Raw genomic sequence first — 72089 nt, 5'->3', positions numbered from 1 at the left:
CTGCAACTCCCCCTCCTTGACCAGAGTCTCGAGGAATTTGAGTATTAATATGACTGGAAGGAGTGGATTAATTTAGACTTAAAGGTCCCATGACATAGTGCTCTTTGGATGCTTTTATATAGGCCTTAGTGGTCCCCTAATACTGTATCTGAAGTCTCTTTTATATAGGCCTTAGTGGTCCCTAATACTGTATCTGAAGTCTCTTTTATATAGGCCTTAGTGGTCCCCTAATACTGTATCTGAAGTCTCTTTCCTGAAATCCAGCCTCGGTGCAGAATTACAGCCACTAGAGCCAGTCCCACAATGAGCTTTCCTTAGTATGTGCCATTTCTGTGTCTGTAGCTATTGAGAAGGAGAGAGGGGGAGGCAAGGTGGAGGGTGGGGGTGTGGCCTTGACCAACTGCCACTTTGCTTGTTTGAAAGCCATGATGTCTCTCTCTCTCTCATGGGTGAGCCAAATTCTCTGGGCGGGCAAAGCAGAGAAAGGGGAGGTAACCTTGCTCCTTATGACGTCATAAAGGGAAGATTCTAGATTGGCCCATCTGAGCTTTCATTTTCTCAAAGGCAGAGCAGGATACCCAGGCCTCGGTTTACACCTATCGCCATTTCTAGCCACTGGGGGACCATAGGCAGGCTGGGGGAACTCATATTAATGTTAAAAAACCTCATAAAGTCACATTTTCATGCCATGGGACCTTTAACATATTCTTCATGGCACAGCCATGTTTCAGTAAGACAGAATAGATCAATTTGATTATCTAATATCAAATCTTTTACTAGTACTGCTTTAGAAGAGATCTGATATTTAATAGCCCACATCTAATTTTCTTGTTTGGTTCTATCATTGCAGTGGTAGTTTTAATTCCAATTAGGTTAAGTATAGCTCCTCTTTTATTTAACTTTGATTTAACTGATCTGAGTCGGGGGACAGACACCGTGGTTATGGGATTATGAGTGGGCGACTGCTCTAACGGAAGCACAGAGAAGCACGTAACATTGCACCTCTGATTACTGATATCAAACTTGGATTGTCATGATTTCTGACCGGTAATAGCTCCGTCCAGTGTGGGATGAATGCCATCTCTCCTAATCAGACCAGGCTTTCCCCAGAATGCCCTCCAGTTATCTATGTAGCCCACGTCATTAGCTTGGCACCACCCCAACAACCAGCGGTTGAAGGATGACATGCGGCTGTACATGTCATCGCTGATCAGGTTTGGCAGGGGAGTCTGACATTGTCTTTGCGTATGCACAAAGTGACTCAACATTAATTTTAGTCATCTCTGATTTGCGTAATCGGGTATCATTACTACCTACGTGAAGTATGATCTTACTGGATTTACGGTTATTTTTAGCCAGCAGATTTAGATAGGATTCTACATCACCCGCTCTGGCCCCAGGGACGCACACGACCGCTGGAGCCGCCAACCTCACGTTCCGCAGTATAGAGCTCCCAATAACCAGAGTTGGCTTCTCAGCGGGTGTGTCACTAAGTTGGGAGAAACTGTTAGAAAGGCGAATATGTTGGTGGTTAGCCATAGGCTCCGGTTTAGAGCGACCGCCACCATGTGCGCTCCCCAGTTTAGAACTTGCGTTGCGCTTCCTTCGGACAGTCACCCACTCGCCCGGCTGCTCAGGGTCTGCCGGGGGACTGCTAACAGAAGCTACAGTATGTTGGCCTGCACCAGCTATGGAAGCATACGATTTTGATTCTATGGTGCGGAGCCGTGCCTCAAACTCACTAAGTGCTTGAGTATAACTAGTGTAGTTTAAATGCAATCCAGGCACCTAGCTGCTAAATTAAACAATAAAGCAGAGTTGAGTAAGTTTTTGCTGGAGCGGAAAAGTAGCATCCGTGACACAGGAGCACTGTAAGTGAGACAATACGCTTACCGTAAACGCCAGCACGTCAGATCAGTATGTGAATGCTTTTAGTATCCGTAATATGCACGTGAAAGACGTCACTGGACTTTGCATTCTTCATTCTTTCTAAACTTCACTCAGTATTTTGATATAGATAGATAGACTTTATTAATCCCAAATTGGGAAATGACTCTGTTACAAGAAGCAAGTAGCAAGTTACCAAGGACATACTCACTCACACAAAAACCAAAAATACAAGAAATATACTAGAAATAGTCAGTCGGGGTTATCCATGATAGATGTACACTCACCTAAAGGATTATTAGGAACAGCATACTAATACCGTGTTTGACCCCCTTTCACCTTCAGAACTGCCTTAATTTTTTGTGCCATTGATTCCACAATGTGCTTGAAGCATTCTTTAGAAATGTTGGCCCATATTGATAGGATAGCATCTTGCAGTTGACAGAGATTTGTGGGATGCACATCCAGAGCACGAAGCTCCCGTTCCACCACATCCCAAAGATGTTCTATTGGGTTGAGATCTGGTGACTGTGGGGGCCATCTTAGTACGGTGAACTCATTGTCATGTTCAAGAAACCAATTTGAAATGATTGGAGCTTTGTGACATGGAGCATTATCCTGCTGGAAGTAGCCATCAGAGGATGGTACATGGTGGTCATAAAGGGATGGACATGGTCAGAAACAATGCTCAGGTAGGCTGGGGCATTTAAATAATGCCCAATTGGTACTAAGCGGCCTGAAGTGTGCCAAGAAAACATCCCCCACACCATTACACCACCACCACCAGCCTGCCCAGTGGTAACAAGGCATGATGGATCCATGTTCTCATTCTGTTTACGCCAAATTCTGACTCTACCATCTGAATGTCTCAACAGAAATCGAGACTCATCAGACCAGGCAACATTTTTTCAGTCTTCAACTGTCCAATTTTGGTGCACTCGTGCAAATTGTAGCCTCATTTTCCTTTTTTTAGTGGAGATGAGTGGTACCCGGTGGGGTCTTCTGCTGGTGTAGCCCATTCACCTCAAGATTGTGCATGTTGTGGCTTCACAAATGCTTTGCTGCATACCTCGGTTGTAACGAGTGGTTATTTGAGTCAAAGTTAATCTTCTATTAGCTGGAATCAGTCGGCCCATTCTCCACTGACCTCTAGCATCAACAAGGCATTTTCGCCCAGAGGACTGCAGCATACTGGATGTTTTCCTTTTTTAGACCTAGACCGTGAGTACAATCTGGCAATCTGTCTAGACCTAGACCTGGACCACACCCATAAATGCATTGAAGCAGCTGCCATGTGATTGGTTGATTAGATAATTTCATTAACATGGAATTGAACAGGTGTTCCTAATAATCCTTTAGGTGAGTGTAGATGGCATGTCGTTTTTTTCTGAGGAATAGCCATGACCACTATTTCCCCAGACAGCTGTTCATCGCTGCTTGCAACTTGTAGTTCAGATATATAGATATAGTTGTAATCACCAAATTTGGTGAAGCCCATTCAAAATAAATTTTATGTCCCCAAATTGAAAAATTGCAAACAAAAAATACAAACTGAGTTATATTGTTTTAGTTATGGATATGAACATTGTGAACCTTTAATAGATGAGCCAGTCTGTAGGATTCAGTGAAACCAAAGGTGTGTCAGAGTTTTAAGATGGTTGTTTTGAACATACCTCAGCCAGTTTCACCGACGCTGTCTGACCAGTTTTGACATTCTTTACATTTTTCACTGATGATGTGAGCTACATGCAAACTTTTTTAACTCACTTAACTCAGAGAGAAATTCTACAGAATATACCTGCTGAACTCTTCAGGTCAACTTACAGACTCTTTCCAACTTCGTGTGTCGAGGAGACAGATAGATAGATAGATAGATAGACAGATATATAGACCTGGCAGAGATAAAGCTTCTCCTCTCTTCTCTTCCTCTTCAGTCCGGGTGTCTGTGTGGGTCTGATCCGAGGACAACGGCACATCCTTATAACGTCAGTCCAAGCCTAAAAAAAATCAGTTATGTCAAAACCTGTCCAACAGGTGGTAGATGTCAGCCAATCAGAAATGTGTTTCAATTTCCTTCTTCCTCCCCGTTCCCCACCAGAGGAGATTGGCTAATCAGTGCTGTTTGTTACACCTGTGTTGAGTGTTTAAATGTTTATTGTGATCTAACCAATGTCAAAAACTGGGTTTATACAGATAGACATCAGCAGCCAGTTGCCCGTAAACTTCACCACTGATATTTGGAGTAGCGGTGCCCAATGTCTCTCATCAGCTTAACGGGCATAAACATGAAGAAATCCATATTTCAATCTGCTCTGTCTGCATGATGCGGTTTCTACACAGCGCTGTTTTAACAACCACAGAGCTACTCTGTCAATAGAGATTAATTTTCACAAACAGACTGTAACAAAAGCTCTCAGTGTGTAGACTAACTGATTTAACTGTTATAGTTTGCCACAAATCTTTAAATTTAGACACAATCTTGTGAACTGCTAGCCTGGGAAAACCCTGACGAACTTCTGGCAAATTTAAGATTTGCTCTGCAAGTCAGTCTGGCCAAGAGCCCATTCAAGCCCATTTCCAATTTTTCCAAATCGAGGCACCAATCACAACCGTTGAGGCGGGCTTTACACGATGACGATAACGCAGCGACAGCAAGCAGCTTTTTGTTTACATTCAACATGAAGGCCACCGAAGTGCAGCAACCCGTTGTCGCTGCTATGTCACCAGGATCGTTGGTCTGATTGGCTGAAGGACTATCCAATTGCACCCAGAGGCATTTGCGCGGCGTCCGTTGGTGACGCCCCTTTGGAAATGAGCTGTGACTGAAGCTTGCCCAGACCCCCTCTCAGTTACAACTAAGAAGGGTCTGGTGTCAACCAGGCTAATGAACTGCTGCTGGCTTAAACAACCATCCTCTCTCTGCTGGATCAGTAAATCCACATGACAAGTTACCAAGGACATACACAACACACATACTCTCTCACACACAAACCAAAAATACAAAAAATATACTAGAAGTAGTCGGTCGGTATGGCTGGGTTGGCTTGGTGGGTGGAGCAGGTGCACATATAGTGAGAGGTTTATGCCTCGACACAAAGGTCCAGGGTACGAGTCCGACCTGTGACAATTTCCTGCATGTCTTCCCTCCTCTCTCTCCCCTTTCTCACGTAGCTGTCCTGTCAAATTAAAGGCGGAAAAGCCCAAAACAATAAATAAAAAAGAAATAGTCAGTAGTATCCATGATAGATTACAGTTTGTTCAGTGACCTCCTCTCCACCACATATCCAATTAGTTATTTAAGTTGGTTCATACCGATTGTTTAGAGTCTGTCAGCACTAAAGAGTTTGGTTAGTGTACTCTAACTTGCAGGAGTTTGTTTTCTGAGGAATAGCCATGACCACTATTGACCCAGACAGCTGTTCATCGCTGCTTGCGCCTGCTTAATTACCTCTATAAAGTTCAGATATATAGATATAGTTGTAATTACTGAATTTGGTGAAGCCCATTCAAAATTCATTTCATTCATCATTCATCAAAATTGATAACATTGATCCGAGGACAACGGCACAGCCTTATGACTTCAGTCCAAGTCTAAAAAAAATCAGAGTTACATCAAAACCTGTCTAACAGGTGGTAGACGTCAGCCAATCAGAAATGTGTTTTAATTTCCTTCTTCCTCCCCGTTCCTCACCTGTGATGAGTGGTTAAATGTTTCTTGTGATCTAACCAGTGTCAAAAACCAATAAGGGGTTATACGGATTTTTTAAATTGAATTTATTTATGAGGACGATACACATTAATAAACATTTCTGTAATCTGTCAGCAGCAAATTTTCAACTGTAGTCCTTTGTGAGATGTTTTAAAAGGCAGAACAACAGGAAACAGAGAGACATTATACAGGTTAACATTTACAGACAGAAGACAAGATGCTGACAGCACCAGCAACAACTAAACTAACTAAAGTTAGTTATTATTATTATCACTTCCAATTCAAGCTGCTATCAATGTAAAAATAGTGGTAGCAGCACGGTTCTTAGCTAGTGGTCTCCTAGTTTCATAAGATAGTTTTCATATGATAGTTTTCATAAGATATGTTTTCATAAGATACGTTTTGGTGTGCATACATTTTTATACGGTATCATACGGATCCCCAGAGAGGAGAGACTGTGCACACACTGCAACCTGCAGGAGGTGGAGAATGAGGGGCACCTCCTGCCAACTGTAGCAGGACATCAGGAACACCTTTTACACACAGATCACTGCCATCCACAGAGCCTGAGACAGCCTGGATGGCAGGGGGAAACTCCCATATCTGCTGGGAGAGATAACACTGTGTACAAATACAGCAGCAAGATTTGTCAGCTAATGTGACTGCAAAAGGGCCTCCAATGGGAAACCCCCATGAAACCTACCTGTGACCACACACACACACACACACACACACACACACACACACACACACACACACACACACACACACACACACACACACACATACACACTCGGTGACTCTCTGAATTCCTGTTTCTGAACACAAACACTTTCAAATAGTGTTGTCCTTGGCGGTCTGTTTTAATTTTACTTTTAGTCTAGTCATTGTGTCAAGCTGTCATTTTAGTTTTTATTAGTTTTAGTCGCTGTTTTAAGTGTAGTCAGGTTTCAGTCGACTAAATGTCTAACCATTTTAGTCTTATTTTAGTCATAACTATCCATGACTACACACACACGCAGACACACACTCACACACACACACACACACACACACACACACACACACACACACACACACAGACACACTCTCACACGCACACACAAACACACACACACACACACACACACGCACACACACTCACACACACACGCACACACACACAAACACACACACACGCACACAAACACGCACACACACACACACACACACTCACACACACACAGACACACTCTCACACGCACACACACACTCACACACACACGCACACACACACAAACACACACACACACACGCACACAAACACGCACACACACACACACACACACACACACACACACACACTCACAAGACTGACAAGATTTGTCAGCTGATGTGCTTGCAAAAGGGCCTCCAATGGGAAACCCCCATGAAACCCTGTGAAACAGTTGTACGGCAGGATACAGTAGACCCCGCGGATCCACGCGACTGTGCAAGCAAAGTGTTGCACCCCGTGTGAAAAGCCCTTCAGCTTACAAACATTGGCTAATTTTTTTAATCTGTAACATTAGCTAACGTTTACATACATATATGGCTGTATATGTTAGCTGGCAATCCCAATCTGTGGCAGAGATAGAGGCAGTGATATTTCCTGTTTACTGTACCGGACTCCTGTCCATTAAATCAACTAATCGATTAGTCGACAAGATCATATGATTGTTAGTCAGCGAAAAATATTTTTATTGAGGACAGATCTTAACAGAGTATTTCTACACTGTGGTATTACTAGTTCCAGTGAAAGATCAGAGTACTTCTTCCTTCTCTGTTGAAATCATGAGAGAGTTAATGTCTGTTGGAAACTAAATGTAAAATGTATTTTAAACCCAGAACGGCCATCTTAGCAATCATTCTTTAACCAGATAATTCATTTGTTATCACAGTGAAGTTAGCAGAAGGATACATGTGAGACTACAGACGTTTTTATACAAAACACATATTCTGTTTATGGAAATAAGATTCATTGGATCATATACAGAAGAAGAATAAAACATGTTCTAATGAAGAAAATACCTTAATTGTGAAGGAGACATCTTTATTATTTGATTTTCAAACTGAAACAGATTTACATTTGTTAAAACATGTTGAACTCATCAAGTCTTTCTTATCTTTAAACCTTTATGGAAATAAATCACTAACAGCTGAAGCTGCTCCAATAAAACATGATTAAAGTGAAAATTAAACTCAACACAGTTTATACACAACTAGTTTTCATCCCTGAGGAGATCATTTCAACATTACTAAAAAAGAAGAACATTTCTGACATTAAAGACACAATCAGTGAGACAAATGTGAACCAAAGTGAAGCCTCGTCCTCCACCAACATTTAACCCACAGGACAGGAAGTTATTTCCTCCTCCAGAGAACACAGAGACATTGAGGAACCATATGACCCAAACCCAAAACCAGGGTAAAGAGGTTCAGTGAATGTGGTGTTGAAGGTGTAGAGGTGGGTCACTGAGTCAGAGGAGACTGAGTAGAAGGACAGAGAGCCAGCAGGACAGTCCACATACACTGCTACTCTTCTAGAGACAGAGGAGGAGGAGATGGATGGATGTTCCTCTCTTATTATGAATGACAAAGTAACCACCATCAGAGCACCTCAGACTCCAGGACTGATCATTACGTCCAAACAAACAGTCATCACTGTCTCCTCTCCTCCTGATTCCTCTGTAACTCACTGATATATTAACATCTCCTCTCCTCTCAACCTCCCAGTAACAGCGACCAGTCAGACCATCTCTACACAGCAGCTGAGGCCAGGAGTCAAACCTCTCTGGATGATCAGGATATGACTGCTCCCCCTCCTCTAACCGTGTCATCGTCCTGTTGTTGTCAGACAGTTTGAGTTTTCTGTTCACTGTGTTTGTGTCCAGTGTGAGTTCACAGGAATCTGACGGAGAGAAGGAGACACAACACAGCAGCAGTTAATAATAACATCATTAGTTAAACTTTAGTTAATAGTTAATATACTGTTAATGAAATATTTAATCATTTAATAATTAATAACTGGTTTATAAAGCATTAAATAACAATGTTTATAGATTATAAAATAAAATTTAGTTTATAGCTTTAAAAAACTCTTTATTAACCGTTAACAAGTAATTATAATCATCAGATACAACTTTATAATAAACATCCAAATAATGTTTATTAATACGATTTATTAAGAATTTATAAATACTTAAATATATAAAATATTATGATGTGAGCAACAATTAACTGTTAAAATAATATAAATTATGATGAATAAAAACTATCAGCTGTGTATTTAAAGAGAAACTAACACACTTACATTTCATCAGATCACACCTCTGCACCCTGGAGGAAGAAACACAGTCAGAATGATTTTCTATCCAACATGAGTCCTAACTGCTGTTAGACATGATGAACAGTTCCTCAGTCTGTCAGAGAGACAGAGAAACTCATCTCAGTTAACTGGTCACTGGTATCTAAGAGGAACGGGAAGATAATCTAGAAATAATAAGAGACACAGACATCACTGATCTGCTCTGGTTTCATTAATGTCCTCCCACATGATAAAACACAATGTGAAATATGAACAGAGACATTTCTGCTCATCACATTGTTTGTTGCAGTACTCTCTGAAACATCATGGGGCCGTACAAACAAAATCATCTGTGAATAAGCAAGTAGTAGAGAAGAAGTTGAGAGCGGAGGTAAAGAAAGGCAGGCTGCCTGGCAACAGCAGTAAACACATCCATAAACACGACATACTGGCAAACATTACATTTCTACATCTACTCTAATTATTAACGTGACTGTGGTTTATCTATAAGGATAATACATAATCATTTCAAGAAAGGTGTTTCATGGGGAAAATACTTTTAAGTTGATCTGATGATGGCGCTAGACAGGAAGTCAGAATTACTACAATTCATCACATGGGGAACATTAATGTCTGAACCACATTTCATTAAAATCCATCCAATAGATGTTGAGATGTTTTTACTTAAAGCTAAAAGTGTAAACCTGCTGGTGACTCAGAGGAACACTCAGAGGATCACTATGGATGAATCCTCTGGGGAATAAATGTCAGAACAAGATATTATCTCAACACATTTAGTAGTTGTTGAGATATTTCAGACTGGAACAAAGCGGTGGACTGACATGACTATCCCTAGAGCCATGCTGCTAACAGGACTAAAATGAGAATGATTCTTGATGTTTCCATTCTAAACTTCTGTATGTGTTTCCTAACTCAGGCCTACTCTCTCCTCTGAACAGAAATAAGAAGTTCTTCAGCTGAAGGACAAGAAATTAGAGGCACCTGCAGAGTTTGAGCTCTTGTTGTATGTTCATACCTGAGAGGGTCCAGTCTCTGTTGTGGACCAGCAAGCAGATTCAATCCTCTCCCCTCCACTAGAAGATAAAGAAGTCATATTTTATTAATCAAAGGAGGATAAATTACATTTTTCACTCTGTTATTTTAAACATTACACACACACTGGCTGAGTCCACACACATGCAAACAGGACCTAATTAGTGGACTGCTGTTTTGAAGCCTTGAGTTTGACAGTTTGGCCGTTGCTGTCTTGGTTTTTTGCAACCAGATGTGATGATTTTGGACGAGAGGGTGGAGGATGACGGGGCCAAGCCAGTGTTGTTTATGGTGTTGTTACAGTGGTGTGTGGACATCCAATGAGAATATTATAATAATAATTATTAATAATATGTCAGTCAGACAGGCAGAGATACCAGCTGCTACCTTGGGGCAGCTGTGGCTCAGGTGGTAGAGAGGTCACCTACTAATCAGAAGGTTGGTGGTTCGAAACCCTGGTCCTATAGTACTCTGAACCCCCAATTGTTCCTGATGCTGTGCCATCGGGGTGTGTGTGAATGTTTATCTGATGAGCGGTGGCACATTGTTCGGTAGCCTGTGTGAATGGTACTGTACAAGAAAAGAGCTAAGACTACACTGTAAAAAAAAAAAGGTTATTTCACTGGAATTCACTGTATAATTTTACGGATTTTTTCCGTTTTTTTCTACATTAAGTGTTAATGCCAGAAAAATACAGAAAAATACTTTTATTTAAAAAAAAACCCCATTAAATTAAGGTTTTAGTCTGTAAATTGATATAATGAGATAATATAGTTGTTTAACAGGATAATTCCATTGCTTAACGGTCTTGAAAGTTAAATTACATTGAATTTTATGTAAAAAGACAAGAAAAAAACATAATTTTACGGTGTGTAAAATTGAGGCCTCTTTCTGGTTTTTTACTGTTAAACCTTAAATTTAATGTAAAGAAACGTTAAAAAACAATCGTGAAAAAACGGTAAAAAGTCTGGCAGCAAAAGTTGCCAAACACTTACCGTGAAATGACAGTAAAAAACCTTATGTTATTCTACAAAGAATTTATTTTTAAAATACAGATATCTACTGTACATTTTCTGTATTTTCACAGTCCAACTACTGTAGATTTAAAAAGAATTGTAATCAAAAAACATATTTAGAATGTTAAACAAATGTATAAATCTGTACAAACACTGAAAAATATTGCAAAATACCTTAAAATTACATAATTTAAATGAAAACTGCTGTTTTCATACGGTTTTCTTTGGTAAATTCATAAGATTATTCAATCCATCCACAAGAACTCCCTGTTAAAGTACAGATTCCTGGATGTAAAACACATAAAAATTATGTAAAATGACTTTCAAATACCCTCCTTTAGGCGTTTATTTTATGATTATCCAATCTATTTACGGTAAATTCCTGTTTAATACTGTGTTTTTACTGTACAAAAAAGAGAAGATAATGGGATAATACCTTCCAGAAACATTGTAATAATAGTCATTACTTTATATAAACAATATTTGAGAGTATTTACAAGCAACTCTCCAATATATCTACATACTTTTACCATTAATGTATGTTGTTTACTTTAAATAAACATTCATTTATAGTTATTTACATGTCAAATGAATGTAAAATTACCCTATTTGACAGCCCATTAATAGTATCTTAAAAGCTTTAGGCATTTATTTTACATGATTATCCAATCAATTTACTGTAAATTCCTGTTTAATACTGGTTTTCTACTGTACAAAAAACAATACGTGATAATAACTTGCAGAACCATTATTTTATAGTCATTACTTTATATAAACGTTACAATCAACTCTTCATTATGTCTACAGGCTTTTCCCCATACATGTATAAGGGTTTACTTTATATAAACAATATTGTATAGTGTTAAAAAGAAACTAATATACTGTACTTTAATCATTAATATATCAGGTTTACTTCATACAAACAATACTTTATAGTGATTAAAAGCAACTATTCAATATATCTACAGACTTATCCCATTAATGTACTGTGTGTTTACTTTGTAAAAATATTTGACAATATTTACAATTAACTATCCAATATATGCATCAGAGACTCTTCAGAGGGTAAATATTGGTATAATGTAGGGTCCATTTTAGCTTATTCAATGTGGTCTCATACTGTGTGTTAGTGTTTTAATCGCTGTCAAACTTCATCCTGGCCAGTGTCTTAATGCAAGTCTACTAAATTCTAGCAATAGAGTAGGACTTGTATTTAGCTTTGCAGTTATTTGAAGAGGGGTTAACAGAGGTACTGAGACAGGTAGGACCAGCCATACCCGTTTAATGCATTGAATGAGGCTGACATGAACCCTCACTGCATGGCCTCAACAACTCCACAGCAAAAACCCACAAGCAATTGTTCTCAATTATAGTTGGATCAATGTAATTATATTAGAAACTACACTACTGTAATATTTTGCAAGCATATTTATGGTAATACAAACAGTAAAACAACTTGGCAGCACACAAGCTTAAAAAGCTATAGGACTACTGCACCAAATCACCACTGGTGACAAAGATGCTGTATTTAGATCTGTCTTTGTAAAAATAAACATTCTTTCACCTAAATATTTGTGGAAACAAAGCCATAGCTTCAGTTATGGGAATGCATAAGAGACAAGAGTCAACCTAAACTACAGGCCTTGGATGTACATGATGTCTATTTTAGTCCAAGTCTGTGATATGCTCATCACTATATAATCATGTTTTGGTCTGGCAAATTAGTTGACAAAAGAATCGTGCAGCCACAGTTCACATCACATAGGCCCACAACCCTATAGGCCTACAGGATGACGATACAGTACACAGAGAGCCAGGCAGCCTACAGCCTGGGTAAGCCTACATCTTCACCATCCTAATATTTTAGGGGGCATCTGATGTTCTTGCCTCATTTCACTTCCGTGGAGGCCATGGGCCTATTTCAGATTCATGGCCCAACATCTTTTTCCATTGACTGCTTACTTTGCTGATGTCTGCGGTGATGTCTCATACTGTGTCCACTCTGGCTTTTGATGTTTGTTCCTGTTTATGTCATGCAAACAGCTCAGAGCATGAGCTTCCCTCTTATGTGGGGTAGAATGAATATTCATGCATGTCCGGTACCTTAAATGCCTCACCAAGACCTCGGTGATCTGACCACCCCTGCCTCTGAAATTACACTACAATTTCCATTGACTTGCAATGGTTACACAGGCATTGATGCACATATTGGGCAATGTGTGTTTCATTAAGGTGTAACATTAATAAGTTAAATGGATTGCCTGTGCCACAGCTATGCTACACTTTTATAAGGGGTGGAAAATCAATATTAATGCACACCAGTACCTCAAATACAGTATGTACCTGCTTGCCTAACTTGCACACCACCTAACCTAACTTGTTCCGCTAGTTCCAACCCTCATACAGTTTAATTCAACCCTGCGTTGATAGGAAAGTGTGTCCCCTCCTATGAAAGTCATGCCTACCGACAAACAGTATGGACATCTGCAACATTATGCTTATTTGAGAAATTATCTGTGATTTCATTTCAAAACTGAAGGAGTAGGCTTTTCATAAAAGGCTGTTAATCCACTTTAAAAACGATGGAGTCTTCCAATACAAACTCCAAACTGTTTTAGGCAAGGCTCAGTGAATGTTATGAAAATAAGCAATTCAGAAATTTGGGGACGTTTTTACTGTTTTTCCCCAATTCCCCACAGTCAGAAACTAATATGCATGCGGGACAGACCTCTTTTTAATGTATTTGGTGTACTTCAAATAGAATATGTAGCATACACGTTCTTTTCCTTATGAAGTTAAAATTGTTGTTAAAACAATTTTTCTTAATATTAAGACCCAAAGTGAGTCACAGTGTTCAACAAAATGCAAGGTCATTGTGCAGTCTACTGCTCCCTCAAATCATTTTGCCTCTCCCCACTTTCTACAGGTCAAAGGGAACAAAGAGTTTTTCATGGGCTGAGGTAATATACGGTGAATAAAGACAGGGAGGACACAGTATGAATAAAGCTTTACATTGGTGTGCAATATATTTTTTTTCAATTTAGCAATACATGCAATGTGTGAAAGACTGGGAAGGGATGCTAGGGCTCAACAGTTCAACCAAGGCTTCTAGCATCAACGTGAACATTGATAATCAGGGCGTGAAGCGATGTAAGACCTTAAAATGGTTGAAAAAACAGAAATGTAAACAGAAATGGTCTCTTTAGTCTAGGCTACGTGCTTCAGGAAAGTGCGCGCAGATTCAAATAATTGAATGTTGCACAATCATTGGATGAATCATGCCGGGCAGAGACGATCTTGACCAATGATATTGTTTGACTTCATGGGGGGCTGTGCTAACGTCAAACTCATCTCGACGCAGAGACAGTGTGGATAATAATGTAACGCAGGAGTCAGGACTTCTCCACGATGATTCACATTCAGCTTTCACTTAAGGTAAAGTAATACTTTTCTTTTTATGTACATGCAGTTTCCTCACGAGATATCAACTGGACACGAGTTAAGATAACACTTGCATACGTTTCACAATTTTAAAATGTCAGCAGGGATAACGTTAGCATTTGCCGTTTATGTGCCTTATCAAAGTGTGTCTGGCGTTAGCTAACGTTACATTAAGACTGTCCTTATGTAACGTTAGCCTTGAATGTGAACCATGCACCAATCGTAATTTTAGCTAGCTAGCTAAATATATAACAGTTAACTAGACAGTTAGACAGTTTAGCAGGTCAGCTTGATTAGCTGGGTACTAGCTAATACTAGTAATTAAAGAAACGTTATAATGCTCCGTTGCTCCTAACGCTAGTAGTTAACATTACTGTTAACTAACCGGTAACCCGCCGTTTAACGTTACCACCTAGCTAGGTTATGCCTCAAGTTTACATAAGCTATCTCAGCTGACTAACTTTACGTTGGTTCTACTTTATGAACAGTGAACCACACGTTGTAACAACAACAAGTTACAACTTGACATTAAACGGAGCGTCTGCTTTGTGGACCACAACATCTTAATTTGAACGTGATCGTTATTTTCACTCATGATTCAGTGTGTCCAACTTAACATTACCATTCTGTCTTTCCAGAGAGAATATTTCCATTCCCGCTTTCCACATAAAAATAAATGGACAGGGAATTGAACAAACTCAGAAATAAGATATAGGCTACCTGCTCTATTTATAAGTGTTTCTTCCTCCAGACAATTGCACTCAGTCTGTAATTAAATATGTATTTTAAGTTAAATTTTTGCTGTAAATCAAAATAAACTAGAACTGCAAGCAGTTATGACGGGGCCCAAGCCACCCACGCCAGTCGCCCCCGACGCCCCGGGGGAGCGCGCGAAAGCGGAACCCGAAGCCGGGCGGCGGGGAGGCAAATGTCGCTAAACATCGAGAGGCACGGGATGTGACGCCTGCGGTACGTCGCCGTTGCAAACGTAGCAGTCACCAGTTCACCTCCAAGCGTATACGGACCACCTTTAAGAATGCTCTACAACAAACAAACTTCTTAACCCCCCTGACCGCGGGAGACAGCAGAGAGAAATGAGAGAGTGACCGAGAGGGTGGAGGGGGGAGGCAGGTGTGGTTGTTGAAGGAGCGGGGGAGGTGGTCAAGTTGTTGTAAATGGCGTCACAGGCGCCGATTTATGTTTTCCTCCGTGGGTGCTTCGTGGGAAATTAAGCATCTATGCCACCGACATAACCAATCACGCTATGACAGACGCTCCACTTAGCACCAACTGCAATGTTTAATTGCACGGTATCGCTGCCTATGAATGGTGTTGATATTGGATTTAAAAAGTGAGAGAAAAGAGTTGCATTTGTCCACTGTGAAGGTTGTAGAAACTTTGTCAGGTGGGATAAGAAGTTTGTTTATTGTAAAAAACCAAAGGAGCACGCAAAAATGAAAACCAAAACCTGACGGTAGGAGGCAAACATCAGTAAATATTGAGAAGTGTGAGCTGCAAGGTCTGTGGTACATTTCCATTGCAAATATCCCATTAAAATTGAGTAAAAGGGCCAAAACTGGTCTACGTTGATTATAGCGCCCCCTAATGGCCGATCTTCGCCAAATTTGGTATAGCGCCTCAGAGCCGCATACCGAACGGGCACCACAAGTAGATATTGCATATGCAAATCTCCCATTTAAATGCATTGAGTCATTGGCCAAAACAAATAAACGTTGCTTATAGCGCCCCCTAAAGGCCGATCTTCGCCAAATTTAGTACAGAGCATCCCAGTGGCATGTTGAACAATGACCTGAAGTTTCTTGCTGATAACTTTTAATTTGGCCGAGATATGATATGATACGTGTGTGGTAGCTAGCTATGAAAATTTGTTTGGTCGTCAAATGCGCATACTTTAACGTAGCAAAATTCCTTGAGTAACTTTTGGTCAGGTCCATCTGGAGATGCTACGTACCAGGTTTCGAGCTGATCCGTCGCACGGCCTAGGACGAGTTCGAAAAAGTTGGTTTTACGCATTGCGCGATTTTGCGAAAAAGATTTTAAGCAAAAATGGGCGTGGCCTATATCATGTGATTCAGCTTGATTCAAGGAACACGTGGATGTATGGTGCTAATGTGCGATGTGTAATGTGGGAGTTAAAGGCAAAAAAACATTATAGCGCCACCTAGTGGTCCACATGTGTAATTTTTGGTAGGTGTGGTCCATGACCCATTGTCTATCTACCCTGTAAATTTAAAGTTGTTCACATTAGTGTAAGTGGTGAATCTAGACTTGGGTCCCATAGGCCACGCCCACTTTGACCCCTCAGTACACCACTATAGACATGGCCTCAGGAGTGTCCCTAGATGGTGCCCATCAAATTTTGTAAAAATCGGATGAGCCCTCATGAGATATAAACTTTTTGTACTTGTAGCGCCCCCTAGTGACCAATCTTCGTAAAACGCGTGGGGCACCTCCAGAGGGTCATGTCAAACAAGAATCTAAAGTTTGGCGTTGATAGCCTTTATTTTGGCTGAGATATGGTAAAGTTGGTGTTTTCATAGTTAGCTACACAAATTTGTTCGTGCGTAATATGCGCAATTTTTACGCTATCAAAATTCTTTTTAATATCTTTTTGTTCGGCCCATCTGGAGATGCTACCTGCCAAATTTCGTGCCCATCGGTCGCACGGTCTAGGAGGAGTTTGAAAAAGTAGGTTTTTGATAAATCGCGATTTTTCACGCATAAAAGTTTAGGCGGAAATGGCCGTGGCCTATATCACGTGATTCAGTTGGATCCAGGGAACGCGGCGATATATGGTTTTTGAATGTCCGGTGTACGGTGTGGGAGTTATAGGGCCAAACGCGTTTTTTCTGCTATAGCGCCACCTAGAGGTGGAAGTAGGTCTATTTTTAGCTTATAGCTTATAGCTTATAGCTTTGCTATTGCCCGTTCTTACAGAATATGTAAGATTACGTACGTAGCATCTCCAGATGGACCTGACCAAAAGTTACTCAAGGAATTTTGCTACGTTAAAGTATGCGCATTTGACGACCAAACAAATTTTCATAGCTAGCTACCACACACGTATCATATCATATCTCGGCCAAATTAAAGTTATCAGCAAGAAACTTCAGGTCATTGTTCAACATGCCACTGGGATGCTCTGTACTAAATTTGGCGAAGATCGGCCTTTAGGGGGCGCTATAAGCAACGTTTATTTGTTTTGGCCAATGACTCATTGCATTTAAATGGGAGATTTGCATATGCAATATCTCTGCCACAGTAAAAGCAATCACCACGAAACTTGTGGTGCCCGTTCGGCATGCGGCTCTGAGGCGCTGTACCAAATTTGGCGAAGATCGGCCATTAGGGGGCGCTATAATCAACGTAGACCAGTTTTGGCCCTTAATGGGATATTTGCAATGGAAATGTACCACAGACCTTGCAGCTCACACTTCTCAATATTTACTGATGTTTGCCTCCTACCGTCAGGTTTTGGTTTTCATTTTTGAGAAAAGATAGACCTACTTTTGCCCGTTCTTACAGACTCGGGCTTGGACCCCTAATAAATACCTGGTGGTCAATGCTGGCAAGCCTCCACAAATAAATCTATGTATACTACTGTTACAGTAATGTTCAAATCTCACCCTAATTCTTTAATCCTTGTTTAGGCAAGATGGAAGAAAGAATACCAAGATAAGAAGATCAAGAAGATAAAGAAAGCTAAAGTAAATAGATGTTCACCCTACAGTATCACACGTTATCATCTGTACCTTACCACATCTTTCTCACCCATGTTATGGCTCTCATTCTGTGTTCAGTTTGACAAGGATCAACAGACCAGACAGCTCTCCCACAGCCAGCCTGAGAACCTGCTTTACGGTCTGAATAGCCTGGGTGAAGTTGAAGACTCGTGCATCAGATGGCTGAGAAAAGGATCGCCCAGAGCAAGAGGAAGCCCAGCAGAGGCTAAGAAGGAGGCAGCAAAGGAGTTCACAAACACACATACAGCTAATGGAGGTACCGAATGACAGGTCCGTTTCAGAAAGCAGGTTTAGTGAAAACTCTGAGTTTGTTAACCCTGAAATGAGGGTAATTCTGGGTTTTCCGTTTCAGAAAGAGAGGTAACCTAACCTCGGACTCTGTGAACCTAACCTAGTCGGGAACAGGTTTTCTTCTTTCAGTCTCCTCCCTCTGACACAGCTCTCTTTCATTTCATCATTCATAATTGCAGTCTGTATCAGGCGCATTTTAGCGCAGTTTGTTATCGGCATGAATAAAAAAGCAGGGTTGGTTTATTAACCATGTTAGGCAGATTATAAAACGTTTTTTTTTCTCAAAACATGCAATGTCCTTTTGTCGAGGATCCCGGTGATGTAGAAGCTGTATTACTTTGCAGGGAGTTAAACATACGTCAGGAGATGATATTGAGGCCCCGACGCATTTTAATTTCCAGATAAATACCTATTTGAGCGGTACCGTTTTTTTCTTCCCAGTCTATCAGTTATGTAGCTTACATAACCTTATCATCCTCATATCACTAACGTCACCCATCGTGGACATGCTCTACATCCCAGCACATTATTTGTGTCACATTACATGTTTTTGCAAACAACAGTTTTCTTTACAACATTGTTGATGCGGAGCATATTGGTAAAGCTACTGTAGCAAAGCTCCGTCAGAAGAGTGGGACTCACTCTGAAACGTTTTTTAAACGTTTGTGTAGTGTTCCCTGGACACAAACCAGTAAGAGCCATTAAAAGAGTTCCACAGTATTGCAGGTGAATGATGTAAACCCTTTGAAATATGAGATTATGAATTATAGTTCTGTTGATGATGGTGCTGCAGCCTCAGAATGGGATTAGTAGGCCTAGGACTTTTATAGATTATAGGTTCAATACCATTTCACCAGTAATATTATACTTATGATTAAATATGATATATACTATATTGGAACTAACGCATTTACTCTAGCAGCAATTTGCTCCCACGCAAATTCTCTCTTTTAAAGTAGCCGCTGTGTTGCTTTTTTAACTAAATACATGTTCAAACTCGCTGTATGTGCAGTATTTCTGCCCACCAGTTTGTTTGTGGTTGTTACCATGGTGAATCGTAGTATCATGGCTCCATTCATGCTGCCTGAAACTGAAAACTCAGAGTTTCCATCTCAGGGTAAATCAACTCAGATATCAGGGTTACACTCAGAGTTTGTTAAACCTCCTTCCTGAAATGGGCCCCTGCATTGTTAACGGTTGCTTTACCTGGTCTGTGCTTGTAAATAAAACAAACCGGATTTGGATTTGTAACATTTTTACACCCCTTTTTGTTGGTACAGCCTTACTTGAGTCTAAACACAATGACTTGGGACTTGTTCAAGACGGTGAAGGTTAAGATTTGTGACTTGCACATGTGTGACTTAAGACCGTTACACACTGGGGCGTGACGAATAAGCGACGCCAATATGCAAAATAATCGCCTGTGAATATTTCACATCAAAACTATTCACACCGGCAGCGATGCAAATTTGTGACAGTTTTCAATAAAAGGTTTGGATATACACGCCAGCTCATCTACAATGTCAGTAGGACAGATGCTGAAGAGAGAGAGAAAGTGACGGAAGATGTGGTGTGAGCGGACGAGAAAGAGAGAGCAGTCGGAGCAGAGGAGAGTTAACGTTTAGTGGTGAAGATATGAAGTGATTGTACAGCAGCTAGATTCTGCAGTTTGACAACAAATAAATGCAGCAGCTCCTCAAAAGCACCAAAAGGTGTCCTGTCTGGTTTCCAGGCTGCTGAGTGGAGGGACGGGGGTTAGCTTCGGATACGTCCCAGGAAAAGCTGAAACACTAAGCTACTGTAAGCTATTTATTGAGTTTCCTCTAACTCTAATTGAGTATACAGTTAATACTCAATTGAATTCCCTCTGCAAAACAGTGTAGCATATGTCTCGGGCTTATTGTGAAAGGTAAAAACGGAAAGAATGTTTCTGGCATACGCTGCCATTGTACACTGTAAACCCGAATGTTCAAAGTAATTAAATAGATTAAGTGGGGTATACTCAAAATTTTAGAAAAAGTTATACTAACTTAATTTTGTCAAGTTGGTGTAACATGTTCTTCATTTTTGAGTATTGTTAACTAATAATTTTTGATTAAATGGAACTATTTTGTGTATAAGTAAGCATAACTTAAAAACATAACTTAAGTGCAACTTAATAGAATTAAGTAATTACATACTAAGAATGATAAAGTCCTGTTATTTCTATTGTTTCAAATAGGGGTGATTTAAAAAAAAAACTTAATTTATATAGCACATGTTAAAATACAATAAAATCTCAAAGTGCTTCACCAAATAAGTAAAATTGATCATAATAAATAAATTGCAATCAGCAAATGGTCTGAAATGCATTAGACATTAGTGGAAGACAACATGTATTTATTTTATTTATTTTTTGTATTTTTAAAACAGTAACAATTTGATTGAGGCAAATGGTCTGAAATGCATTAGACATTAGTGGAGGACAAAATGTATTTATTTTTTGCATTTTTATTGTCATCAATTTAATGTTGCTTATATATTTTTTATTTTTATTTAAGTGTTGAGCAGCTGCAGGGATCATTTTTTATGCCGAGTTAATCTCTGATTCAACCTGCGAAGCAGAAGGTGGTGCTAATATGCATACTACCTTCCTTACCGCTCTTTGGAAAAAAACAGAAGAAGAAAAGTTTGAACAACGCAGCAAGGCGGGAAGCAACAGACAGTAGGCTTGCAGAAGTTACTACCTAAGCAGCAGCAATCAGCCTCACTGGACTTACTGTAAGTTTTGAATGTTAATATTCATTCACTTTTACTTCTTTTATACATTATACATTTTTACATGCGTTTGTCTCAGAGAGTGTAGAACTTCTCCAAGCCCCCGCCCTTCACTGGCTTATCACGGAAGTCTTGTAGGGATTGGCAACTTGTCAGATATAGGTTAGCTGCTAAAGAGCTAGCTAGCTAGCTAGCTAATTAGCGCGACCACTAACGTTACACACTCCAGCAGCACAGCTAGCGACCTACCACTACCAGACTCACTGAAGAATTTTACGACGGATGAATCTAGTAATCACACGCTCATTCCCCGCTTAAAGGTGGTGTTAGAAAATGAGCACTAACAGACACCTCATATGCGATAGTTAGTTTTTTGTTGATGGAAACTTTCAATAGTGCACCGCTAAGGTCCAATATCATATTAAAAGAGCATAAACGAGCATAATGAGTCAAACTGAGTTCCTACACTGCAAGTCCGCGCTCCCTGTAGCTTCTAGGGACGCTCGTTTTAAATTCTGTGTGAGCAGACTATCTGAGACACGGAGATTGCTGTTAACAGAACACGAGTCAACTGCCCGTGCTCGCCCACTTGTGTTGCGTCGGTTTTAAAACAAACGACCCTGCTGGAGGCAAGCTGCTTTTCATGACAAAGATGAATAAAGTAAAAACCCTTAACAGTAAAGCTTTGGTTTGTAGAAATGGCATTATTGTTGATTAAGCATGCAGTAAGGTTCAAGTGCTGCTGCTTTTCTTTACAGTAATGTTAATTTTGCTTGATGGCTTTAGTAACTTCACACTTTAGGGATCAAATGAAAAGATCATTAACATGGAACATTTATAAGTATTTATAATTCGACACTCTTTGAATGCTTTTACTTGTTCAGTTTCAGATCAGTTTATGCCTTTGCATCTCTCTGTTCCAGTTTCAAAAAGTTAAGGAAGATAACTGGAGATGTGATAAAGATACCAGGTAATCCAATGAATCTCTCTCACACACACACACACACACACACACACACACACACACACACACACACACGCACACACACACACACCTCTAAATACCAGTAACTTAAATTGTTTTTTTTTTTCAGACAATGTTTTAGTGTGGTAACCCTAAATCATACACACTCCCACATACACATATCATTTGTTTATTCTACTTGCCTGTTTGATCAAAATAATGCTTTTTGCCGTATTCAAGTCAACAGTTCATGAATGTCTTCTGTTCACGAATATCATCTTCCTAATTGATATTTAACCTTTGGCACTGAACAGATCATATTTTACTTTGTATTTGCTTGCAAATATTGTTGAAGAAAGATGATGGAGACCACATTCCCCCTATGCCGACAGACCATAGTGATATCCTGCCCACCAGTGAACGAGCTCATGGACCTCTGGCCTGGTCTCAAAATAGAGTCTGAGGTAATATGGATCAGCTCTCTCTTTTAAAATGAAAATTGTGATTCTTACTCATTTGGCCGATATTTTTGCTTTATAAATGTGTGCTAGATTCTTCAAATTGGACTGTTTTTTTTAAGTGTTCTCCTCCTGCTGTTATTTCTATACAGTTGTATGCAGAGTTCCAGCGGATTACAAATCAGAACCTGCCCAACACATGCTATCCTGAGCTTGACCGCCATCTTCCTCAACCGATGACCTTATTCAGACAGAAGGCATCAAAAACTGGGAAGACAGCAGATGCTCTGGCTAAAATTAAAAAAAATCAATGATGAACAGGTAAATAGATTTTTACACATTTCATAGGTTGACCCAGTGGAACATTGAACAGGTTCAATGATTCAAATGAGCTTTGTGAATTTTGCAATTAGTCCACTTTATGTTTGCCATTTGTCTGATTGCATTAAAGATGTGAACAGGTTAGAAAGTGGTAAACTACCACCAAGGTTGCAGACCCTCAAGAATGGCTTAATGATGTAGAAACTCATCTGAAAAAAGGCTGCAGGGTAAAGCATTATAAAAGGCTAGTTCAAAGTTATCTCCTTTTGTCTAAATAATGCCTCAAAAAGTTACTGCACTACTTTGCAGGTGTTCAGCCAATAGGCCCAAACTACACAATATGCCTTTGTTCTCATTAATATAATGCAAAAGTAACGCTAATGTTTTGTATGTTTTAATGTTTTTCTTAACCATTGTGGGCTGCACAAGATGACCCACATTTCACTGTGCATTTGATACTGGTTATGTAAAACATTTACATTTTAGAGTTTTAAGTGAAAATGTTCTTAAACAGTCTATAGAATTTTTGAAATTTCACCCAAATTGCTGCCCTGTTGCCTTACTCAGGAATTAACCAGGAAGCCAAAAGCAGTGTTTTTTTTTCTTTTATAGCTGTAGCAAACAATAATTTCATTTTGGTATTATTTATTATTGTTTTTGATTACTCCGATTATTTTCCTGACTATCTGATTAGTTGTCTGGTCAATATCAAAAATTTGTGATACATATTTATTTCCTAGGGCCTTAAAGCAACACGCCTACTTATTGGGGCTTATTCCCCGTATCCCCCAGAGTTCGATAAGTCCATACATACCCTTCTCATCTCCGTGCGTGTCGTAACTCTGTCTGATGCACCCACGCCTAGCTTAGCACAGATCCTGGAGGTAACCGGCTCCATCTATGCTCCTAATAAGTGACAAAATAACGCCAACATTTTCCTATTTACATGTTGTGATTTGTATAGTCACAGCGTGTACGAATAACAAGGTCACATGAGACACAGCCATCTTCTAACCGTATACAAACTGGGAACTATATTCTCAGAAGGCAAAGCACTGCTACTTGGGTGGAGTGATTTGCTTGCAGAACTCCAGGCGAACTCTCTGCTCCTCACCACGGGGCTTCTCAGGTGCAAATCACTCTGCCCAAGTAGCAGAAGTATCAGTGCTTCACCCTTTCTGAGAATAGTTGTCAGTATGTATACGGTTAGAAGATGGCTGTTTCTCAGCAGCTAGCAGTGGGTGCGTCAGACATGCACGGAGATGAGAAGGGTATGTATGGACTTATCTAACTCTGGGGGATATGGGGAATAAGCTAAAGTCCCAATAAGTCGGTGTGTTCCTTAAGTGACCAGGAACACATTTGGAAGGCTAGAAGTTTTTCTTCTTAAAAATATCTCAAATGTATTTATTTATTTATATACAATTTATTTAAGTATATTTTAAAATTATTTTTTTATTCTATTTATTTTAATTTATAAATGTTTATTTATTTTTGTATTTAATTTTAAATTTAACTGTTCAAAAGCGGACTTTCATGACTTTTAGATATATTAAGTTAGGTAAACTTAATGTAAGTGAGGCAATCAGTTGCCACAAAATTTTTAAGTTTTGAGTCACATGTTTTTAAGTAAACAAACTCAACATATTTGACTAATGTGTACTTAAAACAATGACAACACAAACTAATAAACATTGAGTTTGGTTAACATAAACTGGTGTGGTTGTGTACTTATTTTTGTAAAGTTCTGTGAACTTATTCCTGTGGTTTGTAAACTCAAAACTTTAAGTCATAATAACTGAAAATAATTGAGCTGCCTTAACAGAAAACTGTAAGTCATATTAACTGCAAATATTTGAGTTGAGTTAAATGAGCACTTTTAATTTAACTGTTATCAAAAGGTACATGTAGCAATTCATCCAACCTTTTAAGTTCTGGAAAATTTTGACTTTTAAGTTAATCAACTTAAAAAAATTGTGGCAACTGATTGCCTCACATTTTTTGAGTTCTGGTAACTTATTCGGGTTTACAGTGTAAAGGTTGAAAGGAGTAATAAAGTTTGCTGACGTACAGTCTGTAGTTGGGACAGCAGCCTCCGTGTTGTTGTTTGGTGATCCTCATAAGTAAACACTACTTGTGACAAAAACAACAGTTCGAAAAAATATATTGACATGCGAAATAATCGTCCCTGGTGTGCAATGGTCTTTAATCTCACCTCTGATATTTTTGATTAAGAGCTACTCTCTGGCGAAGCCACAAACCAGAAATGTAAGACTCAGACTATGATGTCATCAGGTTACTAAGCTGCTTCATAGACAATGAATGTGAAACTAATTTTGTAGAATAAAAAAAAACCAAATGAGGTTTATTCTATGTTAGCATTTTATTTCTGAAACAGAACCTCTACCCGTTACCTCTGAACGTCCCCCTGGGTGATCTCAGTGTCATCTTTCAAATATTTCTCAATTCATAGTTTTTGGAAAAGCTCCAGACATTATATCAGATGACATCACAAATTTGAGTTTTTAGATTTTGGAGAGAGTTGTTCATGTTCACTGACATTTTTAACACACATGTATGAATTCCCAAATTGCCCATAGTTCCCCTTTTGCTATAATTCAATGTACCAGACAGTTTTTGCTCCCATAAGTTTATTCATATGTGAACTTTAAGGATAGCACTGTTTAAATAGTGCATTTCTTTGTAAAGCATGCAGTAAATGTGTGTTTTTATAATCCCAAAAAATTATATATTTATTGCGTGTAAAAGTAGTTGATGCAATTGCACTTTTACATAGCCCTTTTGGTTTTTGTACATTCAAAACCCCATTTACTAATGAGGAAGTTGTGAACATATATTAGTTAGTAATAGTAATTACTGTCAAATAATGTTTATGAAGTAAATCCCATGCACTTATAAGAAAAGTCTGTAGATATATTGGTGTTGCTTGTTATTACTGTCAAATGAAGTTTATATAAAATAAACATGTATGTACATATAATGGAGAGTTGCTTGTTATTACTGTCAAATAATGTTTATATAAAGTAAACCCCCTACTTCAATGAGGAAAAGTCTGTAGATATACCAGATAGTTGCTTTTAAGTTACTATAAAACAATGTTTATATAAAGTAACCTCATATATTAATAGTAAAGGTATGTAGATATATTGGAGAGTTGCTTCTAAATTACTATAAAACTATGTAAGCTAAGTAAACCCCGTACAATAATGGTAAAAGTATATATATATATATATATATATATATATTGGATAGTTGTTTGTAATTACTATAAAGAACAGTTTATATAAAGTAAGCCCCCATACAATAATGAGCTACAGTCTGTAGATATATTGGATAGTTGCTTGTTATTACGGGCAAATAATGTTTATATAAAGTGAACACCCATACAATAATGGTAAAACTATGTGTATATATTGGATATTTGCTTGTATATATAAAGTAAACCTCGTATATTAATGGTAAAGGTATGTAAATATATTGGAGAGTTGCCTTTTATAACTATAAATGAATGTTTATTTAAAGTAAACAACATACATTAATGGTAAAAGTATGTAGATATATTGGAGAGTTGCTTGTAAATACTCTCAAATATTGTTTATATAAAGTAATGACTATTATTACAATGTTTCTGGAAGGTATTATCCCATTATCTTCTCTTTTTTGTACAGTAAAAACACAGTATTAAACAGGAATTTACCGTAAATAGATTGGATAATCATAAAATAAACGCCTAAAGGAGGGTATTTGAAAGTCATTTTACATAATTTTTATGTGTTTTACATCCTTTACTTTAACAGGGAGTTCTTGTGGATGGATTGAATAATCTTGTGAATTTACCAAAGAAAACCGTATGAAAACAGCAGTTTTCATTTAAATTATGTAATTTTAAGGTATTTCTGCAATATTTCTTAGTTTTGATAAAGATTTATACAGTTGTTTAACATTCTAGAAATGTTTTATAACAAGAATTTGTTTTAATTCTACAATAGTTAGACTGTAAAAATACAGAAGATATTTACAGGAAACTTCTGTATTTAAAAAAAGAATTTTTCTGTAAAATAATGTAAGGTTTTTTACTGTAATTTGACGGTAAGTGTTTGGCAACTTTGCTGCCAGACTTTTTACCGTTTTTTTTACGATTTTTTTTTTTACAGTGTAGGAAAGCACTATATAAATACAGTCCGTTTACATTCACCTGTGTTTCAGACTGGGAAAAGAGAGAATTAGTTGGGTGCTTAGCTGAGGTAAGAAAAGCCATGTGAGTAAATAAGAGAGGTGGTGTACAGAGAGGGTTCTGACACAGGTCTTCTCTAAGGGGGCTTTCACACCTGAAAGTCCGGACTACGGTTCATGTTTTTGCATTTTAACTGGTAAGTTTTGGTTTCACACTGCAGTTATGCAGGTGCACTAAAGGACTTTATGTGACATAACTACGTCCTGTCATCATCACATACGTGAGCTGCGTCTCCCGACAGTTGTAACTGATTGGTTTGTAGACGGGCTTCCCCGTCCTCTTGTATCCTCTCTCTGTGTCGGAGGTTTTCCAGCTGACTGCTGCTCTCCCCGTGCTGCTGCAGCTCTTTTTGTTTTGTTACGTTGTTGAGAAGAGAGACACGGGAACTTTACTGCTGCAGCATTTATTCAGAGACTGAAACCTATGCTGTACATTTACTACTACTTAACAAGTAAACTGCTGATTTATTCTCTGCTCTGATAGCCAACAGCTGTCTGCTCTGAGAGCTGACACCGTCTCTCTCTCTCTCTCATGGCTCTGAGCTGTTCCTTAAAGAAGCTTCCCAAGCTTTCAATGTGGTCTTTGAGGTAAGATGTGAGCAGAGAAAGTGCAGAGCCTGAGACACCCAGATCCTGAAGGGTGGAAATGAGGATCTGGTGGTTCTCTGTGTCAAAGGCAGTAGAAAAGTCCAGAAGGATCACCGCTCTTCTGGACTTTCCAAAATGTTATCACACCGAATTGTATAAATTCTTTTTGTGAAACGAGTCATTCCGCTTAAAAACTATTTAGCTATGGCGGAGTCTACGGGGTAAACACAACTTTAACTAACTTGGTTGTGATTGGCCAGAGTATGCACGCAAAGTAAACAGTAAAGACAGACAGGGCAGGACATTAAAAATTGACTGATTTTCTGGCCAGTACACCAGTAGAGTTAAAGTAAAAACAAAGTACAATGTCAAACGCAGCTCACCTATGTGACAACGACAGGACGTAGTTATGTAATGTAGAGTTCTTTAGTTAGTCGTTGACTCAATGTTTGTTTTAACTGAGAAACCGTTGCTTTATGTGACAATGCCAGACGATGAATCAGTAAACTTGGTGTCAGACGCATTCGAAGGTCTGGACCCAGGCAACAGTAGTTTATAAATACAGACCTGGAGCCTCAGTGATTTGATCCCTCTGAACCTGCGCTCCTGCTGCCATGCCTTCTCCTTCCTTTTGGTCCTGACAAGAGAAAGAGCCAGTTACACAATGATAAAAACAATAATTTGCTGCATTGTGTCAAAATAGTATAGTGTCTCAGAGTGACTTGAGTGTTTATGAAGAGATTTGTTCCTCACCAGTTTCTTCAGCACTTCATGGACAGCGTCATTCAGTTCATGTTTGTGCATCTTGAACAGTTGTTCTGTCTCAGTTGTACACTCTGTTGTACACAACATAGAGTAAAGAATGTAACGTTAGAGCCAGGCATCACAAGCAATTTTTCAGTTTCAGAGGTAAATTAAATAGTTTCCTCACCAAGGGCTCTGGGCCTTCGTTCAGGTTTATGATCCCAGCATCTCTTCATCAGTCCTGTCAACTCTGTCAACCCGGCAGCATCGCCCTTGATATCATCCAGCTGTGGGCGGTCCCCCTCCGGGATACGTAACATCACTAAGGTGGGCTTTGCATCTACATTGGAGGAAGAATTAAAAAGGCTGTCAGACTGGCCTTGAGGTTAAATGAGACCTTGGTAATACCTGAATAGACGGTCTGGACTGATGATTATGTGAAGGTTCAGGTTAAATCCTGCTAAATGGGTCAACTCTGCCACCTGCTTTTGTAAATTTCATTGAGTAGAGCTGTAACAATCCCAAATTTGACTGTACAATGAATTGTCTCAGAAATAATTACGATTAACAAAATAACTCTTTTAGTCCAATGTATTTATTTATTTATGTATATTACTTATATCACTTTTCGAACAAATGAATCCCATGATACATCTTTTGTTACATCAATGTCATGTGACCCAGATAATATAATAACACAAGTACAGAGTCTATAAAGTAAACCACGCCTCTTTATAATCATAAAAAATATTGTATTTTGTTCTTAAATTAACATAAAATTGACAATTACCATCAACAGTCATGGACCTTAGGACCTTAGCTTATGTCAGCAATTAATAGCAGTTAAACAAAGAAACTGTGATTACGTAAAGAAATTGCGTTTAGATCAGGCCTAGTATTGAGTAGCAGTATCAATTGACATGCTGTCCTGAAGAACTGTTTGTACATATACGAAAAGTAAAGCACTGTAATTATTTTTTTCCCATATTACTGGCAGCACCACAGTGACGTTTGCTGTCAGGCAGCGCCATCTATACTTACACTCACCTTGGCATTGAGAGCGTCGTCCAGCAGCACGTTTTGGGGCTTCAGGTCCTGGTGGAGCACGGGACGGGGCAGACTGTGGAGGAGGTTTATACCCAGAGCCACTTGGTGAGCCAGTCTGAAGACCAGCGGCCAGGGTGGAGTTCCCCTCAAAGCTTCCTGTAAGATTGTTTCCAGAGTTACAGATCCACAAATAGTGGAGATAGTGAGCTACACATACAGCCTACACTACCATTCAAAGGTTTGGAATATGCTGTTATATTAATGTTCTTCTTTTCTTTAATAATGACTATTTGAACATAAAACGGTATAACTCAGATAACAAATGTATTATATATTATTTATTTATTCTATGTTTTTTTATTGTTAATACAAGACTTTTACTTGTAGCAGAGTATTTTTACAGTGGTATTACTCTTAGTAAAAGATATGAGTAGATGTTCCACCCCTGGTTACCTGAAGGGAGGCCAATGATCCTCTCTCCATGACCTCCATGACCAGACCAAGCTGTGTTGACCTGCCAGAGGGCGTTCGACCCTTGAAGACCCCTAGGACAGCCATAACATGCGGGCTGGTGGCTTGACGCATCATGTCGATCTCACGCAGCAAAGACTTCTCGGTCCTGTGTGTTTCTTTGCATTATGAGTAATTTACACAACTTTATGTAGTTATAAACAGGAAACCCTTTGTAAGCACTTACCCCTCGCCCTGAAGAAGCAGTTTAATGGCCACATCAACGCCCCACTGATGATGCCTGGCTTTGTAGATTTCTCCAAAAACCCCAGAGACAATCACCTTCCAGTCCCCCAGGCTGGAGTCTTCACCAAACTGTGCCATAGTTCACTGGAGGAACACATTATTGGTATAATCAAACCCTGAGTCCAGTTTACACTAGGGATGCACCGATACCGATGCCAGTATCGGTCCGATGCCCTGCGCATGTACTCGTACTTGTAGACATAAAATTACTCCGATATTACCACACCCGATACCACCTCATAGCAACATGACAAAGGTCTGTCAGAGTTTTAAGATGGTTGTTTTGAACATACCTCAGTCAGTTTCACCGATGCTGTCTGACCAGTTTTGACATTCTCTACATTTTTCACTGAGGACGTGAGCTCAGATTAAAATCTAAAAGGTGTTGATGTACACCTTTTAGATCTGCCAGTAATACATGCAGACCTTTTTCAGATCACTGTCATTTAACTCAGAGAGAAATTCTACAGAATATTTCAAATAGATATTTTGAATCAGCCAATCAGCATGAAGAAACCTTTCTACTGTCCAGTTAAACAGAGACACAGCACAATGTGATCAAAGTGATCCTGATTATCAGACAGTAACAGATTCCTCTGTTAGGGTTCTCACCTGCTGAACTCTTCAGGTCGACCTAAAGACTCTTTAAACCTTTGTGTGTCAAGGAAATACTGACAGAGACAAAGCTGCTCTTCTCTTTTCTTCCTCTTCAGTCTGAGTGTCTGTGTGTGTGTCTGATCCAAGGACAACGGCACACCCTTATAACTTCAGTCCAAGCCCTAAAAAAAAATCTGAGTTACGTGAAAAACTGTCCAACAGGTGGTAGATGTCAGCCAGTCAGAAAGGTGTTTTAAATTCCTTCTTCCTCCCACTTTCCCCCCAGAGGAGATTGGCTAATCAATGCTGTTTGTTACACCTGTGATGAGTGGTTAAATGTTTCTTGGGATCTAACCAGTGTCGAAAAACAATAAGGGGTTATACAGATTTTTTTAAATGTATTTATTTATAAGGATGACGCACATTAATAAATATTTCTGTAACTGTGTCAGCAGCTGATTTTTAACTGTAGTCCTTTGGTGAGATGTTTTAAAAGGCAGAGCAACAGGAAATGGCGAACCATTATACAAGTTAACATTTACAGACAGAAGACAAGATGCTGACAGCACCAACAACAACTAAACTAACTAAAGTTAGTTATTTTTATCACTTCCAATTCAAGCTGCTAGTAGTAGCAGCGCAGGGCGTAGCTAGTAGTAATTGCTGTGTGTGTGTGTGTGTGTGTGTGTGTGTGTGTGTGTCCTGCAGCATTCCTCCTGTTCAGACTGCGTGTCTCTCCTGACATTAAAGCTGAACAATAGAAACGTCTCTATGTTTTTGTATGAGCTCGTATTTTCATTCCGATCACTCCTCCGTCACGTAGGTTAACTGGAAGATTAATATCCTCTATGTGCCACCTTCTTGACCAGTGCTCACTTATAAAACAGATTGTAATCTCAATGTGATTCTTTTCCCTGGTAAAATAAAGGTTAAAAAAAGCATCTGTCCTGTGTAACGTGTGTGTCTGTGTGTGTGTGTGTGTGTGTGTGTGTGTGTGTGTGTGTGTGTGCGTTTGTGTGTGTGTGTGTGTCTGTGTGTGTGTGTGTGTGTGTGTGTCTATGTGTCTTTGTGTGTAGCTGTTTTTTTTTTATGCAAACTTCTTCCTTAAACTCCTACCAAGAACACTATCAGTCTTTTGCAGGTGTGGTTTCTACAGAAGTGAACACGCTCTTTCCCACAGTTGTTAAAACTGTTAGAACAGATTTTTATCAAAAAGTATCCCAGGCTTTACTTGTTGTATTTCTTGTGGTTAAAATATTAAACACTGCATTACAACACGGTTGTTATGTTTCAGGTCTCTATAAGTGAAGTTAAAGGTTAGTTTAGTATTTTTAAACCTGGACCCTATGAAATTGCTCCAGTGTTCAATTCAATTTTATTTATAGTGTCAAATCCCAACATGAATTATTTTGGGACACTTTATAGATAGAGCAGGTCTAGACCACACAATTCAATGCACCCAGCAAATTAAAAACCAAAACATTAAATTTGATGCTTTGACTCTGCTGTACAACAACAAACCAAAGATTGATCTTATGGATCATCAGGTTTGATACCAGTAAAGTCACATGAAGAAAGTTCATGCAGTCATTATGAAATTATTCATTGCAATTCTGTGATAAACTATGCTAGGATTACACAGTAACACTTTATAATAACCATCATTAATAGATGGTAAATTGATAGTTAATTAATCTTTAGTTGTAATTGTAATTTAACTGTCAGCAAACAATGAAATTATAATTAATAATGTTTACTAATTATTAGTAGTGCTGTTAATTAACAGATTGTTGTTACACACATTATATCAACAGATGACTGTAATACCTTGTTAAATAGTTAATAAATACTTTGTAAACCATCTATAAACATTATATGGATGGCTATTGTAAAGTTGTGACTGATATTTTTCATAGTTAGTTATTGGTTAGTAAATGCTTGGTGAAGCAGTGATACATGTTTTGCCCTTCATTAAATTATATTAAAAAAGTATCTATATACATACATATATATATATATATATATATATATATATATATATATATATATATATATATATATACATACACACACACAGATTTTCCTAAATAGTCAATGCAAATGATTATGGAATGTTGTTTTATTCAATAAAATAATAAATTAATAAATACATGAATAAATTAATAAATACATGAATAAATTAATACATATGCCTTTGAAATACATCATTAAATAAATAAATGCAGCAATAAATACATAAATAATTAACTATTCATATACAAATGAATCAATTAGTTAAATAAATATATTAAAAAGGTTTTACTTTTAATTATTTCATGGTACTTTCATTTCATAAGTCCACATTTATTTATTTCCGTGGACTTTTATTTCCTAATGCCACATTTATTTATTTCCCTCTCTATTTATTTCCAGTTCTTATATACAAATCAGGGGGCGTGGCTATCTCTCACATTCAGAACGGTGTACCATGACCGGCAGTTCGCGGTGCTCTGTACCCAGCCCATAGTCACCTATTGTGGTGTAACTAGACCACCAACTACCGCTCAACTGATGGAGCACCATGCCCGACAGCTCGCAGGGCTCTGTACCCAACGCACAGTCACCTATTCTGCGGTAACTGAACCACCTACTAAACGACTGCTGTGCAAGAAGGAAACAAGATGAATGAGGACAGAAACGTCCACATACAGTAGCGGAGTGGCAATCGGGATAGTCGGGACTTTTCCCCGTGGGCCTGTGTGCCAGGGTCAAGCAAAATTGCTCAGACAAGGCATTTTATGTCCACTGCTGTGCACACAACCTCAATCTAATTCTTATGAATGCTGCGTGTTGTTTCTGTAGCACTAAAGTTTTTTTCGGTACACTTGAGACCTTGTACTGTTTTTTAACTTCAAGCCTTCCGAGATTTAAAATACTGGAGGAGGAACAGGAAATCATGCAACTGGAAAGAACCGTTCTTACGCTGAAAAGCCTTTCTGACACAAGGTGGGCCTCCAGGAAGCAGGCCACAGAAGCGGTGATACGGAGCCTCCCAGCAATCCTCACAGCCCTGAGCCGTATCCAACACCACCACAACAGCACACCCAAGGTGGCCTCTGAAGCTGACCGCCTGCTGTCAAAACTCAGCACATTTGAATTCATGTTCATGTGTTGAAGAGGACATACATCCTGTCGAATTACCTTCAAAAAGAGTCACTGGATGTCAACACTGCTGTGGATCTTATTGACAGAACTGTGGCTCAGATCAGAGAGTTAGGCACAGAGGAGGCCTTTGACAGCATGGAGAACACAGCAAGAAGTCTGGCCAGAGAAAGCCACGCAGCCACCGAGTTTGTGGAGCAGAGGATTCTCAAGAGAAGAAGGCATTTTGACGAGAACGCAGAGGATGACCAGATCGAGGACAGCAGGCGCCGCTTCAAAGCGGAAATTTATTTTTACATTCTGGATGTTTTTGTGGGGCAGTTTGATCAAGTCGATTTTCAGACTTCAAAAAAATGGCCAAACTGTTGGCAGTACTCTGCCCAAAGCGGTTTGAGCACCGTGATGCTGAGGAGAAAATGCTTGAGCTGGCCCGTTTCTACTCAGAAGACATGCCCGAGCCAGAAGACGCCGTGGAGGAGTTTCGCTCTTTTCGTGCACTGTATTCTGAGTTAAACATGGATCTCACCACCGACGCCGTCCTGCCATTCCTCGTACCAACGACATGGATAAAGCCTACCCACACCTGACCATTCTCCTCAGGATTTAGAAAACCCTTCAGTTTCAGCCGTCTGCGGCTCAGTAAGACATACGTGCGTTGGTGCATGGATGAGGCCAGGCTGTCAAATCTCACCTGGCTGAGTGTGGAGCGGGACAGACATATCGACAAGGACAAAGTGGTTGGCAGATTTGCCACCATGAAGGAGAGGAGGATGAAGATTTAATAAGGGACCATGATATGTATATAGTTTTGTTAGATGTATTTGTTCTTGAGGATCGTTAAGCAGACAACAAAATGGTAAGAAAAAAAATCGTCTAAGAATTTATATTTGAGTTATGAATAAGTCACTCAGAATGTTAGAAATCAGTTTTACTCAGTTTTCATCCCAGTTGAGTTTTCATGTAGCACATTTCACCTACCTATGGAGTTTGTAAACAAACCTTGTGTTCAATACAGTATAATAGTGCCGTGTCAATTATATAGCGTGGCACTGATTGAGCGCACTTGGCCTGTTCAGCACCATCGCTGTCCATCGGCTGTCGCTGTCCGTGGTGCTGAAACATTTCTACTTAACCGGCAAACTGCTTTCTTTGTTTGTTCGTCAACACAAACTTGTCAAAACATTTGGCTTTTCTTTGTGTTTTATTTGACATAGAGGCTTACTTGGCTCAACAAGTGACACAGCATAACATATGCATTCATCAGATAATTTACCGTTTTTATTTAACAGTTTTAATTTTAAAATGACTTGGTAGTAGAGGGCCCCATGATGAAGCTCCGCCCCCACTGTACTGGGAGTCTAGCTCCGCCCCTGAATATAGGGGATCAGTGAGAGTCTAATGATGAAAAGCCAAAAAATAAAAAGGGAAAGGTAGCGCTGAGATGGTCAGACTCAAAAGGAAAAAAGGGATTGTGTTGCTCGCTGTGCTGTGTGTTCATTCATTCACTGGAGTAAAAGTACCATGAAATAATTAAAAGCAAAACATTTTAATATATTTAACTAACTGATTCATTTGTATATGAATATTTAATTATTTATGTATTTATTGCCTCATTTATTTATTTCATGATGTATTTCAAAGGCATATTTATTTATTTATTCATGTATTTATTCATTTATTTAATATTGAATAAAACGGCATTCCAAAAATGACAGTCACTACAGTTTTTAAATCACCAACCTTTATAAGGGTATAAGTCGAATTTCATTGAACAACCACATTGTGGCCCCCATCCTCCCCTGACCTTAACCCTATTGAGAACCTTTGGAGCATCCTCAAGCAAAAGATCTATAAGGGTGGGAGATAGTTCGCATCAAAACAGCAGCTCTGGGAGGCTATTCTGACATCCTGCAAAGAAATTCAAGCAGAAACTCTCCATAAACTCACAAGTTCAATGGACGCAAGAATTGTGAATGTCATCCTATAGGGGTCCTTTGTTAACATGTAACTTGCACTGTTTTCAAGATGTGTTTGATTGAAATAGCTTTTGATTTCAGTAAATATGACCTCCTAGTGCTGTTTTTTATTTTTGAAAAAAAATACTGTTTTCATTGGGTGGTTTGTTCAATGACGAGTGTTGCAATCTCCGCCTCTCCCCCCCTGGCGGCTTGTTGGAAAAATGCGTATGTGTGACGTAGTGGGGCAGGTGTGTTCTGGGTAGTAAAAACAAAGTATAGCGTAAAAATCAGTCTGAGCCTTCGGCGCGAATGTAACAGTAATGCAGTGCATGCTCCAGTCCAACGCTAGCAAGAACAGCGCCTTTTGTGCCCGTGAATGTGTACCACTGTGAGTAATAAAGCCCAAGTTCATTACTGCAACTAATCGACGCCTCACTGTTTTATGCTTCGGCTCTGTTGACCCGGACCACTAGACGCAAGTTACCTGCTACGAGCCAAGTTATTAGTTTGAAACCAGCTCGCTCCCAACTACGGTTCGGAGCGTGGAAGCTGAAAAGGTAACACTGGTGGCACGTCCGGAATTTAACAAGCAAGGAAAAAAAAGAAAGTGAGAAAAAAAAGAAAAAAAAAGTTTTGTCGGACGCGGAATGACGGCACTCGGAGCTAGAGCTAATGCTAGCGCTTGGACTAAGAGACCTGTCGAGATGGAAACCCTAAACGTAAGCACCAACCCATTTTTAATGGATATAAGAGACACTAATATGGACCCAGTTAACCACATGGACGTCCAATACGGAGCAACCGTGCACGGCCAGACGCCGTCGTTCAACCTAGCTTTGCCCCCCACGCCATCGCCATCATGGTTGACTAACCCGTTCCTAATGCCCATGGAACAACAGAATAAAGCAGACGGTGAGTCCACGTACTTTTATCAGCAAACCTATTTCTATGACTATTCAAAGCATATGGCAGCCAGCCCAGTTGCAGCTTTACCTTACGGTTTGGAAAATATCCCCGCTCAAACATTTGCCCCACGTGCTGCAAACCAGCTAGCTAACCCATTCACCTCCATGAACTGTACGGCACAAAACCCTTTTTCCCCGGCCCACGCATCGCTCTCCCAGTTCACTTCGACACCTTTTCCACCCTGCATGCCCCAGCCCCTGGGACGTTGTGGAGTAAGCTACAAGGATAACTATGCCCCACACCATGACACCTACCAATATGGCCAGTCAGCTGTGGAAAGGGCCAAGTCGGCGCCACGGTCATCACACAGAGCGCCAGATGTTGAAATTATGGACACTAGTGATGATGAACATTATGGATATAAAAAGAGAATTCCAATATTAAAGCCAGACCATTTTGATGGAACGGGCTCCTGGAAAGACTTTATTCACCGGTTTGAAAGTTGTGCAAGGACAAACCATTGGTCAGAAGCGACAATGGCGGTTCAACTGAGATTCAGCCTGACTGGCGCGGCTGGAGCTATCGTCCATAAAAACCCCAGATCTAACCGCTGGAGCTACCGGCGGATTGTGGCTGAAATAGAGACTGCCTATGGGCCACGCTCCGAGCATGCAGCAGCCATCAGCATTGAACTGAGACAGAGGGTCAGGGGGCAGAACGAAGCCCTGCACTTATTAAGGGATGATATCTATGAGAAAGTGTCCATTGTGTATGCTGACCGTACAGAGCTGGAGCAGGACACCATCAGTGTGGAGGTCTTCACCAACGCCCTGGCCGACGCCGAGGTGGTGCAAAAACTACTGGAGAAGCAGCCGCGCACCCTATCCAGAGCATATGACATCGCGCACAGCTACGAGACCACCAAGAGAGCCGCCAGAACAGTCACACAATTCATACAGCCTGGCCAACACAGTCTTGTAAATCAGAGAGCCAGGGCCGCCACAGTACGTGAAAATAACAGCAGGCTGTGTGGAGCCAGTGGGGGTAGCTGTTCGGTCCATCGACTCACCAGAGAGGGCTCCAAGGTCTAATCAGCAGTGGCGCCAGAAGAGAGACATGAATGTCAAACTGACTATGGGGGTTGTTCAATGCCACAACTGCTCCGGTCTAGGGCATATACAGAGAAATTGCCCTTCCCCCGGTCGATCCAGACAGCAAGTCCGGACAGTCAATAAGAACACAGCACCCGACACAGGTATAGTGGTCACCTGTACTGCAAATCAGGAAGATGACATGTGTGTTAAAATATTGATATATGGACTGGAAATGTGTGCTCTGCTTGACTCTGTTGCTCGGAGGAATGTGTTGCCCCTCCATCTTTTCAACTCCATTCCAGCAAGTTCCCCAATACAGCCATCTGTCGCACAGGTCCTGCAGGGCATCGGCCCCGATGGTCTGGCAGTGCTGGGGGAAGTCAACCTACCAGTACAAGTTGGGAGCAGAGTTACCAATGTGAACTTTATTATGGCCGACACAGCAGAGAACACAGAGGTTATCCTGGGGCATCCTTTCTTACATCTGACAAGTGCCCAGCTGGACTATGGTCGCCGTGAGATAACCCTCTTCGGAGAAAAGGTACCTCGTTTTAACCCAAGCCATCAGTCCCGGGTGCACATTGTCAGAGTGGCCCGTACAACAGTGTTGGAGTCGGGGTGTGAGTATGTAGTCCCTGGCACAGCCCACCTTCGCCATGCTACTGAGGGAGACCTGATGCTGAGCCCAACCAAAGGTTTCATCAAAAAGCACCACGTTCTAGTGGCTCACATCATCGTACAGGCGCAGCGGTCCGCTAATGTTCCCATCAGAGTCTTCAACCTGTCACTCTGAAGAGGGGCGCTGTGGCAGGGATCCTACAGCCAGCCACGGTGTTGGGGAAGGTGGAACCCCAGCCACCCTTGGCCCCACCTGCCCCTGAACATATTAACTCTGTCTGTACTTCTTTACCCAGCCACCTGCAGGTCCTGTATAACGAGAGCTGTGCTAGTCTGCCCAAGGGCGACCATAAGAGGTTGGCCCGCCTGCTACGGTCTTACAGTGACGTCTTCTCCACGGGGCCCGCTGACCTTGGCCGTACTAGCCTCGTGCAGCATGACATCCTCACCACCCTTGTTCCGCCCGTGAAACAGCAACCGCGCAGGATGGCTAGAGACAAACAAATTGCAGCAGACCAGCAGGTGCAGCAGAGCCTGGACACTGGTGTAGTCCAACCCAGCAACAGCAGCTGGGCTGCACCAATCGTTATGGTGAGAAAGAAGGCCCAGACGCCGCGGCTATGTGTCGACTACAGGCCCTTAAATGAGAGAACCATAAAGGATGCTTATCCACTGCCCCGCATCCAGGACACCTTAGACACGCTGTCCACCGCCAGGTACTTCAGCACGCTGGATTTAACATCAGGGTACTGGCAGGTGGAGATGACGCCGAGAGCCCGCAAAGCCACTACTTTCTGCACCCTTAAGGGCCTGTTCGAATGGAATGTGATGCCTTTCGGACTGTGCAATGCGCCGGCCACATTCCAGAGGCTCATGGACCGTGTCCTAGCTGGGCTGCAGTAGGAGACCTGTTTGGTCTACCTCGATAACATCATTGTCCTGCGGCGGGACAGCACTGAAATGTTGGAGCGGCTCAGTCAAGTGTTCGACAGACTACGCACAGCCAACCTGAAAAAGTGTGTCCTGTTCCGAGAGCTAGTGGCTTATCTGGGGCACATCGTCTCCGCCAAAGGTGTTGCCACCGACCCCCAAATGATCCAAAAGGTGGCTGAGTGGCCCGCACCCCAAAACGTATCTGAAGTGCGTCAGTTTGTCGGCCTGGCTTCGTATTACCGACGCTTCGTTTAAGATTTCGCCTCCATTGCCAAGCCTCTCCATGAACTCACCAAAAAGTATGCACGCTTTAACTGGACGGACGAATGCCAGGAGGCTTTGAGCAGCTGAAAAGCCGGCTGACGTCAGCACCCGCGCTGGGCTATCCCCTCGACAGTGGCAAGTTGCTTCTCGACACAGATGCCAGTGACTGGGGAATTGGAGCAGTCCTCTCCCAAGTGCAAGAAGGTGAGGAGAGAGTACTCGCTTATGGGAGCAGAAGATTGTCAGCCACTGAGCAAAATTACTGCACCACCAGACGAGAACTTCTGGCAGCTGTCGAGTTCACCTCTCATTTCCGGCAGTACCTGCTAGGGAGATCATTCATCATACGGACTGACCACAGCAGCCTGCGCTGGTTGACTCGGATGAGGGAGCCTGAGGGCCAGCTCGCTCGCTGGCTGGAGAAACTGGCAGAGTACGATTTCCAGGTGATCCATCGCCCAGGGAGACACCACCAAAATGCGGACGCGCTCTCCAGAAGACCCTGCGGGACGTCGTGCCCATGCACGGTGCCAGAGCCTAGCCTCAGTAACCAGCTTCAGCACAAAGGGACTCAGTGCAACATGGCCGAGAGGGCAGAGGATACTGGGGAAACTCCTGCAGAGCAACCTCCAGTGGGGGTAGTGGTGCCTGAAGGTAGCTATGGAGGCAGCCCCGCAGTCGAGCCTAAGTATCTTCCAGTGGTTCAAGCTGGCTCTTCGTTCCATCCAGGTGTCTACAGGGTGAGTGAGCCAGCCCAAACCAACCTGTTCGGTGGCTGGACCCAAGAGCAGTTAATCAGTGCCCAAGAAGCTGACCCAGATATAGCACCAGTGAGGAAGTGGATGGACGAGGGGAGGGGCAGGCCACCCTGGGCTGACATAGCACCCTACAGCCCTGCCACGAAAGCCTACTTGTCACAGTGGAAAAGGCTCTACCAGAAAGACGGAGTTTTGCTGAGGAAATTCTATTGCACAGATGGAAGGGTGTTCTATCCACAGATCCTGCTGCCTCAAGAGTACCGCACCCCAGTGACAGAACAATTGCACGATGGCCTACTCGGTGGCCACTTTGGAGGAGAAAGGACCCTTGCACGTCTCAAAGCCCGGTACTACTGGTACAATATGAGAGATGACGTCACTCTGTGGTGCCGCACCTGCACCAGCTGTGCTGCGAAAGCCCGCCCCAAGAAAACACCTCAGGCCGCCATGGGCACGGTGCGGGTTGGTGCCCCCTTCGAACGGATCGCAGTCGATTTAATGGGACCATTAAATGAAACCAAAAGGCGCAACCGCTACATAATAGTGGTACAGGACTGTTTCAGCAAATGGGTGGAAGCCTATCCTGTTCCCAACGAACAAGCAACGACAGTGGCTGAAAAGATTGTTTCCGAGTGGGTGTGTAGGTACGGAGCTCCACAGTGCCTACACAGCGACCAAGGTACCAATTTCAAGTCAGCTGTGTTCCAGGAAATGTGTGAGCTGCTGGGGATCGATAAGACACGGACCACGTTTCGCCCACAGTCAGACGGCCAAGTGGAGCGCTTCAATGCCACCCTGCAGAAAATCATAGCCACCACTGCAGAACAATGTCATTGGGACTGGGACATTATGACTCCATATGCGGTCATGGCTTACCGTGCAACTAAACACAGTTCCACGGGCCTGACGCCTAATATGATGCTGTTCGGACGGGAAATTACAGAACCAGTGGATCTTGTTGCTGGGTTGCCACCTGACCCAGACAACACTACTACCCCTCCATCCTATGTTGTACAGCTGAGGGAACAGAAATATCTGACCAGTTGGCCAGGGAGGCGCTGGGAAAATCTGTCGAGCGTGCCAAACGACAGTATGACAAAAATGTTTGCAGAGTCCAACACAAGGTCGGTGATGCAGTATGGTTCCTGGTCAAAGTCACAAAGAGAGTAAAGAATAAAGTGCGGAAGTTCCTGCCTTCCTACGAGGGTCCGTACTTTGTCGTGGGTGTACTGGACCATTTGGTCTACCGGATTAAAAGGGCCCGAGGACGAAGATGAAAGTTGTTCATCACGACAAGCTCAAAGCCTACCATTCCAGGACAACACTAGACAATGACTGGATCTTTCAAGAGGCTGAAACGTGGGCACCAGTGGAGGCGCCACCCCCGTTGTCAGGCCCCAGCTCTTCAGAAATCGACATCAGTCCCCTTGACCTTTGGAGCACATCACCAGAGGCAGAGGACCCTGTGGTGGGGTCCCTTCCAGGTCTTTTCTCTCTACCACCATCGTCGGCAGCTTCACCGAGCAGCAGCCCGCTCCCTTGCCACCCCGCTGAGCCTTCACTGGATGAGGCTGGGGCCCAGCATAAGGCCAGGGGACAAGGGGCTCACGCCCTTTTGAACTCCACCCCTCGGCGTCGACCCCGGAGGGTCTGCAGAGCTCCTGACATGTTTGGTGACTGGATTGGTCACTGAGCATATTTGCCTGAGGTTGGGTGTAGGCGGACCGCTGCCCTCCTCAGAGGAAAAGAGTTCCAGTATAAAGAAATAAGAGACAGCAAAAAACAAAAGAGTTCCAGTATTGTCAAAAACAAAGAGTTCCGGTGTTGTACACAAATAACTTGACTATGCTGAGGTTAAAATTTGAAGTTGGTATGGGCTTAATATAATTGTTTATTATCAGTACGGTAGTATCAGTAACAGTCGGTAACCTGAATACTGATGGGCCGCATAGTTTTGTTATAGCATCCTGGGTATGTTTACTGCTAAGAACTTTATTGAGCATGGGTGTGAAAAACATGATGTGAAATGAATTTTTTTTAAATTTGGTTAACAGAATATATTGCCCTATTTTTGCACTTTAAATCCTGCACCCTGGAGTAACTTTACGCTAACGTTGAGTTGAGTGGTTAAAGTAATAGTCACATTTTTTCTCATTGAATGTATAAAACGAAGGAGTATGCAATATGCTTTAATTGACGTTTTATGGACATTGCCTTTTCACCTTAACTTTCCACTGGAGCAGGACCCCTTCAAGGACTATGGGCAACACAGGTTATGGTTGGGGATGTTTGTATAATGTATATAATAATTAATGTTTCCCTATGTACAGTGTAATGATGCTGGAGATATGTTAAAGGTTTAATCATCCTCCAGAGTGGGGGTAGTGTTGCAATCTCCGCCTCTCCCCCTCTGGCGGCTTGTTGAAAAAATGCGTATGTGTGACGTAGTGGGGCAGGTGTGTTCTGGGTAGTAAAAACAAAGTATAGCGTAAAAATCAGTCTGAGCTTTCGGCGCGAATGTAACAGTAACGCAGTGCATGCTCCAGTCCAACGCTAGCAAGAACAGCGCCTTTTGTGCCCGTGAATGTGTACCACTGTGAGTAATAAAGCCCGAGTTCATTACTGCAACTAATCGACGCCTCGCTGTTTTGTGCTTTGGCTCTGTTGACCCGGACCAGTAGACGCAAGTTACCTGCTACGAGCCAAGTTATTAGTTTGAAACCTGCTCGCTCCCAACTACGGTTCGGAGCGTGGAAGCTGAAAAGGTAACACACGGGTGGCAGTGAAGGTCAGGGGCCTCGACGGACCCGGGCAGTAGAGGCTGGCTCTGGGAAGTGGAACGTCACCTCTCTGTGGGGAAAGGAGCCGGAACTTGTGCGGGAGGTGGAGCGCTACCAATTAGACTTCTTCTCCCCAGACTGATAAGTATGCTTGTGTTCAAAATGAAACAAGCTTATACTGCACTGTCAATTTTATTCTTGTCTTTATTTAGTGGTATTTTTGAACAGATAACGGACATATTTCTGAGAATTTCTCCAACGCGGGTGTGACATAGATTAGAACTCAAAAAACATGGGTGTGACAATAGATTATCCATACAAGGACCACGTCTGTGAACTGGTCAGATTTAGTCTGTGAACTAGATCAATAAGAAAGACAACGTCTGTGAACTTGTCAGATATTTCTGTGAACTTATCAAGAGACAGACTGTGAACTGTCCCGGATTTAGCAAGGTTTACAGAGATTAAACTAAGCTTTGTAGCGACGGCTACATCGTAGTGAAAAGTAGAACTACTGCAATCTTGTAATGGGTAACGAAAACACCAAGTCACCTGAGCCAAAAGGACCTGTGGTCGGAGAAATGTTTTTTTTTTTTTTTTTTTTTTTTTTTTTTAATTTAAACCCAGGTTGCCGGTTTGTTTGCTGTTTTTTTGCCTCAGTTTAATATTCTGTTTTTGTATTTCGGTTTGAGTATGTTTTGGTGGTGCTTTTGTTAATAAACACACACATTGAAACTTGCAAAGCCTCCTCTCCAGTCGTCATTCGTGACATTTGGCAGTGGTGGGATAGTTTTCCATCTCTGAAGAAACTGGAGAAGCTGGAAAGATCAAGTCGACCCAACACCCGGAGTGTGAAGAAGGCCATGCTGAGTGACCAGGGGAAAGCCTTATGTGACCCAGGAGAACTGGTAAGCAACCAGGGGGCCATGGAGGGGCAGACCCTAGCTGGAGAGGATGGTGTTCATGGGGGTCCTGACCTAGAAGGATTCGACCAGCTCTACGCTTTAATTCGGAGGCAGATGCAAGCACGGGAGAGAGAGGCCTATAAGCAGGAACAGCGATGGAGAAGTGTCCAGGTACAGCTAAACCAGGTGCGGGATGAGATGGAGGCAGAGAGGCGGACAGCAGTCAGAGCAAGTGAAGAGCCTGATGACCAAAAAGAAAGGGGTTCATCGGCGAGGCTACCAGCTGCTGGTCCATTATCCGCTCCAGTCCATATTCCTCAGCGCCCGGAGGGGCCAGCAACCTGGGTCAGTTTTCGTTCCTACCCTCACCTATGGTCATGAAGGCTGGGTCATGACCGAAAGAACAAGATCCAGGGTAGAAGCGACCGAAATGGGTTTCCTCAGGAGGGTGGCTGGCGTCTCCCTTAGAGATAGGGTGAGAAGCTCAGTCATCTGTGAGGAGCTCGGAGTAGAGCCGCTACTTCTTTGCGTCAAAAGGAGCCAGTTGAGGTGGTTTGGGCATCTGGTAGGATGCCCCCTGGGCGCCTCCCTAAGGAGGTGTTCCAGGCATGTCCAGCTGGCAGGAGGACTCGGGGAAGACCCAGGACTAGGTGGAGGGATTATATCTCCAACCTGGCCTGGGAACGCCTCGGGATCCTCCAGTCGGAGCTGGTTAATGTGGCTCAGGAAAGGGAAGTTTGGGGTCCACTGCTGGAGCTGCTGCCCCCGCGACCCATCCCCGGATAAGCAGGCGAAGATGGATGGATGGATTTTGTCTGTAGTAATTTACATAATTACTGGAGATAGTACAAACCAAATATTACGTAATAGTCCAGAAATTCTACACGTTTTTTTTTTTTAATCAACAAATTGGATGTCTTCTCTTGCCATGAACCTACATTATCTAGAAATACAAATGACTGTGGTGTTCCCATTGCTTACACCTCCATTAGTTTGTGAAAAACAGGAAATCCACAGTTTTACTATAGTAAAGGAAGTGTTTTTCACATTTTCACAGCTGTGTATGTAACCTCAGACATCTTACCTGGACATGTTGGTATCTTAACTCTTTTACCTGTTTCTCTCAAACGTTACAATGTGTTTCATTCTTATATGGTGATTCTTTATTTCCAAAGAAGGCTGTATGAGCTTTCCCTATATACTGTATCTACAGTATGTGTTCCCTAACAAGTCTAAAGCAAGAAACCATTGGAATCCACCTGGGCTGAAATCCATTCTGTTTTGAATGTGTGGTTAACAGTTTTGACAGCAGTGTGTTAACATTTGAACAGAGTGCTGTAGATCCACCGTGTTGTGCATGTTATGGCTAAAGTCATGGGATAAGTGTGTAGAGTTTTGAAAACTGTGTTCAAGCAATGAAAAACGAACTAAAGTTTTGTCCACATGAACTGCTGCTGTGCAGACTGTAGTTAGAGTTTTGCACAAGTTAATCCAATTGTGCCCACTGTCGTTTAGCAATCGAATACAACTGTAAAATGAAAAGCTGGACTGACACTTTTAAAAACCTCTTTTGTTTTGAAATGCTTAGTCTAGAACAGCTTTTATTTATTAAACTCCATCCTTCAGACTCATATTCACATTTCACATATTTTGCAATTTGGGTGTGTGGTTTTGTGAATTTTGTTTTTTGATATAAACCAGCCTAGTTTGCAAAAATTGTGTTTTAGCAATTGGAAAAAAACTGTAAGACTGTACTCTCTATTCTGTCATATTGAGACAAGAGGACATGAAGAATAATTTAATGTTTGTCAAAATATGATTTCTTACATCGCTATGAATCTTTTTCCTGCAGCCGTATGTCGGACAGAGCAACGTGGATCCACACTTCAAGTGTCTCTTTGTGCAATTGAATGTTTTAACTGAACTTTTATTCTGAAAGTGACAATGTGACTTCCTGTTGATTGATTGATTGATTTTATTTGCCCATTTCATTATAAAATACGATACAACTATGCACCATACATTAAAAACAAAACAAAGTCAGGATAACACAATAAAGCCCTGAGGCTTATTTCCATTGTGGTGATGACTCTTTCTGTCAACAGGACTCAGAGATCTTCTGGACCGAATCGTTTCTCAGAGTAAGTTTAACGTCTCCACGGATTCATTCATTTATTTAAATTCACACATTCATTATTTTAGAGTTTCTCCGTGTTGCTTAAGTCACTCTGCAGCTGCTCGGCAATGTTTACTGTTGAAAGTTTCTAAAAAAGTATGGAAGAAAAACTTAGAAAACTTGTAGAAGAAGCGTGGGAAAAAAATTAGAACAAAGACTAGAAAGAAGCCTAGAGGAAGGGTAGAAAAAGTATAGAGAAAAGGTAGAAAAAAAACAATACATTCTCACTCCCATCACGTAAAATATGGACGCTCGGTCAGGTGCCTTTGGCGTTGTTATTGGTATGGTTGGGTTCAGGAAAACAATAACGGGATGGTTGGGTTCAGGAAAACAACAGGACGGTTGGGTTTATGAAAAGAAGAACGGGACAGTTGGGTTTAGGAAAAGAAGAAAGTGACGGTTGAGTTTAGGAAACGTGACATGTGGGACGATCCCCGGTCTCCTGGTTGAAAGTCCTGTGTTGCTGTGTTTTTTGACCAATCCACCACCCCTACCAACCTCCCTATGCAGGTTTTCGGGCTACTGTCCAAACGTCCGTATTTTACGAGTTCGGATTGAGAACAGGTTGAAAAAAAACTTAGAAATAAGGTAGAAAAAGTAGAAAAACCCGTAGAGATAAACTTTGTAAGTACAGTAAGTACCAGCCCACATAGACAACAAGTACGTCATGTAAACTTGTTTACAAACCAAAACTAACCGAATGTGTCAACACATGAACTTTGTTGCAGACGTTCAGGCTGAAAGGGTCCAGGAAATGTGACCTGGCTTCATAGCCGTAGTGTAGCGGGTAATGAGCTATCTTCAGTTATAGAAGATCTTTGATGACATCAGAGTGATGTCATTGTGACATCAGAGTAACGTCTGTGTTTGAAGGGTCAGATGTGAAGACAGACGGCTTCAGTCTGCAGACCTGCCGCAGCATCATCAGCCTGCTGGACGTATCCTCAAATACTGACTCAGGGATTCAATCAAATGACTCATTGATTGGTTGATTGGTTGATTGCTTGACATTAGTCTGAACATCAATTAGTCAGAAAAGTAAATGACAGAAGGGATTTTTTCAGTTTTTAAAGCTCCATTGGTGCTTGAGACTGGGCTGAAATGTGCCCTGGCCCACCTCTCTGAAACGTGGCCTGGCCCACCTCTCTGAAACATGTCCTGGCCCACCTCTCTGAAACATGTCCTGGCTCACCTCTCTGAAACGTGCCTGGCTCACCTCTCTGAAACGTGCCCTGGTCCACCTCTCTGAAACGTGCCCTGGTCCACCTCTCTGAAACGTGCCTGGCCCACCTCTCTGAAACGTACTCTGGCCCACCTCTCTGAAACGTGCCTGGCCCACCTATCTGGAACGTGTCCTGGCTCACCTCTCTGAAACGTTCCCCATCCCACCTCTCTGAAACAAGCCTGGCCCACCTCTCTGAAACGTGCCCTGGCCCACCTCTCTGAAACGTGCCCTGGCCCACCTCTCTGAAACGTGTAGATTTTGGATATCGCAATATCGTAATATGGCATAACTGTTTTTCAAGGCTGCATTACAGTAAAGTGATGTACTCTTCTGAACTTACCAGACGGTTCTAGCTGTTGTATTATTTGCCTTTTTCCCACTTAGACATTATGTCCACATTACTGATGATTATTTATCTAAAATCTAAGTGTGAAGATATTTTGTTAAAGCACCAATTGTCAACCCTAGAATATCACCGCAATATCGATATCAAGGTATTTGGTCAAGAATATCGTGATATCTGATTTTCTCCATATCGCCCTGCCCTAATCGGAAGTGGCCAAAAAAACTCCCAATCATCCCTCGGGCCAAAATGTAACACTTTTTTTTAAGATTATTTTTTCGGGCATTTCCCTTTATTAGATAGTGACAGATGATAGATCAGAAAGGGGGAGAGAAAGAGAGGGGATGACACGCATCAAAGGGCCGCAGGTCGGATTTGAACCCAGGCCGCTGCAAAGGACTCAGCCTACATGGGGCACACGCTCTTACTGGGTGAGCTAGAGGCCGCCCCAAAATGTAACACTTTAAGTCCAAAAGGAAAACTTTTGCGAAATGCAAAAAGCCAAAAGGCAACACTTATGCCATTTGGGAAGAACAACTGGGAACACTTTCCATTTTGGAAGGACACTTGGGAGGACAAGTGCTCCATTGAAAGGCTGCCAAATGGCCATGAGCCCAAGGACAGGCTAAAAATCCTGAATGGTAAAAGTGTTCCCAAACCATCTTCACCATTAGGGAGTGCAAGGGGGGGTGGGCAGGACGCATCTGTGGGCCGTGCAGGTCTCCTTTCCAGGCAACTTTACGTGCACTACCCCCCTGGAGTACCAGGGACACATTGGGAGGTGTTTGAGTCACTTTGGAACATGTGTAGAACTGTGTTGGTTTGGACATGCTAGCACTTAGCTTTCACGCAGGTGAAGGTAGACCACTCAAGATTGAGACCAAAATGTTCCACTTTCAGCTAGAGTCCTGGTTTTGGAGTATGTGGTTACCAGCTCTTTAAGGAGTAGAACTGTGCTAATTTTGACAAGCTAGCTATTTTATTTATAGTATCAAATCATAGCAAGTGAGTTATCTCAAGACACGTTACAGATAGAGTAGGTCTAGACCACACTCTATGATTTACAATTCCAGTAATTCCTTAACATTGCTGCGCAGGAAGGTAGACCACTTGGGAACACTTTTGCAATTTGGGAAGGACACTTGGGAAGAGTCAATGCCCCATTGAAAAACAGGCCAAATGTCCTGGGTTTTGCTTGTGGCCATGCGTTTTCAAAGTTTAAACTGTTTTTCTTCTCCAAAGATGTTCAGAACTCTGGACCAGAAGAAGGAGGGGAGGATCCAGCTGGACCTGAACATTATATATAAAAAACTAAAATAAGATAACATTGCTTTGAGTAACAGTTACACTGAGCAACAGAGGAATTTAGAAGTTCACAAATGGGATGGATTCTAATAACATTTGGGGGTCTGTTCCAACAATCACCACTCTGGTTTGGTTACAATAAACCCTTTATTCACCCATTTACATGTGGAGATATGCTGGCTCTATACACGCTAAAAGTAAAAAGTACTGATTATTTACATGGAGTCTGGTGGGTTTGGTGATGGTGTTTTCGGGGGTTAGAATAACAACCTGAAAGGTTACCCTTTTAGGGCTTGAACATACGAAACAAATTCATGATGAAATACATTAAAACTGTTTCTTTCAAATGTGACTATGTGTGTGAACATGGTCAGCTTGATGATGAAGGTACATGTGTGGGCACTCCATTCAGAGCCATGATAGGTTATTGATAAGTCACTCTCCGTAGATAAAAGTAAAAAAAAATGAATTGTAATTTGAATGTAACCAAACGTCTGTAATCTGTTGTATGTGATGTCTCTGCAGCCCTGGAAGGAACATGAACACTCTACTTAATATATATATTAGGGCTGGGCAAGTTAACGCGTTAACGCGTTGTCGCGTTAACTCATTAATTAATTAACGCAAACAATTATTTTATCGCGCATTAACGCAGTTTTTATTATTTATTTCATTATTGTAAAAGTCGGTTGCTCACAGGCTTTTATTTTGTAAAAGTCTGTAGCTGACTGCTGCCGCGCTTACAGGAACCAGAAAAGAAAAGAATTCTTCTTGCTCGGATAACTGCTGCCATTTCACCAGGAGGCATATACCAAGAAACCCGCTTCCTGGTTTAGACCTGCTTTTAAGAGACGGAGAATTTCCCCCGCAGAATAGAGGTGTGCTCTTACTGGCAGTCTTTGTAAATACTGCGCAATATATAATTAGGCACAATTTACGCATATTCTCCCACATTTTTGGGTGGAATTCCCACTTTCCCCATGACCCTCCCACAAACGCGTATTGAAAGCGCAACTTGTCTCTTCTCGTTAATGTGGCAGGCAATCTGCGATTTTACCCAAGTGCACCCTGTTTGTAAATAGTGGTTAATATCGTTTAAGTCAGTCTTTGTGAACAATTAACGCCTGGAAACAGGCGCAAATCGCTTAATAAATCTAGTCCAGAGACATTGAGGAACCATATGACCCAAACGCAAACCCAGGATAAAGAGGTTGAGTGAATGTGGTGTTGAAGGTGTAGAGGTGGATCAGAGAGTCAGAGGAGACTGAGTAGAAGGACAGAGAGCCAGCAGGATAGTCAACATACACTGCTACTCTACCAGAGACAGAGGAGGAAGAGAGAGGGAGGGATGTTCTGTTGTTATTGTGCCAGACATCGTAACGACCATCAGAGCACCACAGTCTCCAGGACTGATTATTACGTCCAAACCAACAGTCAGCACTGCTTCCTCTCCTGCTGATTCCTCTGTAACTCACTGCTATAGAAACCCTTCCTCCTCTCCTCTCAACCTCCCAGTAACAGCGACCAGTCAGACCATCTCTACACAGCAGCTGCGGACTGTCAAACCTCTCTGGATGATCAGGATATGGCTGATCCTCTCTCACCCATGTCACTGTCCTGTTGTTGTCAGACAGTTTGAGTTCTCTGTTCACTGTGTTTGTGTCCAGTGTGAGTGTACAGGAATCTGATGGAGAGAACGAGACACAACACAGCTGCAGTTTATAATAACATGATAAGTTAATGAAATTATATTTCATAATTTAATAATTAATAACTGGTTTATAAAGCATTAAATAACAATGTTTATAGATTATAAAATAAAACAGATTATAGCTTTAAAAACTCTTTATTAACTGTTAACAAGTTATAATCATCAAATACAACTTTATAATAACCATCCAAATAATGTTTATATATTATACGATTTATTAATCATTTACAAATACTTAACTACATAGAATATTATGATGTGAGCAACAATTAACTGTTAAAATAATATAAATTATAGCATAACTAATAATTAGAAACATTAATTATAATTTTGTTGTTAGTTAACAGTAAAATAACGATTTAGTTCTATAGCAGTTCCGTGACCATGGAGAGCAAAGGTTTGTTTCTCACTGGATTTGTCATCTATGAAGGTTAAAGAAAAAAATGTGCCGGGGTGCCCCTCACAAAAATGTGGGGAAATTTTGTGAGAGCCCTATATCCAAAATGGCTGCCATCAGCCAAGCTGGAAATTAACTTTTTAATGGTTTTGCCCACAGTGCTGCATAATACATGGTTTCTGAGACTATTTGGGTCAAGAAATTCATAAATAATGTAAATTGACCTATTTTTGACCTTCAAATTCAAGATGGCCACCAATTTTTGGCTCTTTAAATGTCAATTTTTCAAAATCGTCATAGAACCTTAATATTAGAATCAAATGAAAGCTCTGCTCATACGGAGTTCAGTATTTAATCTTGTTATAGCTCTCTGGCTGCACATATATAACATTTGTTTGATGGGCTCCTGTTGAGTTGCCTGTCAGGGTGTCAATCTTGAAGTCATCATTGTCAATAATAACAATAGCTGGCTAGCCATCTGCAATCTCCTGTGGGCAGGTTGCTGATGCCTCTACTTCCATCAAAGCCCAGTGGTCATAAAGGAGCAGCATGTCTGCATAGCTGATGCAGACACCACTCTTGTGTAGAGTGTCTACCAGATCTTTGCTTCACCCAGGTTGATAGCAGTGGTAGTGCTGAGGCTGTTGAAGTCAAAAACTTCAACAGCAACTCACACAATCTTCCTCAAGATGATCAATGCAAGGTAGCCAGGGAACAGTAGGTGTGTCTTTGATCATCTTCGATAGCCTTGGTGCCAAGTTCTGGAGAAGCTGCTCATCGCTGATGCCAAGGGATGAGACTGCAGCCTCAATGTAGTCACCTCCTCCCCCAACATCATAGACCCAATCACTTTTGTTAAGCTCACTTCTCTCTTTGAAGCCAATTTTCTCTTGATACTCATTAATGAGCAGGTCCTTGATGTAAGATGATTTTACATCACCCACTGCATAGCCATACTCACTATCTATGCGTTTGTAGTCTGCTAAAAGAGACTGTAATGGACGGCTCTCACGCTCAGTAAAGATGATAGAATCAACATGTCTAAAGAACAAATTCTTTGCCTCTGAGAGCGACACACTCTGGAGATGCATTGCATCATCTGGCTTGAAATGTGTATAGTGGATGTGCTTCATCCAACAGACATGGTGGTACATGATGTAATTTGGAAAAGGATCTGACGGATCTGATGTTGACTCAATGAGCCTTGTGAGACGTTAGCTAGCTACCTACCTTAGCTAACACTAATTATCAATGATAACTTCTGCACATAACATTATCTCTTTGCTGTCATACATTCATAATGATGAAATTCTCTTTGGACTAATGAATAATGTTGAGTATATATGAACTTACCTTAAACAAAGTGTCTCAATGCAGCAAGGGATTTTCCAGTGACATGAAACCGTGGAAACGTAAACATTAGAGAGAGAGCGTGTTCGCACATCATTTGGATGTGGGGCTGACTGATTGGGAGTGAGGTATGCTTTGTTGAATTACTGCAGAAGACAACTTTATCGATATTTTATGCCACTGAGAAAAAAATGACGTTTAAAGAGCCAAAAATGTGTATGCTTAAGTTTGTAGCTTAAAACAAGCTAGCACGGACCGCTTATTAAAAAATGAACAGACAGTTTATTAAAAAGATAGATTATAAAGACAGTCGCATTCTCGTATACAGGCGGCCGCCATCTTGGGAGCTACTGTCTTTCTAAACTGTCTTTTTAATAAACTGTCTGGACCCGCATTATGCTTGTTTCAAGCTCCAAACACATTCGATTAGCATGAAAACGTGTCCCAGAGAGCGATCGAGTGGGTACACATCTGTTATTAACCCCTAGGTTTGTTTTGCGCCGGAATTGTCCTTTAAGTTAAATTAACTATTCATTTATCATTTATTAGTGATGGTTATTATAAAATGTTACTCAAAACACAGCAGCAGTTTATCATCAAACTCATCTGAAGGTTTTATTCTGTGCTCGTGTGCTGATGTTCATTTATATAAAGTTTAATAATGATCAGCTGTGTATTTAAAGAGACACTAACACTTACATTTCATCAGATCACGCCTCTGCACCCTGGAGGAAGAAACACAGTCAGAATGATTTTCTATCCAACATGAGTCCTAACTGCTGTTAGACATGATGCACAGTTCCTCAGTCTGTCAGAGAGACAGAGAAACTCATCTCAGTTAACTGGTCACTGGTATCTAAGAGGAACGGGAAGATAATCTAGAAATAATAAGAGACACAGACATCACTGATCTGCTCTGGTTTCATTAATGTCCTCCCACATGATAAAACATAATGTGAAATATGTATGAGACGTTTCTGCCAATCCATCCAATAGATGTTGAGATGTTTTTTACTTAAAGCTAAAAGTGTAAACCTGCTGGTGACTCAGAGGAACACTCAGAGGATCACTATGGATCAATCCTCTGGGGAATAAATGTCAGAACAAGATATTATCTCAACACATTTAGTAGTTGTTGAGATATTTCAGACTGGAACAAAGCGGTGGACTGACATAACTATCCCTAGAGCCATGCTGCTAACAGGACTAAAATGAGAATGATTCTTGATGTTTCCATTCTAAACTTCTGTATGTGTTTCCTAACTCAGGCCTACTCTCTCCTCTGAACAGAAATAAGAAGTTCTTCAGCTGAAGGACAAGAAATTAGAGGCACCTGCAGAGTTTGAGCTCTTGTTGTATGTTCATACCTGAGAGGGTCTACTCTCTGTTGTGGACCAGCAAGCAGATTCAATCCTCTCCCCTCCACTAGAAGATGAAGAATTCATATTTTATTAATCAAAGGAGGATAAATTACATTTTTCACTCTGTTATTTTAAACAGTACACACACACTGGCCGAGTCCACACACATGCAAACAGGACCTAATTAGTGGACTGCCGTTTTGAAGCCTTGAGTTTGACAGTTTGGCCGTTGCTGTCTTGGTTTTCTGCAACCAGATGTGATGATTTTGGACGAGAGGGTGGAGGATGACGGGGCCAAGCCAGTGTTGTTCATGGTGTTGTTACAGTGGTGTGTGGACATCCAATGAGAATATAATAATAATAATAATAATAATAATAATAATAATAATAATAATAATAATAATAATAATAATAATAATAATAGAGAGATGTCAGTCAGACAGGCAGATATACGAGCTGCTACCTTGGGGCGGCTGTGGCTCAGGTGGTAGAGCGGTTGCCTACTAATCGGAAGGTTAGTGGTTCAAATCCCTAGTCCTGCAGTTCCATGTAGAAGTGTCTTTGGGCAAGACTCTGAATCCTCAATTGCTCCTGATACTGTGCCATCAGAGTGTGAATGTTTATCTGATGAGCAGGTGGCACCGACTTCAACCATATAGATCTGGACTGGGCGAACCAGTTGAATCACTTCCACATCAGGTTCAACTGCCTAGCTCCAATGGCAGTGGTCTGTCCACCACCCACTGCTGACCCAGACACTGCTGGCTTGCCTGCCCAACCCACACCTCCCCCCTCACTCTCAGCGCAATTTTCTCAGTGGTGGATTTTCTTCACGGTGGTGGACCGTGTAGATGCTGCGGTCCTTTAATATCTGCAGCAAGCTCCTCTGGATGTTTTACCAGTCTGTTTTTGGGTCCCAGAGACCTGTGCTGCGATTGAACGCGTTTGAACAAGCTAATACAAAATGTAAATAAACTACACTTTTTTACAGTGTGTTAATTTACCATCCTCCTGGCCCGGCAGGCGTCTTTCTTACTGATTTTACTGACTTCCTATCGTCTATCATCAAACTGGAGAAGGTCTTAATTATTGGAGACTTTAACCTACATATTGATGATTCTACATGTAACACAGCTGCTGACCTCCTTTCTATCACAGACTCTTTTAATTTTACTCAGCATGTTACCGGACCTACACACATTAAAGGTCACACCCTGGACCTTGTCTTTTCTCTTGGTCTAGATACTGTATAGTAAATGCACGTGTGGAAGATGTTCTTGTGAGTGATCATAGCTGTGTGGTCTTTGACATTAACTTTCCTCTAGATCCTCCGCCCCTGAGAATTAGGGCCCGAAGGCGGATTATTAATCATGATGCTGCTGAGAGGTTCTCTGCCTTGTTCGACCCATGTTCTCTGTTGGGATGCAGTGATGCAGATGTGTTTATCCAGTCTTTTAATAGTCAGTGTTTAACAATTTTAGATAAAGTAGCACCAGTTAAATGAAGCATTATCTCCTATAAAAAACCTTGTCCTTGGATTGATGAAGCAATCCAGAGTTTTAGGAGAAATTGTAGAAAAATTGAACGTCTTTGGAAATCTTCTAAACTTGAGGTTCATAGGCTTCACCTTAAAGAACTCAGGGTTACTTTAAACGAGATGCTGAGAAAGGCGAGAACTTGCTTCTTTTCTCAGCTTATATCCTCGAATAAGCACAATCCCAGAATCTTATGTGACACCATTAATGCATTGGTGTCTCCTTCTGGCCCTCAAGCAACTGTCTCATCTAAATCGGACTGTAATTAATTCCTCCACTTTTTTGTAAATAAGATCAGAGATGTTAGGGCAAACATCTCATCATCACTTTCTCAGAACTCTGCCTGTCTTGTCTTCGACTCATTCTTGGTCCATTTTTAAACCTGTGACATTACATGATATCACCACTCTGCTACATACTTTGAACCCCTCATCTTGTCCTATGGATGTTGTCCCTACTGTGCTATTTGTACAAGCTTTTGACTCCATTGGCCCCTTTATTGTTGAGATGCTTAATACTTCCCTTTTAACTGGTGTCGTTCCTAGTTTTTTTTAAAAAACATGCTGTTGTTAAGCCTGTACTAAAAAAGCCCAGTTTGGATCCACTACAACCTAAGAACTACAGGCCAATATCCAAACTTCCATTCATGTCAAACATTTTAGAAAAAGTTGTAGCAGAGCAATTCACCCTTTACCTAGAGAATCACGAGTTGTCACGAGACAAATTCCAGTCTGGTTTCTGTAAAAAGCATTCTACGGAAACGGCACTACTTAAAGTTTCTAGTGATATTATGATATCAGCTGACTCTAAGGAATATAGAGTTTTGGTCCCATTGGACCTTTAATCCGCTTTTGACACTATTGATCATACCATTATGATAAATAGACTTCGTGATCTGGTTGGGATGTCTGGATCAGTTTTAAAATGGTTTTCATCCTACCTTTCTGGTAGTAGTTTTAGTGTTTATGTGAATCAGATCATGTCTGAAACTGCAGAGTTGTTGTGTGGGGTACCTCAGGGTTCTGTCTTGGGACCTATTCCGTTCCTTTTGTACATATTTCCTTTACGACAGATAATTAGTTAATTTAGCTACATATCTTACCATCTGTATGTGGATGATATCCAACTGTACTGCTCGTTTAAGGAAACTTTTTTAACTGCTTGACTAGTATCAAACAGTGGTTATATGACAACTTTTTGCTTCTGATGTCAGATAAAACAGAAACACTAATTATCACCCCTGAAAGTCGAATCCCTCAGATAAAGCAGCACATTGGTGATTTACGCTCATCTGTCCAGCTGAGCCTCAGGAGCTTAGGTGTTGTTTTTGATTTAGCCATGTCCTTGGAGCTCCACTCCAAACAATTAGTTAGGAACTGTTTCTTTCAACTGAGAAATATTTCCAAATAAAGAACACTGTGACTAAGGCTGAGTTGGAGATGATCATTAATGCTTTCATTTCTTCATGTTTAGATTACTGTAACAGTCTTTTTACCTGTCTGAGTAAGAAGGAGCTTTACCGTCTCCATGCTGTTCAGAACTCTGCTGCAAGGCTTTTAATGCACATTAATAAAAGAGCTCACATTAACAAAACAGCACACATCACACCTGTTTTAGCAGCACTTCACTGATTGCCAGTCCAGTATAGAATTCAATTTAAAATCCTGGTCATTACTTTTAGAGCCCTGCATGATCAAGTTCATCCATACATCTCTGACTTGATACAGCTTCATACTCCCACCCGTAGTCTGAGGTCATTAGGTCAGAGGCTATTAGTGGTTACCCACACTCAGTTTAAAACTAGAGGGGACCGATCATTCCAAGTAGTGGCTCCTAGGCTGTCTCTCTCTCTCTCTCTCTACGTTGTGTGAATTCTGTCGAATCTTTTAAAAAGCAATTAAAGACTGCTGTTTTGCAGGCTTTTAGTTAGTCAAGGTTTTTTTTTATGGTTGTTTGTTATGTTTTGTATTTGTATTTAAATGTTCTTGTATTTTAATTGGTTGTATTGTATTACATTTTATTGTGAAGGACTTTGTGATTTTTATCTGTGAAAGGTGCTATACAAATAAACTTTACTTACTTACTTACTTACTTCCCCATTCTTATAACACAAAGACATCCTGTCAGAGCTTCCTGTATTTGGTCCGAAAGTCCAAACCATCCAAAAAATGCTTTCACACTAGAAACGAACAGGACCATGGTTCAGCTTGACTACCTCTTTTGGTTGGACCAAATTTTGATGTGGTCTTTGAGGTAAGATGTGAGCAGAGAGAGTGCAGAGCCTGAGACACCCAGATCCTGAAGGGTGGAAATGAGGATGGGATCTGCTTGTTCTCTGTGTCAAAGGCAGTAGAAAAGTCCAGAAGGATCACCACTCTTCTGGACTTTCCAAAATATTATCGGACCGAATTGTATAAATTCTTTTTGTGAAATAAGTCATTCCGCTTAAAAACTATTTAGCTATGGCGGAGCCTACGGGGTAAACACAACTTTAACTAACTTTTGTTAGGTTGTGATTGGCCAGAGTATGCACGCAAAGTAAACAGTAAAGACAGACAAGGCCGGACGGTAAAACCAGCGTTAGTCCCGCCCATGGTGCTGATTGGATGATCGATAGTCATTGACCCAATGTTTTTTTAACTGCCAGACGATTAATCAGTAAACTTGGTGTCAGACGGATTCGAAGGTCTGGACCCAGGCAACAGTAGTTTATGAATACAGACCTGGAGCCTCAGTGATTTGATCCCTCTGAACCTGCTCCTCCATGCCTTCTTCTTCCTTTTGGTCCTGGAAAGAGAAAGAGAATGAATGAAAACAACAATGATTTGCTGCATTGTGTCAAAATGTTATAGTGTCTCAGCGTGACTTCAGTGTTTATGAAGAGATTTGTTCCTCACCAGTTTCATCAGAACTTCATAGACAGCTTTATTGATTGCATGTTTGTGCATCTTGAACAGTTTTTCTGTCTCAGTTGTACACTCTGTTGTAGACAACATAGAGTAAAGAATGTAACGTTAGAGCCAAGCATCACAAGCAATTTTTCAGTTTCAGAGGTAAATTAAATATTTTCCTCACCAAGGGCTTTGGGCCTTCGTTCAGGTTTATGATCCCAGCATCTCTTCATCAGTCCTGTCAACTCTGTCAACCCGGCAGCATCGCCCTTGATATCATCCAGCTGTGGGCGGTCTCCCAGCGGGACGCGCAACATCACTATTTCGGGCTTTGCATCTACATTGGAGGAAGAATTAAAAAGGCTGTCAGAGTGGCCTTGAGGTTAAATGAGACCTTAGTAATACCTGAATAGACGGTCTGGACTGATGATTATGTAAAGGTTCAGGTTAAATCCTGCTAAATGGGTCAACTCTGCCACCTGCTGTTGTAAATTTCATTGAGTAGAGCTGTAACAATTCCAAATTTGACTGTACAATTAATTGTCTCAGAAATAATTACGATTAACAAAATAACTCTTTTAGTCCAATGTATTTATTTATTTATGTATATTACTTATATCACTTTTCGAACAAATGAATCCCATGATACATCTTTTGTTACATCAATGTCATGTGACCCAGATAATATAATAACACAAGTACAGAGTCTATAAAGTAAACCACGCCTCTTTATAATCATAAAAAATATTGTATTTTGTTCTTAAATTAACATAAAATTGACAATTACCATCAACAGTCATGGACCTTAGGACCTTAGCTTATATCAGCAATTAATTGTGGTTAAACAAAGAAACTGTGATTATGCCTAGTATTGAGTAGCAGTAGCAAATGACATGCTGTCCTGTAGAACTGTTTGTACATATATGAAAAGTAAAGCACTGTAATTATTTATTTCCCATATTACTGGCAGCACCACAGTGACGTGTGCTGTCAGGCAGCGCCATCTACACTTACAGAGGCCTGACGTTCTTGCACCATGTGTAAGTATGCAAACAAAACACTCAAATGAGAAAACTCTAAGATAAAGGTAGAAGATGTTTTGAGCAGTGATAGTGAGAGAGGCTAAATCAGTCCCTCCAGGATTTCACGATTTCGCAATCACAACAATTCACGCAAATTCAACCAATCACCGTGAATTTGGTGCGACTCACAATTTTGACCACCGCAACATTACCGCAAATTTGACCAATAACCTGTTTGCCGTGACTTCAACCAATCACAGCAGTTCCACGTGCCAGACGTTGCGTCAGTATGTGACGCTGAGAGCCAATGACCAAGCGGAAGTGAGAACGGGTTGACATAACACACGTACGCCGCCAAATTCATTTCTTTGTTTCTGATGTGAAGACGAGACGTGTGTGACTCGAACATCTCACATTTACCAACTAAATTTACAGCGAAAGACCGTGGAAACATTTCAGACCGTCCTGCCAACCTGTAAACATTTTAACATCAATGTACGCTGTTACGTTTTTTCACTCTAAAGTCCCTGAAAGCTGCTGTTGTTGTTGTTTGGAAAAACCGGAGATGAGACGTACACAATGATCTAAATTGAGGACAGCTACACATGTTATTGTAAGTGCAATGATAAGTTAAAGTCCAATAAGTGCTTTATCAAACCGTATGAATGTGTGTCACAGGATAGGAAATTAAGTAACAATGTAAAGATCAACAAGCCACTGACACATATGTTCAAATTTGATACATTCAATAAATTATTATTTTTTTTGTCTTAAATCCACCTTTCCCTCCTTTTTCATTTTATACCAACATTTGCAGCATCCGGAGCCTTGTTGGTTACTAGGAAAACTCCGCCCAGAGTAGTTTTATTCTCCCCAAAATAAGTTTCCTTTTTATTTTTAAAGAAGTATAAAAAAAAAAAAAAATTCAGTCTCAACTTCATTGCAACAAAAATACAAAAGACATCGCAACTTTTTCGTAATTTTTTACAAAAGCTCCTGCTGGAGGGACTGCTATAGACACAACAGTCACTTACATTCATATGGTTGTTTCCCTGTGACAATGGACCAAAGGAGTATCCCATAACTGAAAGACAGACAAAGAGAGTTTCATGTCAGGATTATATCATAACAATCACACCCTGGTTGATTGCTGGTTGATTAGTATCCCAATCCTATATTAGTAAACAATTCCCTCTCCTGTTAAAGGACTAATTATTAGTATATTATTTATTAAATGATAAATAAAACACTTTTATGCAAGTGCTGGTTCGATGCTCTTGTACCTGTAGATATCAAAGGCTCTGGTAGGTTTGTATGATGTGCTTTTTAAAGCCTCTGGTGGCATGTAGTTAATCGTCCCTCCTAGTGATTCACTGTTCTTGGAAACCTGTGTGACGCTGCAGGAAATCTGGGCAAGGCCAAAATCTGTAAGCTGCAGAGAGAATTAGCAAAGAGAGGAAGGAGTTAGAAGAGGTTCTTTATTTGGTAACACTTTATTTGAAGGGGTATGCAGAAGACTGACATTAAACCAGTCAGGAACATGAAAGAGACTTTATGAATGTTCATGACTGTTGTAATTAAAAGTTATTTGGCAAATTATGACACTTTTAATGCTAACTTAGCATTGTTTGAAATGTTTGTGTTATGACAACTTGACATTAAAAACAACATAACCTGTCATAAATTCCACATCTGGCTGCAGATGTTTGCCTGATGTGTTTAGGATTCTGGTTTGAGGAATTTGCTTTCAGTTGTTATGTTTTTAGTGTTTTGTGTATTTTGTGTTTGATTGTACTGTATGTGTGGTTGTACTGCTGCCTGTCTTGGCCAGGACACTCTTGAAAAAGAAACTTTTAATCTCAATGAGTCTCTTCCTGGTTGAATAAAGGTAAACTAAAAAGAAAATTAAAAAAAAAATTGGCATAGTAGGCCTCATTATCAAACTTTAAGAAACTATTTAGTTTTGTGTTAACATTACATTAAACTGTCATTAAAGCTTTAATGCGTAACTTTTTGATATTATTGACCGTCCGTTACATTCAAGCCATTGCCAAATGAGTTGCTAGAAAGAGAAATTAAAACTATTAGCTCCACAAAACTCTCTCTGTGGGTTGGTTTTTACATTGGCCGTCATGAGACTGTTAGGGTTAGACAAAGACCTTGACAAACTGGTAGTGGGGGTGAACTGGGAACATCTGGAGGAGGCCCCTGTTTGAGAGATCTTTAACTCACACCTCTGGCGGACCTTTCTGGCTTCCCTGTGAAGGTTGGGGACATTGAACCCAAGTGGGCAATGTTCAAAGCTTCCATTGCTGAAGCTGCGACGGGGAGCTTTGGTCTCAATTTCTTAGGATTCTCAGATTGAAGAGAAACAAGATTTCGCAAGATCCAGGAGGGGGGCCTGGGAGTATGCCAATTACATGCCCATACATGTGCTTTGTGGATTTGGAGAAGACGTATGACGAGGTCCCCCGGGAAATACTGTGGGAGGTGCTGCTATCCAATCCATATATATCTAAAGCGAGAGCTGTGTCTGGGGGGCTTAGTAGTAAGTTGACTCGTTCCAGGTGAGGGTTGGCCTCCATCAGGGTTGCACCTTTTCAACAATCCTGTCTGTAATATTCATGGACAGGATATCGAGATGTAGTCGTGGTGGGGAGGGGTTGCAGTTCGTGAGCTGGAGATTTCATCGCTGTTTTTTGCAGATAATGTGGTCCTGATGGCATCATTGGTCTGTGACCTTCAGCACTCACTGGATCTGCGCCCATGGAGCCAGGTTGGGCACACAAGATTCTCACTCCCAGCGCATCAATTCAAATTCAAATTCAAATCAAAAACACTTGGTCGGTAGAGCCCTGCAAACCCGTCGGGGCCCAACGGGGCACGACAGGCTAAGCCCATTCGGGCCGGGCTCGGTGATTGTTGTTGGTCTCGGGTCGAGACGGGTTCGGGCTGAAAAAATTGCAGGCGTTGTCGGGCTGGGGTCGGGTAGGGCTTGAACACCGCGGGCCAGGGCCAGGTTAGGGCTGGAGTTTTTGGCCCGTGCAGGGCTCTATTGGTAGGTTCATTTGGCAGTTGTTACTAACGCAAATAATCTGCTTCAGCATCAGGACTCTTGGCATCACTTTTTGACCCTCTGAGTCGGGACCGGTTTGGCGTTAAATGTATGTAAAAATGTACTTTTAAGTGACGCGCGGGACAAGAACAGGACATGAACCCCGGTCTTCTAGGTGAAAGTCCTGTGTTGTTTGACCCATCCACACCCACCCACCCACCCCCCCCCACCCCCCCACCCCCCCCACAACCAGTCTCCTTACAAGGATTTTTGGTCTTTAATACTATTCATTACCATTGTAGCTGTTCATGCTACAGTTTTATCATGAGCATTTCGGTTGAGGTTGCTGCTCTGCCCGCCTGGAGCAGAGGCCTGGAGTTTGGCTCTTGACTATATGTAAAACTATTTATACCATATATTATCAAGTATCAAGTTGCAAAATGTAAGAGAAACCCATGTCTGTATCTTTTGGGTTTACAATATGTGTTTATCAGGCTCCATTTAGTCTCCAGAGATGGTGAAAACTATTGTAATAGTATAAAGTAAACATGAGGCCTGGCCTCCCCTCAAAGCCTGGGACTCACTTTGGCATTGAGAGCGTCATCCAGCAGCACATTTTTGGGCTTCAGGTCCTGGTGGAGCACGGGACGGGGCAGACTGTGGAGGAGGTTTATACCCAGAGCCACTTGGTGAGCCAGTCTGAAGACCAGGGGCCAGGGTGGAGTTCCCCTCAAAGCTTCCTGTAAGATTGTTTCCAGAGTTACAGATCCACAAATAGTGGAGATAGTGAGCTACACATATAGTCTACACTACCATTCAAAGGTTTGGAATATGATGTTATATTAATGTTCTTCTTTTCTTTAATAATGACTATTTGAACATAAAACGGTATAACTCAGATAACAAATGTATTATATATTATTTATTTATTCTTTGTTTATTGCTACTCTAAGTAAAAGATATGATTAGTTGTTCCATCCCTGGTTACCTGTAGGGAGGCCAATGATCCTCTCTCCATGACCTCCATTACCACACCAAGTTGTGTTGACCTGCCAGAGGAGGGGGTTCGACCCTTGAAGACCCCTCGGACAGCCATAACATGCGGGCTGGTGGCTTGACGCATCATCTTGATCTCATGCATCAAAGACTCCTCATTCCTGTGCATGTTTGTTTGCATTATGAGTAATTCACACAACTTTATGTAGTTATAAACAGGAAACCCTTTGTAAGCACTTACCCCTCGCCCTGAAGAAGCAGTTTAATGGCCACGTCAACGCCCCACTGATGATGCCTGGCTTTGTAGATTTGTCCAAAACTCCCAGAGCCAATCACCTTCCAGTCCCTCAGGCTGGAGTCTTCAACAAACTGGCTGGAGTCTTCACCAAACTGTGCCATAGTTCACTGGAGGAACAAATTATTGGTATAATCAAACCCTGAGTCCAGTTTAGACTAGGGATGCACCAATACCGATGCCAGTATCGGGTATATATCGGAAGAGGAGCAATGCCAGCCGTTTGGAGATTTTTTACTGTAAAAAAATAACTAGGCTCTTGCCCAATACATGATTGCACTTGACGACCAGCCATTGTCAGTCGTTAATAATACTGGGTTTCCACGTTTTCTTGTCTTCTCAGTGTACTGGAGCCGAGAGAGTCCCAGCCGTCACCACATCACAGAAACCGTGTTTCCAAAGATGCGTTTGTAAAAAAGCACATCAGCAGCCTGTTGCCCGTAAACTTCACCACTGATATTTGGAGAAGCGGTGTTAGCCCAATGTCTCTCATCACCTTAACGGGTATAAACATGAAGAAAGCCATATTTCAATCTGCTCTGTCTGCATGATGCAGTTTCTAGACAGCGCTGTTTTAACAACCACAGTGCTACTCTGTAAATAGCAGAGATGTTCACAAGTCATTTTTTGGAAGTCCAAGTCGAGTCTCAAGTCTTTGAGCTTGCGTCCAAGTCAAGTCTCAAGTCTTTGAGGGGCAAGTCCAAGTCAAGTCTCAAGTCTCTGGCCATCTGATCTGTCCCTAACACTGTATTGTTACATGTTATGAATTCAAAGCATGTCCTGTAGCTACCATCCATACAGTACAGTATCAAAATCAGTTGTAGGATAACTTTATGGGGTCTACTGCATGTATTTTTCAACATTTTGGTATCGGACATCATATAGTCTAATCTTCTGCTACTTAACACATCCCTCTAGCCCTCGGACCTGGTGAAATATTAACCTAAATCTGTCACATCATATGGATACAACTATAAGGATACAATTAGCCTGTTCCCAGCATTAGCTCGTCACTTTGAGATGGTTAGCTTGTTGCCTGTGACAATATATGCTAAATATTACGTCTCTTTCACATTGCAAGTGACTGACCTATCTGGGTGCGTTTTGAGATGCCTGATGAAGTTTGACGTTGTTCATTTGGCATCATTTATCTTGGTGCCACACACCTTGCCTGTCGCTATTCGCTTACTGTCACTGTTTACCAAGTTATTGAAAGCAAAACTAATGACAAAAGGCACAACTCCAGGAGGACTTGGTGTCGCCATCGTCAATGCATTTTTTGATATGTGAGTGCGTGCACATAGGCATAGCGCATGCGTTCCGTTGCACATTATGGCAATCGGCAGGGAAGGGGACATGCAGCTCGTCATACGTTTCCCCAACGTATATGCGCCAATAAAAGAAAATAGAAATACATGAATACATTTAGATTTAAAAAGCAATCATTGCATGAAAACAGGTTGTTGACGAGTGTCGAAGCTCGAGTCTGAGTCAAGTCTGAAGTCTTTTGGGTCAAGTCGCAAGTCATGTCTGAAGTTACTGTTTGTGCGAGTCTCAGACTCGAGTCCCCATCTCTGGTAAATAGTTAACTGTTATAGTTGCCACAAGTTTTTAAATTTGGACAAAATCTTGTGAACTGCTGCTGGCGTAAACAAACCATCCTCTCTGCTGGATCAGGAAATCCACATGGGTACTTAATATGCGCGTGAATGACGTCATCAGACTTTGCGTTCTTCATTCTTTCTAACCTTCACTCAGTATTTTGATATAGATAGATGGATGGATGGATGAGATAGATAGATAGATAGATAGTCATTTAAAGTAGCTGTGATAAAACCTCTTCTGAAAAAACTGAAAAATCTGATCCTGAGGTCTTAGCCAACTATAGACCTATATCTATCCTTCCCTTTCTCTCCAAGATCCTTGAGAAGGTAGTCGCTAATCACTTATATGATTGTCTACATAGCAATTGTAGTCTTAGTCGACTAAGACAAAAACGACCAATTAGTCAACTAATCGACTAAGAGGTCGCAGCCCTACTCGTCTCCGTACTAGTCTTACTAGATCTTAGTGCTGCATTCGATACTATTGACCAAACCATCCTTTTACAGAGACTGGAACATTTAGTTGGCATTAAAGGAATCGCACTAAGCTGGTTTAAGTCCTACTTCTCTGATCAATCTCAATTTGTTAATGTTAACGATACATCCTCCAGGTACGCTAAAGTTAGCCATGGCGTTCCACAAGGCTCAGTGCTTGGACCAATTCTATTCACCTTATATATGCTTCCTCTAGGCAATATTATTAGGAAACACTCAATTAACTTTCACTATTATGTGGATGACACCCAATTATACCTATCAATCAAGCCAGATGAAACTAGTCAGCTAGCTAAACTTCAAGCTTGCATTAAAGATATAAAATCCTGGATGACCTACAATTTTCTGATGTTAAACTCAAACAAAACTTAAGTTATTGTGCTGGGCCCGAAACACCTACGAACCTCATTATCCAAAGATATAGCTACTCTGGATGGTATTGCCCTGGCCTCCAGCACTACTGTCAGAAACCTAGGAGTTATTTTTGATCAGGATATATCCTTCAACACCCACTTAAAACGAACCTCAAGAACAGCCTTTTTTCATCTTCGTAACATTGCCAAAATTTGGAACATCCTATCTTGCCCAAATAAGTCCCTTAAGACTCTTCAGCTGATCCAGAATGCTGCAGCACATGTTCTGACAAGAACTAAGAAAAGAGATCATATTTCTCCTGTATCAGCTTCTCTGCATTGGCTTCATGTAAAATCCAGGATAGAATTTAAAATCCTTCTTCTGACCTACAAAGCTCTAAATGGTCAAGCACCTTCATATCTTGAAGAGCTCATAGTACCTTATCGTCCAACTAGAGCACAACGCTCCCAGAATGCAGAGTTACTTGTGGTTCCTAGAGTCTCTAAAAGTAGAATGGGAGCCAGAGCCTTCAGCTACCAGGCTCCTCTCCTGTGTAACCAGCTCCCGGTCTTTGTTCGGGAGGCAGACACCGTCACCACATTTAAAAGTAAACTTAAAACTCTCCTCTTTGATAAAGCTTATAGTTAGGGAGTGAGGAGTTGCAGTGAACGCCTAGACCAGCAGGGGAGGGTGTATAGCTTCAGACACAGCACCCCTTCTTTTCTCTGCTTCTCTTCATAGTCGTCAGATTAATCTACCATATAACCAATGATATAATCAAAGTGGAGGGAGGCAGGCCAGTACAGCCCAATCCAGTTGGGGAGAGTTCTAGCCCGACCTGTCTCTCCTAGTTATGCTGTTATAGTTTTAGACTGCCGGGGGACTTCCTTCCTTTGACACACTGAGCTCCTCTCTCCTGTCTCCTTTCTCTTTCCATCTGTGTGCATCCATGTCCCAGAAATGCTTGTTACTAACCTAGCTCTGGGGAGCTTATTCCCCAGAGTCCTTATGTGTTTCTTTTGCCCAGCATGTTTCCTTGGATTAGGGTGGCACCTAAATCATGATTGCAGCCGTCCCTGTGGTCCTGCTCCGCGCCCTGCTATGCCCTGTTACACCCTGCTACGCTCTGCTACGCTCTGCAGTGCACTGCTACGTCCTGCTGCGTCATGCTACGCCGTGCAACGTCCTGCTATGCTGTTGTTCCATTATCTTTATTATGACTATTATTGCCATTGCTCATCACACCCCCAACCGGCACCGTCAGACACCGCCTACAAAGAGCCTGGGTCTGTCCCAGGTTTCTCCCTAAAAAGGAAGTTTTCCCACCACCCAAGGTTTCTTCCTAAAAGGAGTTTTTCCTCGCCACTGTCACACTAAATGCTTGCTCTTGGGGGAATTACTGGAATTGCTGGATCTTTGTAAATTATAGAGTTGTCTAGACCTACTCTATCTGTAAAATGTCCTGAGATAACTTTTTTTTAACAATTGAATTGAATAGATAGATAGAAACTTTATCGAAATCGCAATATGAACTATCGCAGAGGTTCACAATATTTGTAAAAGGGAAAATATGTGTCAAACCATTCTAAAATTATTAAAACCTCTATATATTTCAGATAAATAGATATAGTTGTAATCACCAAATTTGGTGAAGCCCATTCAAAATGCGTTTTATGTCCCCAAATTGAAAAACTGCAAACAAAAAATATCAAAATGAGTTTGTTTTTTTAGTTATAGATATGAACATTGTGGTCCTTTGTCTGTAGGATTCAGTGAAACCAAAGGTGTGTCAGAGTTTTAAGATGGTTGTGTTGAACATACCTCAGTCAGTTTAAGCCACACTGTCTGACCAGTTTTAACATTCTCTACATTTTTGACTGAGGACGTTACACTGAGGACATTTTTCACTCTGGACTTACTGCACGGCCGGGCAGCACTGTGGCCCGCCCCCTATGCTTAAGCCACGCCCCCTTTCATAACATTTGAGCCGATTAAGGTAGACCCTTGTGTGAGGTATCATTGAACTCAGCAGAGACTTCCTTTCTAATTGGTGATGGGTTGACCCGGCCCCTATAATTTAGCCACGCCCCTTTTTATAACTGGTGACCCATTTAAGGAAGAGTCTTGTGTGAGGTGTCATTGAACTCAGCAGAGAGTTGCTTCTTCATTGGTGATGGTTTGTCCCGCCCCCTATGCTTAAGCCACGCCCCCTTTCATAACATTTGTACTGTTTAAGGTAGAGTCTTGTGTGAGGTGTCATTGAACTCAGCAGAGTTGCTTCTTCATTGCTGATGGTTTGGCCCGCCCCGTATGCTTAAGCCACGCCCCCTTTCATAACATTTGAACGATTTAAGGTTGACCATTGTGTGAGGTAACGATGAACTCAGCAGAGTTACTTCTTCATTGGTGATGGTTTGGCCCGCCCCCTATGTTCAAGCCACGCCCCCTTTCATAAATGCTGACCCATCTAAGGTAGAGTCTTGTGTGAGGTATCATTGAACTCAGCAGGGAGTTCCCTTTTCATTGGTGACGATTTGCGGTGTCTGAGTGCCGCGCAAATGCACGGTCGCAAGGAGCGGCGACCGCCAGTGACCCCGACGCGTGTGTAGAGGAGCGAGGGCCCATCCATCGCAGCTTTAATTAGGGCTCAAGCGCCTACAGCGGCGAAGGCCCTATTGAAACTGAAGGAATTATTATTATTCTTTTCCCGGCAAATGAATTGGCTTTTTGAGGGGCTTAACATATTCAAAAACTCACCAAATTTGGCGGTTGCATCAAGTCTGGTGAAAATGTACTTATTTTAAGGGTTTCGGGAATAGGCGCACAAAAATGGCTCGCTAGCGCCCCCTACAAAGTTAAAGAAATTGAGCCCCTGCAGTGCGTTTAACGTAGACTCACGAAACTTGGTACACATATGTATCATGTCAAGATGTACAAACAACGTCATTGAAGCCATACCCTAAGCCCAACAGGAAGTCCGCCATTTTGATTTCAAAGATCGAAATTAGTGCGATTTTGGCCATTTCCACATGTCGTACTTTAACGAACTCCTCCTAGAGATTTCATCCGATCAACTTCAAATTCGGTCTGTGCCATCTTAAGACATTAAAGATGAAAAGTTGTTAAAAGAAAAACTTTTTGTCATAGGGCGTGGCCGTGGCGTGGCGGCCATTTTGAGTGTTTAGCGATGAACAAAGAAGTTGTTGTAACTTGAGTGTATGTTGTCGTATCTGCGCGAAAATTCTTACGATTGACAAGGGTCCAGGCCTGAGGACACCTACAGGCCAAAATTGACTGTTGGTCATAGCGCCCCCCCCTGGCAACAGGAAATGCGCCTTATATGACAAACATCATCCAATTTACATGAAACTTAGAATGTGTGGTCTACATGTGATAATGAGCCGGCCCCTATAATATAACCACGCCCACTTACTCAGGCCACGCCCCCTTTCATAACATTTGTACTGTTTAAGGAAGAGTCTTGTGTGAGGTGTCATTGAACTCAGCAGAGTTGCTTCTTCATTGGTGATGGTTTGGCCCGCCCCCTATGCTTAAGCCACGCCCCCTTTCATAACATTTGAACAATTTAAGGTTGACCATTGTGTGAGGTATCAGTGAACTCAGCAGAGAGTTGCTTCTTCATTGGTGATGGTTTGGCCCGTCCCCTATGCTTAAGCCACGCCCCCTTTCATAAATGCTGACCCATCTAAGGTAGAGTCTTGTGTGTGGTATCATTGAACTCAGCAGGGAGTTCCCTTTTCATTGGTGACGATTTGCGGCGTCTGAGTGCCGCGCAAATGCACGGTCGCAAGAAGTGGCGTCCGCCGGTAACCCCGACGCGCCGAGGTGCGAGGGCCCGTCCATCGCTGCTTGTAGCTTTAATTAGGGCCCGAGCGCCGACAGCGGCGAAGGCCCTATTGAAACTGAAGGAATTATTATTATTATTATCATTCTTTTTCCCGGCAAATGAATTGGCTTTTGAGGGGCTTAACATATTCAAAAACTCACCAAATTTGGCGGTCCCATCAAGTCTGGTGAAAATTTCACCAAACTCAGCAGAGAGTTGCTTCTTCATTGGTGATGGTTTGGCCCACCCCCTATGCTTAAGCCACGCCCCCTTTCATAACATTTGAACGATTTAAGGTTGACCATTGTGTGAGGTATCATTGATCGCAGCAGGGAGTTCCCTTTTCATTGGTGACGATTTGCGGCGTCTCAGTGCCGCGCAAATGCACGGTCGCAAGGAGCGGCGACCGTCGGTAACCCCGACGCGCGCAGAGGAGCGAGGGCCCGTCCATCGCTGCTTGCAGCTTTAATTATTATTATTATTACACCAAATGAATTGGGAATTTACGTATTTTAAGGGTTTCGGGAATAGGTGCGCAAAAATGGCTCGCTAGCGCCCCCTACAATGTTAAAAAAATTGAGCCCCTGCAGTGCGTTTAACGTAGACTCACGAAACTTGGTACACTTATGTAACATGTCAAGATGTACAAAAAATGTCATTGAAGCCATACCCTAAACCTAACAGGAAGTCCGCCATTTTGATTTCAAAGTTTGAAATTAGTGCGATTTTGGCCATTTCCACATGTCGTACTTTAACGAACTCCTCCTAGAGATTTCATCCGATCAACTTCAATTTCGGTCTGTGCCATCGTAAGACATTACCGATGAAAAGTTGTTAAAAGAAAAACTTTTCGTCATAGGGCATGGCCGTGGCGGGGCGGCCATTTTGTGCGTTTCGCCCCCGAAACAGGAAGTGGGTTTAACTCGAGTGTACATTGTCCGATTGGCTCGAAACTTTTCAGGATTCATAAGAGTCCAACCCTGAGGAAAAATAATGGCCGATATTTACTTAAAGTCATAGCGCCCCCTAGTGGCAACAGGAAGTAGGCCTAAAAGTCAAGGTGCTATACTTTAACGAACTCCTCCTAGAGATTTCATCCGATGGACTTCAAACTTGGTCTCTATCATCCCAACACCTTAAAGATGAAAAGTTATTAAAAGAAAAACTTTTCGTCAGATGGTGTGGGCGTGGCGTGGCGGCCATTTTGAGTGTTGAGCGATGAACAAATAAGTCTTTGTAACTTGAGTGTACGTTGTAGTATCTGCCCGAAAATTCTCACGATTGACAAGGGTCCAGGCCTGAGGACACCTACAGGCCATATTTGACTTTTGGTCATAGCGCCCCCCGTTGGCAACAGGAAATGCACCTTATATGACAAACATCATCCGATTTACATGAAACTTAGAATGTGTGGTCTACATGTGATAATGAGCCGGCCCCTATAATATAACCACGCCCACTTACTCAGGCCACGCCCCCTTTCATAACATTTGTACCGTTTAAGGTAGAGTCTTGTGTGAGGTGTCATTGAACTCAGCAGAGAGTTGCTTCTTCATTGGTGATGGTTTGGCCCGCCCCCTATGCTTAAGCCACGCCCCCTTTCATAACATTTGAACCGTTTAAGGTAGGGTCTTGTGTGAGGTGTCATTGAACTCAGCAGAGTTGCTTCTTCATTGGTGATGGTTTGGCCCGCCCCCTATGCTTAAGCCACGCCCCCTTTCATAACATTTGAACGATTTAAGGTTGACCATTGTGTGATGTATCAATGAACTCAGCAGAGAGTTCCTTCTTCATTGGT

The 72089-nt window shown here is 41.5% G+C and overlaps 1 protein-coding gene and 1 long non-coding RNA gene across 4 annotated transcripts; both read right to left on the bottom strand.

Annotated features, from left to right (window-relative positions):
- Positions 1 to 28366: 28366 nt before the first annotated feature.
- LOC116049191 (receptor-interacting serine/threonine-protein kinase 4-like) lies at positions 28367 to 64110 on the bottom strand. Of its 3 annotated transcripts, none has more exons than XM_036000584.1 (8): positions 63938 to 64110; positions 63689 to 63857; positions 63285 to 63440; positions 60929 to 61077; positions 60680 to 60729; positions 58808 to 58960; positions 58630 to 58712; positions 28367 to 28465 (listed from the first exon to the last, which is right to left on the bottom strand). In XM_036000584.1, exons 1-8 carry the CDS (start codon positions 64093 to 64095, stop codon positions 28382 to 28384), a joined length of 1002 nt encoding a protein of 333 aa, XP_035856477.1. In that variant the 5' UTR covers positions 64096 to 64110; the 3' UTR covers positions 28367 to 28381. The 3 variants fall into 3 exon arrangements, with proteins under 3 accessions (XP_035856477.1, XP_031154479.1, XP_035856478.1); XM_031298619.2 differs by lacking the exon at positions 58630 to 58712 and adding an exon at positions 28582 to 28664; XM_036000585.1 differs by lacking the exon at positions 28367 to 28465 and adding an exon at positions 58427 to 58519.
- On the bottom strand, positions 51029 to 54254 carry LOC116049168. The gene is made up of 3 exons (XR_004104822.1): positions 54204 to 54254; positions 53536 to 53561; positions 51029 to 51062 (listed from the first exon to the last, which is right to left on the bottom strand). It is a non-coding gene; the product is annotated as an uncharacterized LOC116049168 (long non-coding RNA).
- Positions 64111 to 72089: the final 7979 nt, after the last annotated feature.

Source organism: Sander lucioperca, chromosome 4, assembly GCF_008315115.2.
Source record: "Sander lucioperca isolate FBNREF2018 chromosome 4, SLUC_FBN_1.2, whole genome shotgun sequence".
Taxonomy (NCBI): Eukaryota; Metazoa; Chordata; class Actinopteri; order Perciformes; family Percidae; genus Sander; species Sander lucioperca.
Note: the sequence above shows the minus strand (reverse complement) of the source record. Positions and strands in the feature narration are given on the sequence as shown.

Bases quoted from the DNA above. Each gene is read 5' to 3' on its own strand.
- LOC116049191 (XM_036000584.1), bottom strand. From the start codon at position 64,095: ATGGCACAGTTTGGTGAAGACTCCAGCCAGTTTGTTGAAGACTCCAGC. The intron at 60,730-60,928 runs GTACAAGAGCAT...TCTGTCTTTCAG, and splicing joins AGAGCCTTTGATATCTACAG to TTATGGGATACTCCTTTGGT. The intron at 58,961-60,679 runs GTAAGTGACTGT...CCTCCAATGTAG, and splicing joins AGGGAAACAACCATATGAAT to ATGCAAAGCCCGAAATAGTG.